The following is a 72,089-nucleotide window of genomic DNA, read 5'->3' as shown; positions in this document are numbered from 1 at the left end:
GGTGTGTACGGCAATGAGCATGGAGAAAAGAAAGAAAACCAGAGAATTGTCTGAGGTCAGACACAAGATTGTAGCCAAGCATGGACAATCTAAAGGCTACAAGTTCATCTCCAGAAACCTTGGTGTTCCTGTGTCCACCGTACACAATGTTATCAGGAAGTTTAAGGCCTATGGAGGCATTGAAGGCCTATGGAGGTTAGATTACTGTTTAGATTTTGATGAGAATTATGAACCTGCCGCGAATGTGGAAGTGAACAGATTACGGCAATGCGCGGGTTTTATAATATCCCAATAAAACCGTCTTTCAATCGTAATGTTAAATCGTTAAACGTTAATCGTGTTAATCATTTTATTAAAGTATCAATTGATGATTGGAATTGAGTGAATACAATTACAATTTTGAATTCGTAATTGTATTCACCCAACCGTTGCTGATCTGGAGAAAGCATTCGATAGGGTTCCACATGAAGTAGTGACATGGGCATTGAGGAAGTTAGGAGTGGAGGAATGGTTGATCAGAGTAGTGATGGCAATGTACAAAAGAGCGCGCACAGTTGTAAGGACGAAGGACGGGAACAGTGGTGAGTTTGAGGTGAAGGTGGGAGTGCATCAGGGGTCGGTACTAAGTCCACTACTATTTGTAGCTGTGATGGAGGTGCTGGCTCAGAACGTAAAGGAGGGTTTACCGTTGGAGTTGTTGTATGCAGATGATCTGGTGTTGATTGCAGAAAGTATGGATGGACTGAAGGAGAAGATGAACAAGTGGAAGGAATGCATGGAGACAAAGGGTCTGAGGGTGAATATCGGAAAAACGAAGGTGATTGCAAGTGGTACAGCATGTGGTGAGGTGGAAAGAACTGGGAAGTGGCCGTGTGCTGTGTGCAGGAAGGGTGTCGGAGTGAATTCCATACAATGTGCGCTGAGTGGGTTCATCAAAAATGTAGTGGTTTGAGAGGGTCATAAACCAGTGTGGCAGCTACATTCAAGGGTAGGGTGTGCACAGAGGAAGCTGCAGATGGAGGAAATGTTGAGTTGGATCTTGGAGACGGCGTGAAGCTGGAAGGTGTGAAAACATTTTGTTACCCAGGAGACATGCTGAATGGAGAAGGTGGATCGGACTCGGCAACGGTTGCTCGAGTGAGATGTGCATGGAAGAAATTTCGGGAACTGAGTGGCATGTTGATGAGGAGGGGAGTGTCGTTGAAGCTGAAGGGAAAGGTGTATGCTGCATGTGTGAGAAGTGTTACGATTTATGGGAGCGAGACATGGGTAATGAACGTAGAGCAGCAACGAAGGCTGGAAAGGGTGGAAATGCGAATGGTTCGGTGGATGTGTGGAGTATCATTGAGAGAGAGGAAGACAAATGATGAATTGCGAAAGATGATGGGAATAGAGCCTGTGATGGATGCTGTGAAAAGAAACAGTTTGAGATGGTTTGGTCATGTGTTGAGGAAGGATGAAAGTGACTGGTTGAGAAGAGTGATGGAAATGAATGTAGAAGGAAGTAGAGGACGGGGAAGACCGAGAAAGACTTGGCTAAAGATGGTCGAAGAAGAAATGCGGGCAAAGGGGTTAACAAGGGAAGATGCAGAAAATAGGGCAAAATGGAGAAGATTGTCATGGGGACCGCAAGGCTAACCCCCGCTCTAGCAGGGAAAATGGCCTTAACATGCCTGTTGTATTCAACCAACCGTATGGAACTTCACATCAGGATTTAAATATTTGTTTATGTCACGAATGTTGTTAAGTTTATTTTTATTTTTATGTTATTTAATTTGTGATTGGAGTTATGCTGTTTGGAATTGAAAAAAGAGATATCGAGTTCAAGTGAATGATGGAATTCCGTGATGGTTTCTACTTTCTAAACGTGACATTCGCAGATCGCCATTGACTGGGTATGGAACACACGTACCTGTTTGTTTGCGAACGGGTACGTTTTTCATGGAAGTCCTTCACGAAGTTGCTGTCCATGTCTGATGTGTGACTGAAGGTGCTACAGGAATGTGGAATTTATTGGTTTCATGCTTTAGCATTCGCCGTTTCTGCATTGTCTTTGCTTCTGGCCTCCCACCCGTGCATAGCACGGGTATCTCACTAGTTTGAAAAAAGTGCAAGGTGCCAATATTTTTGGCCACCACTCTATGAATGTGTAGGCCTATATATCTGTATGTATGTGTATATGTGTGTCTGTATGTGTATGTGTGTTATGTATGTATGTGTGTGTGTTCGTTCTGCACTGTGACATCACGTAGTGTGTTTTTTCTTGCCTCACCGATGCTTTTGATGCTGTAACATGAGCCTCGAATGATGTAAACATAAAATAGAAAAGGTGTATTTTTTAAAGCCCTATTTAAACAAGCACTGCAAACCCAGCGAGGAGTTTGTTTTTCTAACAAAAAGCCGCCATTGTAAGTCCACAACAGGTGAACATGACAGCAGGAAATTGTTCAAAAACATCGAATCTTTTGGTTTACTCTGCGACAGGATTTGGACGCGCCTTGTTTTGACTGAAAAGACAAAGACATGTTGACACCACGTCCAGAAGGGAAAATTTAAAGTTTGGAGTTCATCTGAACGTCCGCACTTGTGTTTTTGTGGTTTCAAAGTCTTGATCATGCATGATATGCATATGCTTTTAACATTCTTTAAAACAAACAAACCTTTCATAAGATGCTGTTATAAATCTTCGAAAGGATTCTCTTGGTGCTTTGTTTGTGCCAAAACAGAAAGAATTTCCCTGATAAGTCTCAAGCAGATGAGGAAAACCTGCACTGATCACACAGAAAGAGTTCAGATGTTTATTTATTTTCTGCAACATCCAGGTTCAGGGAAAAGCAAATTGTAACAGAAGGTATATGGACTAGAGTGGGGACAATAGTTGGCCATAGCTTGAGAGTGATGAAGACGAGGGTTGGGACGGCATTAATGGCAAGGGTCTTCCCTCAAAGGATAGTAAATACACAGAATGGTCTCCCTGGAGATGTGGTGGAAGCTGAAAACGGTGGAAGGGTTTCAATTGGACTTGGATATAGGTTCCTGGAGGAAGCATTGAGGATCGAGTGGTGCATGGATATTGGTGGAAATCATTCGGGGTAATAAAGACCATGGGTCAGGATGGAAGTGGGGTGACATATGACATGGTGATTCACCACCTGGTTGAAGCCCGGAAGAAAAGTGTGGGATTGAATAGCCTCAGGAAGACGTTTCCAAAAACTCGAGAAAGGGGAATAAAAGTGTTGAGGTGTGCAGTATGTCTGGATTTTGGAGGTTTAACAAGGTGAAGGGTCCTGAAAGAACGGGTTCATTCTGGAGTTGTTGGAAAGGAATACTGTTCAATGGATATTGAACAATGTTCCAATACAATGGAATACTGTTCCCCCCTTTTGGGCCGGTGCTCCTGCCTCACACCTAGCTCGGCTTCACGCTGTTGAAACCAAATCTTCCAGGATCATTGCAATCTCCCGTGATGAAGCTAACTCTGAGGGCCTTTCACTCACTCACCGCAGGCAAGTTGGTGGTCTTTTTGTCTTCTACCGACTCCTCTCCGGCCTTGCTCCCCCAGCTCTCTCTGTGCTCTGTCCCCCAAATAGTCCTACAGGTCACACAAGATCTGCCATCAACCCTGTTATGGTTAAACTGCCAAAATCTAGGCTCTCTGCTCACTTTCACTCTTTCATTCCCCTTTTCTCGCACCTCTGGAACAAACTCCCCCACTCCCTTCAATCCCACCCCTCCCTCCAGGTCTTTAAAACATCTGTTCACCACCATCTCTTATCTTCCCCCATCCAAAACCTTGATCTTTTCTACCCTCGCTAATTCACCCCAGATACATTTTTTCGAAATTCCAACTTCTTTCCTGGAAGTCCTTGCAGTGTTCATATGTTTTATACCTCTCCCACCTCCCCCCAAGCCCTCTCCCTCTCACAGTTCTCTCGATGTCCCTGCTCTCAAATGTTGTGTTTGTGTCCTTCCCCCCCTCTCCCCATCTTGTCTACCGCTCCCCTTATTTTGTGTTTTATGTGTCGGTTTGACTTTTTGTGTGTTAAATGTTAGCTCTTTCACGAGCCTCGATCTTGTATACAAAAAAATAAAAAATAAAATAAATAAAGGGTTGGAGGGCTGAGAGAGCAGAGGGAACGAGAGCGGCACTCGGTTGAGCGTGCATACCTCACCAGGCTGAACGGTTTACGTTTTGTATCCACCGATAGACCAGATCTGGACCCGGACCTGAACCAAAATCGAATCAGCTTGTTCTTGTCACCTAACCAACTCATCCACCAAGTTTCGTCTGAATCCGTCCACAACTTTTTGATATTGTGCTATATGTTGTTTTTTGTCCTATCTCTCAATGGTGAAAAATCACTTAAAATTCTCATATCAAAATCCGGATCTTCACCAAAATCTAATCATTTTGTCCTTGTCACATTCCCAACCTCTCCACCAAATTTCGTTCGAATCCGTCCACAACGTTTTGAGATATCCTCCTCACAGACAGACAGGGGTGAAAACATAATCTCCGCCCACCTTTAGTGGTGGAGGTAACAAGACCTGTAGAGAGTGTTACGGATTCGGCACATTATTATTATTGCTGTTATTATTATTATTGTGGGTTCTAAGTATTACGGGTAGTGTTGTTTAAGGGAAATGGTTATTGTGGTTAAAAGGTTAAAAGCGCTCATGGTAAAAATGAGACAGGAAATCGGATCTTGACCCGGAAGAGAACAGAGCGAGGAAGAAGAAGGCGTAAAAAGACATTTGAAAAACGAGGGATTCGGAAAAGCTCCGGACCTAGTGTGGTCGAGCGTACATGGCGAGGGAACTTTGAGTCCTTGAAAGGAATCTCGGGCGATCGGTGTTATCGCTGGAATTGTGGAAAAGCCTGCGAAGCCAGGTACAGGCGTGAGGTTCCGGAGAATCTTCGCCGCGAGGCCGCGGCTCGAGTGAGAGCCGTCCACTATTTCGCCCCGCGCTACCTTCATCGGAAAAGGTTTTTGTCGCGTCGGTTGGGCTTATCCTCCGGTGGTTTGCTGGGGACAGCTGTGTAATAAAGCAGCGTCTGAAGATTGCACTGCGGTTCGCTGATTGAATGGTGCAAGTGGACGTCTGGATCGACGGATATAGGTTCCTGGAGGAACTCTTTGGGAGTTCCCTTTCTACCGCAAGTTTGCTGGGTGTTGGACCACGTGACTTCTGTGTCGCTTCGGCCATCTACGCCTCGGTTGCTCTTGATCGGGCATTGTTCCAACGATTGCCGGAGCACATCAACTTCGCCTTGGAGGGTTATAGAGACATTGAGGAGGGCTCGGTTCCATTTCCTGAGAGTGCCGTGAGTTTGGGGTTACCATCTTAAGATATTGATTGTAGGGTTGATTGCCACCATTGTTGTATGGTTCTTTTTATGTGCTTTTAAAATAATATTTGTGCATTGACAACCAAGGGTGTGGTTTCCTTATTGATTTGGATTGTTTCCTTTGATGGTTTCATGGATGGTTTCATTAGTGATTGATTTCGACACGGAATAACATCTATATCTTTCTGCCAGGGTTCCTCTCGGGGTTCGGAGGTTACCGAGACCAGGAGATTGCAGAGGACCCCGTAACAAGAGTTAAAGCACCGACCTGCCAGAACACCTTGTGCTTGACTTCGGCTTCATTGAGGTAGATTCCAATAACGTTGGGGGTTTTAAACTCGGCAAAAAAAATATGGATTGAAAGGTATAGTAATGTTAACTAGTTACCACGGTACAGTGTAATAAGTAATACCAGTAAATACTGATTACTTGCAAATTATACAATGTGACCTCCTCCAAAAGTCCTGTTTTATCCACTCCATAGTTTCAAATTGTTTGCAAAACAACTTCCTTATGGAATGTGGTCATGTTTATAAATCATAGAATCATAGAACTAGCTCTTCCATGAGCCTCTACTTTGCATACAACATCAAACGTACAAACTTCGTTCATGTTCACACATAAAATGGAATTACTGAATATGTCGATGTTTGCTGAGGCTGCAGTTTTGTTTCATTCAATAAACTTGATGGAGAGATTTCAAGGAATACTTCCAAGGACTATAGATGGTATTCATAGAATACTTACCCTGCAGGCAACTTAGTGCAAGCCAACTCTTCTGTTTTTAAGAGTTTTTTTTCTTTGATCCAATATGGCTGCCAGACCACGTGACCAATGACATCATAAATTTACATTCTCCAATATAATTGCACTCAATAAATTTCAAAGCGTTGTACTTGTCGAATTATGACGTCATAATTAAGGCATCAATGCCATCATCATTAACAACACTTATTCCCCATGTGGAGTTCTTTACAATGAGCCACGTTTCAACCTTTTCCATGGAGCGGTTTTGGAGATATAGAGGTGCAACGTTTTTTGGTTTTTCCAAGATGGCGCCTGTACCACGTGACCTATGACATAATTATCATTTAAAAAAAATTATACAGGAGGAGACGCTCCTATGTTGAAAATGTCGTGTCCATCAGACGAACAGTTGCAGAATTTTTTTTCATACTGGTCGGATCAAGCGTCAAGCATCACAACCTCCGGCAGGAAGGGTCATTCCTCTTTGGGGTACATAGATTACAGTCGATCTATAGTCGGGTCTCAAGAACATTGGGTGTGTGTTCATTTACTAAGTTTCTTGCGGAGAGATCGCCAACTGGTTAAAGCATTCGAGCAAGCACTCCATTCAAAACCGTTTATGAATGGCTGGCTTGGCAAGCACTAGCGAGCTGCTTGGTAAATAAGCACAACCTGGGCTTCCTCCCTTTCAGTTTCGTGTTAAACAGCCGGAGCGAGTTTCAAAAGGCCACCACGAAAAACGCCACGTTAGCGGCAGGAAGGGTTATGTTATTAACCCAACCCTTGTGGGGTATATAGATTACAGTAGATCTTCACTCAGTTCTGTAAGTAAAACTTACCTCACGGATGTCGGGATTCCTCCAAATTTCTTTGTTTAGTGTTATAAACAGCATTAGCGACTGTTTAAAAAGCTAATCATATGTGTTTGTGGTTTATAATATTTTTACTTCTGGTAGAGGCCGTTGCTCCCACAAAAACGCCATGATAATCTATTTATAAAAGTCGACACGACGTTTGTTCAAGGAGGAAAAACACCTTAGGGAAGTGAGACATTATTAGTATTAATATTGTTTTGTAATAACATTAATATTATGTTATTATCATTCGTTTTGTTATTAGAAATGGCGTTGGAAAAATGCCACGATAAAACTAATTTAACATTGATATACACCTCAACACCCAACCCAATTGACGGCAATGGCGGGGGAAACCTGCTTGGGGGAGAAAACCCCCTTGGGGAGGGGGGGGGGGGGAGGAAATGAATGCACTACAACCTTTATGAATGCACTGGAAATGGAAATGAATGGAAATGAATGGAAAATGGAAATGAAGGAAATGAATGCACTGTTCTCCCCTATGGGCTGGTGCTCCTGCCTCACACCTGGCTCGGCTTCACGCTGTTGAATCCAAAGCTTTCAAAATCATTGGAATCTCCCGCGATGAAGCTATCTCTGAGGGCCTTTCACTCACTCACCGCAGGCAGGTAGGTGGTCTTTCTTTCTTCTACCGACTCCTCTCCGGCCTTGCTCCCCCAGCTCTCTCTGTGCTCTGTCCCCCAAATATTCCTACAGGTCGCACAAGATCTGCCAGCAACCCTCTGATGGTTAAACTGCCGAAATCTCGGCTCTCTGCTCACCTTCACTCTTTCATTCCTCTTTTCTCCCGCCTGTGGAACAAACTCCCACACTCCCTTCAATCCCTCTCCTCCCTCCAGGTCTTTAAAACAGCTGTTCACCACCATCTCTTATCTTCCCCCATCCATAACCTTGAGCTTTTCTACCCCCACTAATTCACCCCAGATCCACCTTGTTTGAAATTCCAACTTATTTCCTGGAAATCCTGGCAGTGTCCATATGTTTATACCTCTCCCACCCCCCCCCCCTTCACATGCCTCCCCCCCTTCACATGCCTCCCCCCCTTCACATGCCTCCCCCCCAAAGCCCTCTCCCTCCCACAGATCTCTTGATGTCTCCATGTCTCTCGGTCCCTGCTCTCAAATGTTGTGTTTGTGTCCTTCCCCCTCTCTCCCCATCTTGTCTACCGCTCCCGATGTTATTTGTTTTATGTGTCTGTTTGTCTTTCTGTGTGATTAATGTTCGCTCTTTCACGAGCCTCGATCTTGTATACAAACAAACAAAAAAAAAAAAAAAAAAAAAAAAAAAAAAAAAAAAAAAAAAAAAAAAAATTGTGTAACCCTTAGTCCTTCTGTCAAGTTTGGTTGAGATTGGATAAGTAACAACGGAATGTATCGCGGTCAAAAAGTCATCAGACAGACAGACAGACACCAATAGTGTATTTTAGTATGATGATAATGAAGGCACCGATGACATCATCATTAACATATCTTATTCCCTATGGGTTGTACTTGACAATGAACCATGTGTCAATATTATCCATTGCGCAGTTTTGGAGATGTGGAGGTGCAACGTTTGTCGGTTTTTCCAAGATGGCGTCCGTACCACGTGACCTATGACGTCATAATTATCAACACAACTTCTACAGGAGGAGACGACGCTCCTATGGTGCAAAATTTCGTGTCAATCGGGCCAATGCTTACTGAGAAAATGAATTTTAAAAGTGCAGACACGTACATACGCCACATGTACGCACGTAACCGATCGCTTTACTCCGTTTTTTGCTTCGCGAGCGCAGGGTAAATATTCGGACAAATATTTTGTTGTGCGTCTGTGACGTCACGGAATCGCATGCACAGGCTGGGGGACGTAATCCAGAACTGGGTGTTGTTGCAGGACCATCGGTCGTTCATATAGTGGGTGATGGGGACCGTGGGATCTTTTTCACGTGAAATGGAATCCGGTACGAGCAGACGGGACAGCCGGATTCACGTTCCGTCTAAAGGTTGGCGTACTTTGCACCTTGCGTGTGAAACACCAATCGGACGATTTATTGTTCAGTGTGGGTTCGATTCCAGAGGGGGCTGTTGCGTGAAAAGTTCCTGAAAATTTGCGTACGTATTAAATAGATATCACCGAATATTGTTTGTAATTTCTTCTTTTCGTTTCGCACCTCTGCAGGTGTTCACGACCTAATGACGGTTTCCATGATTTATAAACAGCCCTCCACGCACCCATTCACAAAATGACGTCAAGAAAAGCAAACGGTATGACCTTGGATGGAGTTTAAAAGGTGAAAGCGAGCTGTGGATTCTGCGATTTGTCTGCAGCACCCTGTTGGGTTTGTACTTAAAAGCATCCGGACTGTTATCTGAAAACCTTGGCTCAATTCCAATTCCAGCTCAAGCAGATATAGCCACTCGTCTGTGACGTCACAATCGAATTCGATGCAAACACAAAGTGACCTTCTTTAGGCGTTTGGAAGGCGGCACGGCACGGTCGTTATCGAAGGTTAACAGCCTGTCTGTGTTCATTCAGTTCGTCGTTCCATTAACTTGTGCCTCGTTTGGTAACAAAACAATCGTCACTGTGTTGGCCATCGACGCTGTGGTCCAGGGCATCGCAAATATGGAATCGCGAATGGAAATGTTCCAATTTCTGCTGCAGACGCGAACTTGCAAAACACCAAATAGTGCGAACCTGCTTAATAACTCAGGAAACGGCGATGATGTCACAGGCATTCCATCGCTGGGTCAGAGCCAGGGGCATTGACTGGGAAGGTGGCGATGGAATGAATTCCTGCCATGTCTGCGCTCTGCTTGGCCACACAAAGGCACTTGAGAGCTCATAGAAAGCCTTCACCTCCCCCCCCCCTCCCCCTGGTCCCCATCACCCCCCAGAGCTTTTTATGATGCAAAACCACGATCGACATGGTCTCCTTCCCCTCGATTTGTGCTGGACCACAATGACCCATTTATAGGATTCGCTTGTTATATATTAGTGGACCTCGTGATTTGAATCACACTGAGTTTCATTTTCTTTCCCTTTTCTTCACTGGCTGGTGCTGATGCTTTCGTTGGCAATATCGTTGTGACTGGCAATGGGAACGTCTGTAGAGCTCAGCTGGTTTGAGTTACAGACGACACACACACGTACTCACAACCTCCAATCCCCATGCATCCCCTCCCCTCCGCAAACACAAACAAACACATCCCCACCCCACACACGTGTAAACAAACACAAACACACACAACCCCTCCCCCCCCTCCCCACACAAACACACACAACCCCTCCCCCCTCCCCCTCCCCCCCCTCCCCACACAAACACACACAACCCTAACCCCCACTCTCCTGACACACACACAAACATGCACAGACACATAAACAAACACACACTCACACAGACACACAAAAAATACACACATACACAAACAAACACAGACACACACACACACAGGGACACACAAAATAACATACACAAACAAACACAAACACACACAACACACAAAAAATACACACATACACAAACAAACAAACTCACGCAGGCACACACAATAAAACACACACACACACACACACACACACACACACACACACAGACACACACACATACACAAAAAACACACACACAAAAAACACACACAACCACGCACACACACACACACACACACAACCACCCCCCCCCCCCCCCCCCACATACATACACACACACACACACACACACACACACACACGCACACATACGCACACATATCCGAGAGTCCAGGCTCTCCGTGACGATTTTGAGCAAACCTTACCATATATGGGAATATCATGGGTCCAAGGAATCATTTTGTAAATCCCACGTCACAATGCACGGAGTCACTGGGAGGGCATGGAGAGTATGCGGACCCGTGGGAATTTCACACAATGTACGAATGACGTTTAAAATGCTCTGAGTGACATGCTAACAATAGTCCAATCAATGTCAAGGTTTGAAAACATGAGAACTACAATACACTACCTTTATAATTGGTAATAAATAAATAAAATTTAAATAATTATTAATTATTTTACTCGTGCAATGTATTTATATTTTTTTAATTGTTCATGCGTTGGTGTGTGTTCTGGTTTGTTACAAGAACATTTTCAATGCCCCATGTTTCGAATATATATATATATATATATATATATATATATATATAATATATATATAATATATAATATATATAATATATATAATTATATTGTTATGTCGGTGAGGGTAGTGATATGTTGAGCCAGATAGATCTGGGTTGGTAGGTATTCATCTGTCGCGGTAAGGAATCTGACTTTAAGTTTCATGTGTAGGCGTTTTGTCGGGTATACTTGTATACTTGTGAGCATACCAGGATGTTCGTGTGATAAATAGAGTTAGGGATTAAAGAGTAGCGCCCCTGTGTGTCTCACCTGGTCAGCCAAACCTTTGTCCCTTTTGGCACCGCAACCACTTAGACACTTAGTTAGGATCTTTATTGCAACACTAAATAACGCCCTTACTTGACATGACTGTGAAAGACGAACAGGCAAGGAAACCAAGCCAAGACACCGCCGATGGGTGCCGCCGCCAGTTACACCTCAGACAGGCCGAACCACATTGAGTACCATGCGCTATGACCACGGAACAGGGGACGAGAGTTGGGGTGGCGCGGTAGGCGTCAGGCTCCAAGGCTGTCAGGAACCTCCAGCAGGCGAGTCAGTGGAGGGCACTGATTGGGTAACGTGCCAAGGCTGATGTGACGTCACGGAGAAGGTTAATTAAGAGAGGGCCGAACGCGATTGAGGGGTAGGTTGAGAGAGAGAGACGGAGGTCGAGAGAGAGAGAGAGACAGAGGTTGAAAGTGAAGTGAGTCTTGCGCCATTTTTGCGTTGGTCTCGAGAGTCTCTTGCGGGTGGTGCTCTTGTTTGCGCAGCTAGCCTGTTTTGGACATCCGGCGCTTCGTCTTGGGCTGCCGAGTTGAGTTGAGATATAGCCCGAGTGGAGTTCGCTTGCTGGCACATTTGCTTCGGGAGAGCTGACTGGGACGTGGCAGGCCGATCGTGTGGGAAGACCGACTTCGCTTGGAGCCGCTGGCCTGAGTTGGACGCATGGTGCTTGGTGCACGGACCTCGTGGTGCTCGGTGCTGTGGTGCTGGTGTGTGGGACCTCGTGGGTGCATCGGGGCCGAACGAAGCCGCGTGTGGCCCGAGCTCCGCGTTTACACTTTACACTACGAGACATTTTCTTTCGTATTCATATTCCCTCGTCTTGTTTCTGAAGTCGGTGTGTGGGATCCCAAATTAGTTACTTTTATTTCATTGCTGTCGCGTTTCATTGTTTCGGGGTCCGTGAATAAACCTATATTTTTGTACATTCTGATTTGTGTTTGTCAAGTTCATTAATCCTCTTACAGGACCGGGGCTACGTCGGTGCGCTGAAGGTAAGCTTTTGCCGCAGCCTTCCATTTTCCTTCTTCCTCCCGCGTTAGATAGCAAAATCCGTGTTTGGTTATCGCCTCCATTAAATCCGTTTCGATCCATCCGCGACTTTCTGGTGTTAACCGGGAGTCGCGCGCCAACTGTTGTCGAGGAGTGGGATAGAACCCTGGAAATAAATTTGGTGTCAAGGAGTGTGGAGAATTTGGAAACAAAATTTTTGTAGTCGGAGGCGATAAATTTGTATAGTCGTTTGGGCTACGAGATGCTGACCGCGTCATTAAATTTAATTTTATTCAGGTTGGAAAAGCCGCGTGGGAAAGCGACCTCCTTTACGGAGGAAAAGGTGAGCGATATGGAAGAAGGGATGGAAGATGTGGGAATTCTTGGGGGTGAGTCGGAATTAGAGGGGGTAGAGGGCAGTGTCGGAGCGTTCCCTGCCGTTGGGATGGCCCCGAAAACCGACCAGATGTTGGAGCAATTGCTTCGGGCAATGAATGCTCAGAGTAAAAAAATTGAAGGTTTAAAAGAGATGGGAGAAATGAACAATAAAATTGATGGGTTGGAAAATAAAATGGAAAACGAAATGGATGCTCAGTGTGAGCGGCTGGAAAAAAAATGGAGTCCCAGGGGAGTGAACTAAACGGAGAAATGAAGAGATTTGGTGCCGTCGGGGCACAGTAGAAGCCAAAGGTGGCAGAAATTCAATCTGAAAGGGGGGAAGGCAAATTGGGGATTGCGCCGGGAACGGCATGTGAAGAGGTGAAAGGGGAATGCCAACAGGTGAGCGTGGAGTGCCCACAGGTGAATGGGAAAGGAAATTCGGAATGTGGAGAATAAAATGGTAATGGACGATGTTTCACACCTGCTGGCCTGGAGGTTTATCGGTGCCGGGTGGATGCCCCAACACATCAACGGGGGGACGAATTGGAATCTTTGCAGCACCAGGGTGGTGGTTCGGAGCAAGAGGGGATAACATCATTGGGGATCCGTGCGATGGAGCCGGACCGGGTATTTACTGGTATTTACTTGGGAAAGACCTGTCGGAGCCGCAAATGATGGGGGATGATGATGAGGATGATGTGATCCAGTGGCTGGGGACCTGGGACAGTCCCATGGAGGTAGAGGTTGACCGGGCCCAAAGGAGCCTAGGTGATGAGGTGAGGTGGTTGAGGTGACCAAGGGGACCCTCACCACGAACACAAATTGGGTGCAAGAGGCTCCGAAATTGGACAACCAGTTGGGGGAGTGTGTTGGCTCCGGGCTGGATTCGGACAGAGAAGGATCGGGAGATAGCCTCCGAAGATTTGGTCCCCGTAGGGAATGTGGACCAGCTGCAGGGAGGGGCAGAACAACCTGAGGGAGTTGTTACCTGCAGCTGCGGTTTGGGATGGCAAATCAAAATTTTTAAAAGGAAATCTAAAATAAAATTTAAATGGGAGTTGGATTTGGAACAGCCTTGGTTGGAGTTGGTTCCCGGGCTGCGGGATTTGGATCAAAAGAGGTCATTGGGGATGGCCTCGGGCAAAACTTGCCCCTTTCAAAATTTGGGAATGCCAGCCAGCTGGGGGGCTGTGCTGGCGAGATTTGGACGTGGGGTTCAGCCATGGGTGGCATGGTACGACCTGGGCCCCACGGGGGGCCTGGTGGAGTGTGGTGTCCCTTGTCCATCGGGGCGCCGTCCGGGCATGTGGCTTGGGCCGGCAGGGTCACCGGACCCTGGTGGGGGTTAAGACCTCCAGGGGGTCCAAGGTGGTTTCTCAAGCCTGGGATGGCAAATATTGAGGACCACTAGGGGGAGGTGTTGTGGGTCGCGCTTTGGTGGTGGCACCGTGGACGGCCAACTTGGGCCTGATGTGGTGACCACCCGGGCATGTGGCCTGGCACCCTCTCCCTGAGACTCTGGGACAGCCAGCATGTGATGACCTGACATGCTGTGCTGGGCTATGGACGCGGGTCAAACCGAATGGACAGGGATGGATTATAACCTGCCGGACAACCATTGGGGCATCTGTGGAACGTGATGGTGTGAGAGTGACCTTCCACAGATGTTCCGTTATGATTTGTGGACTCTCGGTTTGGGAAAAGAGCCATGGGGATGAGAATGGGAATGTGTAAAGAGCCGAGCATATGGGCCATGCTCGGCTGGCATGTGTATGGCAAAGCATCTTTCTTTGGTGAAATAAGTGAATTGTGACAAATGTTTGGCATGGGTACTCTGTGGGTTAGCTGCAAATTTAAGGGTGAATTTTGTGAAGATAAATGGTGGACACTGTATATTGACACCATTATTGATCCAGGTGTGTAGACCAAAGTGTTGGAGGCTGGAATAAAAATTCATAGGTTAGCAAGACAGCCTTTAATTGGTTGCGGGGGCGACTGTGCCGATATTTGGGACGCGGAGTCATGGGGATGTAGTGGTGTAGTTTAGGGTCAACGTGGTGCTGTGCATGTCTGAGGGGTGTGGATCATGTCTTCTGGGTGAGTCTCCTGGTGGAGCATGGCTGTTGACTGGACCTTGGTGTGGTCAAGTGTGGGTGAGCACTGGGGGGCTGCGGTTCTGTGGACTGGGGGACGAAAAGGCAGCGTAGGTGACGTGAGGGGAATGCCACGCACTGCGACCGTCTCCCCCAGGGCCGAGGTTGTGTGTGCGGTAGTGTCTGTTGTGGCAGCAGGTGCTCACCACATTGGCCATCTGGGGCTGGTGCAGCTGTGTTCATCGCAGGGGGGCCGAAGGATGGATGGTGGGTCGCACCCTTGTGGACACTCATAGGCCATGTTGGCGTTTTGACTGCTCACCTTGTCCCGATGACCCTTGCACGGTAGAGGTGCAGAGCTGTCGTGGCCACAGGTAGTTGTGTAGTGATGATCACCGTTGGATGCGGATCCACATACCTGCCAGTATAGTGGGGAGAAAGGGGAAATTTGGAAAATTTGATTGGTCCAAGGATAAATTTTGGGATTTTGAAGGGTGGATGGCACTTTGGACCTGACCAACCGGAAGTTACCTGTACATCAAGGTAGAGGTAAGGCCTTGATGTTTACTGTCCCAGGCTCCAGGACTTGCTATTTAAATTTTGGGGACATGTAATTTGGAGTTGGGCGGCGGGTGAGAGTGATGACATGGCCGGTGAGGGGGATGGAATGTGTGCCACACAGAGTCTTGTGGGTGGCGTTTGTGTTAGTGTTGTGGTTATGTGTTTTCATGTGGTTGTGAGGTTGGAGGAAATGAATGAGTGATGATTATTGTGTAATGATTCAATGTGAATGGGATTTCACATGTAGCAGGCCATGGCACATCTTTTTGTAACATCTTCTACGGAATTGTGCTGGAGAATTGAATAGCAGCGGGGGAGGAAGTGTGTTTTGGGATCTTGTGGGTGGGGAAGGTGTGTGCGTCCGCAGGTACGGATCAAGCACTGAGGAGCGATGCCTATGGCCCCCTCTGCGGCAATTACCCCTGGCAGCCAGTGGTATCTGGAAATTGGAACTCGTCGGTGGAGGGTCTGGTTGGGCGCACTGGGGTAAAGGAGACCCCCGGCGACCCGTGGAGCTGCGCGGAAGCAGGAGGCAAAGGAGCCTGGTGTGTGGAGACCCTCACGGGCGAGGTAACGGCGGAAAGGGGCTGTTGGGCTATCACAGGGCCAAGAGGTAAAGGGGGGGGGGGGCAATGAACTTGTAAGTCAGTTGACTTGTTTTGGGACTGTGGGCACCACAGCCTGAAGCGCCCCCACCATCTTACTTGTGTGGTACCTCCCCACTGCCTAGTCGAGGAATGCACACATGTATATGACATCAATGCCATGGTCCTGCAGGGGGGTGTGATAAATACGTGCTTGGCAATGATTTTTTTTGTGTGTAATGAATAATGATTTATGGAATGTGAGAATGAGTGGTTAAGGGGTTTGTGTCGAATGAATGTGGGCGAAATCCACCGAGCCATGTCACTCACCTGTAACACCTGGACAGGGCCCGCGGAAATTTAGGGGTGCATTGGGGATGGCCCCGCAGGTAAGGTTGCCTCTTGTGGCATCCACTGGGGGACGCAGTCTGTAGACCGGGGTATGTACAAATATTTAGAGTTTTGGAATTTTGTAAGTTTGTTAAGGTTTGTGGTGAAGGTAGTTTTTTTTTTGGTGTGTTGTTTGTGTCCTCCCTCCGCAGGAACAACGACTATTTGAAATGTACATACTTGCATGATTGTTAAGGGAATTAGCATGTTAAGGAGAACAGGTAGGAAGTCCGACTCACTTCCCACAGCCCTCCTGATTTATTTCATAGGTTAATTAAGTGTTAGACAGTAAGTGTTAAGGCTGGAATCATAGCGCCTGCAGTGAACCTTGCAGGAGCTACGGTTCCGGGGGGGTGGGGGGGGGGGGGTTGTTATGTCGGTGAGGGTAGTGATATGCAGAGCCAGATAGATCTGTGTGGGTAGGTATTCGTCTGTTGCGGTAAGGAATCTGACTTGTAATAAGTTTCATGTGTAGGCGTTTTGTCGGGTAAGATGTATACTTGTGAGCATACCAGGATGTTCGTGTGATAGAGATAGGGATTAAAGAGTAGCGCCCCTGTGTGTCTCACCTGGTCAGCCAACCCTTTGTCCCTTTTGGCACCGCACCCACTTCGACACTTAGTTAGGATCTTTATTGCAACACTAAATAACGCCCTTCGCTGACATGACTGTGAAAGACAAACAGGCAAGGAAACCAAGCCAAGACACCGCCGATGGGCACCGCCGCCATTTACACCTCTGACAGCCCTAACCACATTGAGTACCACGTGCTATGACCATGGAACAGGGGACGAGAGTTGGCGTGGCACGTTAGGCGTGAACCTCCAGCCAGCGAGTCAGTGGAGGGCACTGATTGGGTAACGCGCCAAGGCTGATGTGACGTCACGGAGAGGAGCTGCAGGGGAGTGGCCGGTAAGCAGCGAGCAGCCAATCGGAGCTCAAGGGGAGTGGCTCACAACGGCAGCCAGAGGTGGGGCTTGGAACATTCGGGAAAGACTGGGGAGGGACGATATAAAACCCTGCCCCGAGCCCCCCGGGTCAGTCACCCAGGGAGAGCTTTTCTGAGAGCGTTGTGAGAGTGCCCCAGTCGCAGAACGTGTCAGTGTGCCCCAGTGAGTCAGAGAGTGAGAGTGCCCCAGTAGTCGACGAGTGAAGTCAGTCGGTTGCTTGTTATATCTCTCTCTCTGGGAACGAACTCTCCCTGTGCCCTGCGCTCTGCTGTGGCTGTTAATCGTGCTTGTGAGGGCGATCCATCCAGGGGCCACCTACGCTGACGACCTTCCTACCTGTGCTCCCAGCACACGTGCCGCGAACATCCGAGGGTCACACCCGGCGAGCTGTCTGGAACGAACGGCGCCAAGGCGTTTGGAGCGCGAACTTGTCCTTCCTTCTTTTCCCTGCGTGAGTGAGTGGACCCTTGTCCGGGGATTAAGTAAGATTGACTAAGTATCTGCTCTGTGACTCTTCTCTTTACCCTGATCACTGTGTAAACAATAATAAACCTGTGTTCTTCCTTCCATTTGATCGTTCCTGTCATTTCCATCCATTGGCCTAGCACTGTACGAATAATACCGCTCAATCGGGTTCAATAAGAATTAACGGCACACGTCACACAAACCACTCGGCGTATCCGATTAGCGTGGCTTGTGCGATGTCCAGTCGCCGTTCACGAGGCAGCGTGTGTATCGAAGGTACGTAGTGACTCGACCAGATACCCTTCCGCACGCTCGCTATGGGAGTGGCGACTCCGCCTCGTGGACTCGAAGCTCGAAGGGGGAGCAGGGGTTTAACCCCACCCCCCCCCCTCTGTACGTCGACGGGCTCCAGAGATCCGCAACAAATTGGTGTCCGGGAGTGGGATAATTGGACCTAGAGTGCGCTTCACGTACTCAAAAATTACGAGCGAACGAAATTTAGTTTGTAAAATCAAATATATATTCGTACAATGGCGGGCCAAGATGGTCAAATGCCGGTGGGAATAATAGACGAGGAAGAACTAATGGCCCAGGACCAGCAGGGACAGTTGGTAGTGGAGGAAGCAGAAGAGGGTGCAGCAGTTGGTAACGAAAATGGCGGCTCCTCGCACGTGGCGGCGGAAGCCGAGCCCGCGGTGCCAGTGGACTGGGGCTTATTCATGACCCAAATCAGGGCATATACGTATGATCAAGTCGGGTGAAGAAATGAATAAGATGAATGGGAAAATAGGTGCCCAGGGGGACAAATCCACCCTGGAAATGAAAGAATTGGGGGACAAATCCACCCGGGAAATGAAAGAAATGAGGGACGAAATAAAAGAATCCAGGTGTGACATGGAAAGAATGAGGGCAGCGTCAAGAAAGGACATTTTTAAAATGGGGGTGGACATTGGGCGCAAGCTGAGCTGGAAGGTCGCGGTGGTACGCGACGAGGTGACGCGGTGCGGAGAGCGCGTGGGGAGAGAGCTAGAGCAGAGGACAGCCAAGTTGACCGGGGCTATGGGAGTCACGATGTGGGGTGTAGAGGACCCGACGATCGTCGAATTGGACAAGGAAATTTTGGGGGCGCTGGCGATCGTTGAGGTAGAAGAAATAATTGGAATTAGAAAGACGGGGGTTGAAGAGACAGAGAGTAAATCACGGGAGGAGGTGATGGAATCCGCGCAAAGTTCGTGTTTGCACCGTGATGCCGTGCTTGCTGACCAAATAAAAAGTTTGCAGGTGCTGGCGGAGAAGGAGAGCCCCGAGGTGAGTAATAATGGCGCGAATGTGTTTGGCACGAACGGGTGCTCGGCGCGCTTGGGAGAGAAGCGAGACCCGGGCGTTCTCGGAAGGCCCATTGTACGGTATGAGAGGGAGTGTGTGGAGCGAGAGTGTGTTATGGAGTGTGAGTGAGAGTGCACACCGGAGTGTGTGGAGGAGTGTGCACTGGAGTGTGTAAAAGAAGAATGCACACCGGAGTGTGAAAAAGAGTGTGCACTTTTGTGTGTGAGAACTGAGTATGTGGAAGAAGAATGCACACCGGAGAGTGTGTGGGAGGAGTGTGCACCGGAGTGTACAACGGAGTGTGTGAGAGATGAGTGTGCACCGGAGTGTGCAATAGCGGAGAGTGTGAGGGGCGCGTGTGCGCCTGGGTGTGCGAGTGTGGAGTGGGTCGCGAGGTGTGAGGATGCGGCTCAAGCATCGACACCGACCGGGAGGGTAGAGCTTAGCGGGACGAGTAGCGTACGCGAGCCCCTGGTGAGTTGTGTGCTGCAGGGACCGGAGGGGATCGGTGCGGCGTCGGTCTCACAAGGACCGGCGTGCACAATTCGTCCCTCCGGCCCCCGCACTGTATGGTTGGTGCCATATGGCGGCAAGGGCGATCGGCTGGGTTCAAGGGGAGATAGGAGTTTTTGGAGCCATGCACCTTGTCGGGTGCGGTGCTCCGACCGTGGCCGGTTGGGTCATTGTGCGTGGGACCGCGAGGCCCCGTGCAGGGATGGAGCCCGGCACCTGGGCCCATCAATCCCTCCCCCTTGGATCAAAAATGCTGGACGGACACCCTATACAGGCGACCAACCACCCGCATAGATCACTCGGCCCTTCGAGGCCGAGCCGTGACAAGATACCTCCACATGGAGGGGCTCGTAGCATAGAGGACTGGAGAGTAGTGTACCCCATGTGGGGGAATGGTAGTGTCACCATTCCTCACACGGGGGTAGGGGGGCATGAGCATTAGTTTAGGGGGATGGCAGTGTTAGGCTCATGGAGGAGCCAGCAATGGTTGCCTCCATGGGGCACCGAAGCTAGCCGACGGAGGGCTAGGATAATGATAGGGATTTAGAAGACAGTAGTGACTGAGATGTAAGTAGTGACACCTGAACTGTAGAGGGGAGGTAGAGAGTTTAGGTGGTTGTTAAAAGGAAGGGTGTGCTTAGTTTAAAGGGACGACGAGGGAAGCATGAGTTTTAGGGGACATTAGGTAGATAGATGATGCTGTGTGGTTGAGGAATTGTGTTGAGACAAACGAAATTGTGTAATGGTGTGTAAAAGTAGTGGTGTGAGAATAAATGGTGTGCAAGATAGTTGGTGTAGAACGCTTGGTGTGGAAGTAAAAGTTGTGGAATGCATGGTGCGAAGGATCGAACGGGGGAGAGTGGAACCCATTCGCGAAAGCCCGGGGGGGGGGGGGGGGTAGTGTAAAGCCAGATAGAGGGCATAGGTAAATTGCATGGATATTGACACCTGTGGTGCGGGTAGTGGAAAGTAGTGTTTTGTCTGGTGCAGGAGACAGTGACATGGCTGGGTGTGTGGCTTAATTTGTAGTTATGGTTATTGACCATAGTTGTCCCAATTGGTGTCCGGAGTAACCAATTCCCTTGGGATTTCAATTGCTTGCGGTTGCGGCCCCTTGGGGGTTATGCTCTTAACGATACCAGTTGGAGGTTATGGTTATTAACCATGACATTACGTCACCAATTCCCTTGGAGTTTCAATTGCATGCAGTTCCAATTCCTTGGGGGTTGTGGTTGTTGCGTTACCAATTAGTAGTTACGGCACTCCGTCACTGGTAGCTTGTCGGCCAGGTAAGGCCGCAGGTAGGCTCTGGGAGCCAGTTAGGATAGTGTGTGAGTGGGGCCCGAGGATCCAAGGGAAGGACCCGGGTTGCCCAATGCCGAGGTGGGCATCGAGGGGGTAAGTGCCAGGGAGGGCCTTCCCCAGTTAGGGTAGTTGTTAGTGAGTGAGTGGGGCCCGAGGATCCCAGGAGAGGACCTGGGTTGCCCGATGCCGAGGTGGGCATAGAGGGGGTAAGTGCCAGGGAGAGCCTTCCCCGGTTAGGGTAGTCGCAGGAGCAGGCAAGCTCAGGAGGCGGCTTCAGTGGCGGAGGTGCGCAGGTAGGTAGACCTGCTGGTGGAGCCACACGACCCAGCCCCGAAATTGTGCGAGGGCACAGTGAGAAAATTCGTGGGGTGAGACCCAAATTTGGAGGGCACCACAGTGTGGGCAATGGGAATTCGGGTTCTAAGAACCACATAGTTTAAAGAGGCTGATTAGCAGGGTACGACCCCGGGTAGTGTAAATGAGTAATGTTAGTAGAGTAGTTAGGATGTGAGAAATCCCTTCGCACCATACACAGCCAGTCACCGAGGAGGACGAGCTCCACACCGAGGTTCTGTAAGCTGATTGAGTAGTAAGATGCATCATGACATAGGTGAGACATTGTTGTGTTCCATCCCTTCCTTCCTGGGAGAGAGTTGGGGACGAATTTGGAGTTAGAGGGGGATTTGGGAGACAAGACGTAGAGACGGATTGTAAATACAAGGGGGGCTAGGGTAGTGTAGCCAACGGTGGGGGGTACGTACTGTTAGGGACGAGCTTGCTCTGCTCGCTCTTCCGCATCCCTCGCACCACACCAGGCATGGTGGTGCCTGGTCACCTTGTTTTTTGCGTGCCACTGTGTCCTTTCCGTTTGCTTGTTGCGCTTCATCTTCCCTCCCCGCCCCAGGACCATTTTGGAGGCCGAACTGTACGGCACTTTGCTGCCGAACCCACCTTGCTGCACCCTTGCTACACCTGTGCAGCCGACCTGTGCAGCACTTTGCTGCCAAACCCACCTTGCTGCACCCTTGTCACACTTATTGACCACAAGCCTTGTGGCCTCGCACCTCTGCTGTGCCGCATCTTGCTGCAACTTATCTTGCACCTTCGGACCACTTGTTGAGTGGCACTGATTCCACGCATTTGGACCACATGAGAGTGGCCCTGCTGGCCAATGAAAAAAAGCAATTGTGTGCTCTTGTGTGCAAGGAAGGAAGATGGAAGACTTAGATGGCCCTGATGCTTCATATGGCCTGCATGCCGGTCAGGGCCAGCCGGTTTTGTTAGCCGCACACTGAAGATGCAAGCAGCAAGTGCCATATGAGTGTTGTTTCTCTCCCCCTCCAATTCTCTTTTTCAAAGTGCAGGTCCTGGGTCGGAGAATTGTAAATAAAGTTTAAGTTCCGTGCATGTAAATATAAGAATGTGCCCACCGGCTCTGTGTGTAGTTTGAAAAATTCCGGAAATACTCGGGTAGTTGTGGGTGTGAGTTTGTTAGAGTAGCTGCTCAATGCATTAGGGGGGACATATCTAGTGTTAAAAATGTCGCACACATGGGTCAGAATAAATGCTAGGGGGATTACACCTATGTGTCATACTAATGGTAAGGGTACATTTGCATGCCAGGCTCTACCGGTCGTTCCATTGTTGGGGTCGACTCGGGACGAGTCTGGTGAGGGAGGGGGGTAGTGTTGCGGTTTTCAGAATAAAGGATGACCCCCCTCGTAGGTAGTTGCACCACAACATGTAGCCTCGCTTTAGTTCAGTTATTTCTTATTAAATGTAAACGTAGTCTCCTTTCCTGTGTTAGTATGCGTTGAGCAGGCCAGTGAGTGTAGGCCTCAATTGGGCTAGAATGCCACGTGCTAGGCCTGGAACAAGTCTGGCAGGCCGAAGGGAGGGGAGCTGCAGGGGAGTGGCCGGTGAGCGGCGAGCAGCCAATCGGAGCTCAAGGGGAGTGGCTCACAACGGCAGCCAGAGGTGGGGCTTGGAACATTCGGGTAAGACTGGGGAGGGGGGATATAAAACACTGCCCTGAGCCCCCCGGGTCAGTCACCCAGGGAGAGCTTTTGTGAGAGCGTTGTGAGATTGCCCCAGTCGCAGAATGTGTCAGTGTGCCCCAGTGAGTCAGAGTGAGAGTGCCCCAGTAGTCGACGAGTGAAGTCAGTCGGTTGCTTGTTATATCTCTCTCTCTGGGAACGAACTCTCCCTGTGCCCTGCGCTCTGCTGTGGCTGTTAATCTCGCTTGTGAAGACGATCCATCCCGGGGCCACCTACGCTGACGGCCTTCCTACCTGCGCTCCCAGCACACGTGCCGCGAACATCCGTGGGCCATGCCCGGCGAGCTGTCCGGAGCGAACGGCGCCAAGGCGCGTTTGGAGCGCGAACTTGTCCTTCCTTCTTTTCCCTGCGTGAGTGAGTGGGCCCTTGTCTGGGGATTAAGTAAAATTGACCTAGTATCTGCTCTGTGTCTCTTCTCTTTACCCTGATCACGGTGTAAATAATAATAAACCTGTGTTCTTCCTTCCATTTGATCGTTCCCGTCATTTCCATCCATTGGCAAACAAATTGTTTTCAGAAAATGGCAAGACTGAGTCAATCGGACAAGTGTAGGTTCTGCAAAGTAGAAACAGAAAGCACGAGCCACCTCCTATTGGGATGTAAAAACCTCATGTCAGAGCAGCTGTACACCCAAAGGCACAACAAGGTATGTCGTGTAATCCACTGGCACATTTGCAAAAACTTCAATATCCTAGTTCCAGAAAACTCGTGCAAACATGAACCAAAAGCAATCATTGAAAACAAGGATGTAATGCTCACATACAACCTGGTGATCCCATTGAATGTGAGCATAGAAAACAAAGCACTGTGACCAGACATAGTTCTCAGATACAAAAAGGAAAATACAGCATTGGTAATTGAGGATTCAGTTCCCAGAGATTTTGGTCTAAATAATGCAGAAATCAAGAAAACGACCAAATATCAAGCCCTCAAAAATGAAGTGAATAGATCTTGAAGGCTGAAGAGCGCTGAAATTGTACCAGTGATTATAGAGCAATGGGAATGATGAAGAAGATCCTCACAAATATCGTATGAACCATCCCTGGGAACATTACCACAAACGAACTACAGTTGGAGGCTGTAGAATAGTAGAAAGAGAGAGGGGGGTCGGGGGGAGATCCTGAAAATAACCCTTGGAACAAAACTTTGAGAGCAACAAAACTTGCCCATGAATCGCAATCCTTCATCGAAGCGGGGGTGGATACTTTGAGTCCCGGGAGGACTCCGTTCCACCTTCTAAAACCCAAATTATGGAGATAACAATCAACGACACACACACACAAGACACACACACAAGACACACACACAAGACACACACACACACACATACACACACACACACACACACACACACTACAAACGAAGCCCCCCCCCCTACTTTTTCTGATACTCTATCCATCCCTGTGATTATGTCATCATTGGATTGAGAATGGATCGTTCAAGACTCGAACGCTCAGACATGTCGCGTTTCACACGCGCTCCCTCCGTTCAAAACAAAACACATGGAAGGAAATTGACATCCAAACCTCACTATTACTGCACCGGGTAGGAATGCCGGTGAATAAATAAAGGCCAAGTCTTGAACCAATGCCGTTTGTTAACTGGATGCAGAAATAACATAATTTCGATTTTAGAGGAAACAATTCGACATAGATTAATTATGTATGAAGGGCAGTAGTGAGCCGGCTGGGTTTATAATAAACCACCCATCACACTGTAACTCTCCCATGACTAGCTTAGTTTTCCAGAAGTTGGGATTCAAATCCCAAGTAATATTATGAGCTAGGTGCTATATCATTATGGAATGTGACGTCTTTATGATTTCACACATATGGCCGTTCATTAAGAGTCGTTTACGTGTTTTGGAATTTTTGTTCAGTTTGGGCTCTGAAATATCATTGGGAAGGAATTTGGATTGGCTTCAATGACGTCAGAATCAGGAGGAATGGCGTCGGAATCAATAAGATGAGGAATTACTTGAGCTACTGTCTTGTGCTAATGTCCTTTGTTTAAACAATGGGACCTTCAACAAAGGCACCTGTTGATAATATCAGGAATACCAATCCACTGTCCAGCTGTTTTGAAAGGTTTTCCACCACCATCTCAAATCTTCTCCCATTAAAAACCATGATCTTTTCTACTCCCGTCAACCACCCCAAACCCACCTTTTCCCATGTTTCCAGTTTTTCTTTCCTGAGAGTTTGCGGATGCATCCCTTTATCCTCCCCCTAATGCCCGTTCTTCCCCACATCCTTTATTTGTCCAAGTCTCCCTCTATTTTGTCCATTGGCCCTGCTGTGATGGTGCCGTCTAAACTCTGATACGATAGAAGTAATTTAAATGATTAAAATCCAATCCATGGGACTGGTGGGGTGGTCTAGAGGTATGCACAATCACATCTAAGCTGTCTGGCCTGAGCTCAAATCACAACCCACCCAAGAACTCAACCAATCATGAACGTGGGTGTTTGTTGTACACCGCTCCTTTCCCATGCCATCTCCAGGCGCTGCATAACGTCATTGCCGGGCACCGAAGGGGGCCCAGCAATGACGCACGCTGAAAGGGAGTACTCGGTTTTCACTCTGGTTGTTTGTTTGTTTGCTTTCTTGTTTGTTTTCTTGTTTGTTTGTGTGTTTGTCTGGGCAATATCTCAGCCATCATTTGAGCTAGGAAGCTGAAATTTGGGCACAATAGTGAGTAAATACTTTGTCAAAAACGGTATTTTTTGTTTTTTGATTAATCAATTAATTAATTAATTAATTAATTCTTATCGATTAATTAAGTACTTATATTTTTCCTTTCTCTTCTGGGCATTATCTCAGGCACCTTTTGAGTTAGGAAGCTGATATTTGGGACATGCCAATGACCAAGTGATTTGGCTGTAAAGGCTATTTTTGATTTATTGATTCATCAAGTAATCGATTAATTATTTGATTATTCGATTTATGAATTAATTAATTATTTTAAAGTTACAGATTTGGATGAAATGGTGGTGGTTTATGTCTTCTATTAGCCAATTGATTATTTTTTTTTTTTTTTAATGATTATTATTTATTTATTTTCATTATTAATCATTTATTTATTTTCTTTCTCATCTGGGCAATATTTCAGGCACCATTTGAGCAAGGAAGCTGATATTTGGACATGACAATGACCAAGTGATTTGGCTGTAATGAGTATTTTTGATTTATTGATTAATCAATTAATCGATTAATTATTTATTGATTAATAAATTAATTTAATTATTTTCAATTAATAGCTTATTTAATTAATTTTCAAAACGTTACAGCTTCGGATGAAGCACTGGTGGTTTAGGTTTTTTGGGGGGTTTTTTTTTGTATACAAGATCGAGGCTCATGAAAGAGCGAAGCGGTATTGTTGCAGATCCGTCACTTCTGCCTTTTTTGTTATTATATACTTGTAGGATTTTTAGTTTAAGGTGATATTGTTGTTAAGATGTTTGTGTGAAATGGAGATGACTTTAGTAAAAGGTAAAAATAAATGTTTGTGAAGGAAAAAGGAAAACACGGCAAAGAGACTGGAAGAAGAGAGATCTATATGGGCAGAAAGAGGAGGAGAGAGCTGTGAGTCACGTCGAGGCTGCGAGCGGACTTGTTTTTATATATTGGTCACGAATGAGTTGAGGTTTCCCGTGAAAGGGATTTTTTTTTTTTTTTTTTTTTTTTTTTGTATACTGAATCGAGGCTCGTGAAAGAGCTAACATTTACTTCACAAACAAATCAACCAGACAAACAAAATATATAAAAAGCGGGAGCGGAAAACAAGATGGGGAGAGAAGGCGAAGCACACAAACACAACATTTGAGAGCAGGGAGATGTGTGGAAGGGAGAGGGCTTGGGGGGAGGAGGCATGGGAAGGGGGGGGGGGGGGTGGAGGGAGAAGTATAAAACACAAGGACACCAATGACTTCCAGGACAGAAGTTGGTATTTCAAAAAAGTGGAATTGGGGTGAAATTAGCGGGGGTAGAAAAGATCAAGGTTTTGGATGGGGGAAGATAAGAGATGGTGGTGAACAGCTGTTTTAAAGACCTGGAGGGTGGAGTGGGATTGAAGAGAGTGAGGGAGTTTGTTCCAGAGGCGGGAGAAAAGAGGAATGAAGGAGTGAAGGTGAGCAGAGAGTCTTGATTTTGGCAGTTTGACCATAAGAGGGTTGCAGGCAGATCTTGTGCGACCTGTAGGAATATTTGCGGGACAGAGCCCAGAGAGAGCTGGGGGGGCAAGGCCAGAGAGGAGTCGGTAGAAGATGGAAAGACCACCAACCTGCCTGCGGTGAGTGAGTGAGAGGCCCTTGGAGTTAGCTTCATCGCGGGAGATTCCAATGATTCTGAATGCTTTGGTTTCAACAGCGTGAAGACGAGCTAGGTGTGAGGCAGGAGCACCAGCCCAGAGGGGAGAGCAGTATTCCATTGAGCTGCGGATGAAAGCCTTGTATGTGGTGAGGAGCTCAGGTGTGCCAAGGAAGGACTTCGCACGACGGCGGATGCCCAGTCGGCGACTGGCTTTGGAGGCCAGATTTGAAATGTGGTTTTCCCAGGAAAGATCATGGCAGATAGTGAGACCCAAAAGCTTGAGTGACAGAACTTCTCGGAGAGGATTATTCAGAAAGTGGATGGGAGGGTTGTCCAGTCGGTCTTTTCGGAGAGACATCGTAAGAGTGTGAGATTTGTCAGGATTGAAAGACATGTTCCACTTGTTTGCCCAGTCTGTGATTTTGTCCAGGTCTGCAGAGAGTGAGGAGGCAGCAGACTGCCGATCTGAGGGATGAAGAATGGAGCGACAGAGAGTAGAGTCATCAGCAAAGAGATACAGAGGATTTTCAAGAGAGTCAGAGAGATCATTGATGAAGACCAGAAAAAGGACAGGGCCGAGAACACTGCCTTGTGGAACTCCAGCCTGAACAGGAAGAGGAGATGAGAGAAACCCATTCAGGGCCACACGTTGACTACGACTAGAGAGGAAGTCCGCCAGCCATGCGTGGAGATTTCCATGGATACCAAAAGAGGAGAGTTTGGTGAGCAGAGCGGGGTGCCAGACTGTTGATTTGTTGATTGTTTGCGAGATCGTCATATATTGCGAGTGCAATTAAACCTGCGTCTCAGGTTTTATCACTAAGTGTGAGTCATCGTTGGAGAAATCAAGCGCCTCCATTACCGGCCTACACACCATTTTGTCCTCGAAGAAGAAGAGGCTGTCTGCTTGGTGCATCTTGTTTTGCCTTTGGGATTTCCATATCAACCTCATCGTGTTGATTGCTGCTGGTTTACCTATCGGCTCAATTCTCATATCGACCTCTCACCTCATAACTCCTCATCCACAGCCGCGCCAATACCTGCCTGTTGTTTTGCTGTTCTGCAAGACCTCGACCTTCACCCTGCATGGAGATTCGTGCAAGGACTTTGGGGAATGTTACATTCTACTCACGGTTGGCATATCGTGAGTTCATTGCTTTGAGAGCATTGGGGAATGATGGTACCATCATACGTATTGTTCATGTGATGCAAGTGACATTTTCGTTGTACTTTCTTTAATAGTGTTATTATTGTGTATGTGTGAGTTCTTAATACAATTACTTGTTTTGTTCTACAATTGCATTGCATTGGTGTGGTTTTACCATGTTTGAATAGAACATGCAAAATAACAAATCTTTCTGCCGTGTTCCCACTCCAGGCTCTGAGGTGCACCCTAACTGGGGTTAGGGGAGGTAATACGTAACAGTATGCTATTAGCCAATTGATTAAGAAAATATTTTATGATTACTATTTGTTGATTTAAATTATGCAATTAATCAATCAATTATTGTACACCTCTCCCTCCCAATACAGTCTCTATGAACTGCACGGCGGCTTCGCCTTCGGTGCCCGGCAATGCCGCGCTGGAAGATATTTATTTATTTTGCATGGGGGCGGTGTACTTTGAATGTATCTGTACTTGTTTTTATTATTAATATTATCTTCTATCTATCTATATATATATATATATATATATATATATATATATATATATATATATATAAAAGAAAGTTTTTGTTTGTTTGGTTGTTTGTTTGTCTGCACGCGCTAATCTCCTAAACGGTGAAAGATAGGAGGAAACCTCTGACGCAAAAAATGTCGGGACGGGCCCCGGGGAAGGTTTTAGGCTAGGTGGTGAGGCCGGTCGAGGCCGCATCGGCCGGGCTGGGCCCATTTCGCAATTAAAAGCTGAGCTGAATTACAGTAGTCAATCGTCTACGGCCACGAGTAAAAGCTGAATTATAGTAATAAATTCATTCAAAAAGAACCAAAAATGTCGGGACGGCCCCAGGAACGTTATAGGCTAGGTGGCGAGGCCGCCTCAGCCGGGCTGGGCCCATTTCGCAATTAAAAGCCGAGCTGAATTATAGTAGTCAATCTTCTACCGCCGCAGGTAAAAGCTGAATTATAGTAGTAAATTCATTCAAAAAGAACCCGGGCAACGCTGGGTGCTTTCGGCTAGTTATTATAATATTTTAACTGTTGTGGAGCTAAGCTCTGCTTCCAATTGATTGACGTGCAGGAACGGTGCTCCGGCGTGCTCCAGCTGGACTACACCCAGCTACAAACTGTCATTCCAGTGTTTCACAGGCATTAGTTTGGTGTGTGGACATTAAAAGACTTGGGCCAAAACTTCCGCCGCAACCCCACAATAACGTGGGAATAACCATGGCCCTAAGGAAGACGAAGAATAATTTGCCATCTTTGGATGGGTTGTTGTTAAGTGTGGGTTTGCCAGAACTTTGCAATATACTAGCATGGGGGGAGGGAGCGATTCACCTGGTCCATACCCCAGTGGGCATTAATCAGATGGGCGGGACTGGGCGCATGGGGAGAAACCAACTACAGCCAGCCAGAATTGGCAAAGTTCATCCTAAAAGCTTCTACCAGGGTATAAAAATACCATTGCTCAACAAGGTCAGAACAGAGGCATGGAGAGTGAGAGCAGCAGATTTGATGATTGTTGGAGACGCAAGAGTGATTCGCACGATGACCCGTTCCAGCGACCCGAGGTCTACCAAGGGTGACACCAGCAGTGTGGGTCGTGTGCACAGGTATGACTCCAACTCTCAAGGCTGATCACTATCCCGGGATAAACTTCGTCGAGACGGTCAATTGGACCACCAGGGTCATATGCCGAACTACCCAGCTCGCAGCAACACCACTACATTAGGTTTTGACCCCACCACCCCTGGGATGGCAGGCGAACGTTTCATCTCGGCCATTGGGATTGGCCAAACAGGTTGTGGTTTATTTTTAAAATCCCATTAACGGTTTATTTCGAAAGACGTGCTTTTATAGCACGTCGAGATAGGAAAGCAGGAATGTGATAAAAACAGCAAATGAAAACATTCTACATTAGCTACAGAGATATGAACAATAAACAAAGGGTCTTTCTACATATTCGGGACACAAGAATAGCACACTACACCTCCCCCCTTTTCCCCATACATTCTCCTCAACACCCCCCCCCCTCACTCCTTCATTCTTGTCCAAATCTCCTTTCTCTTTTCTATCTACAAACCCTCCCCCAGATCCTTCCTAACAACCCCCTATTCCTTTATTTCTTTCTCTTCTTATCCTCCTCAACTTCTCCTTCTGCCAATTTCCTTTTTCTTGAACCATCTCCACTCCAGTTATCGCAATGACATTTCTAATGGAATATATTCCATATCCAAACAAGTATATGAATTACAATTACACGTTATTTATAATTAATTAATTAATGTACCAATGTGTGTAAATTGCTGAGAGAATGACTAAACAGGTCCCAAAATAGATCCTATTTTGTTAATCGTATTTAAACGGATTAAAGTGAATTGATAACAGTTTTATAGCAAGTTGGAAAGGTAGACTAGGTAGATTCTTGCACCTCTTTATGAGGGATCTTCAAAATGTTGGTTGTGCAGTATATGAAAAATAATCCAAGAAACACAAAGTTTTTTTTATTTTCTCCCATTTGTTCATAATGTGTATATATATATATATATATATATATATATATATATATATATATATATATATATATATATATATATATATATATATATATATATTATTAATCATACAAACTGGTGTACTGAATGGTGATTAAAGGGATCGGGTTGTCTTGGACTAACGAACAATTATCCCGGTTCCTAGAACTTTCTGAACGTTCTTCGTGCTGTTCAACACCGTCACGAATGGTTGTGTGTAGTGTTTGTTGAAACTTTTGAATCTTTCTGGAGACAGACAAGCAGAGAGGGGCGGGGATGTTTGATAATGCAGGAACTGGGTGGGTGGAGGGGAGTGGGAGGGAGGGTTAAGGGATAAGGTCGGGGGGAGGAAGGAAAACAAAAGAGAAGTGAAGTGAAGAGATGGAGCGATTGTTAGTTGGACACAAAAAAGGAACAAAGGAAGGGATCATGTGGAATCACAACAACTGCCTGGCATGGATGTGGGATGGATATAGGATGGGTGTAGGATGGATATAGGATAGAAATGGAATGGATGTGGGATGGATGTGGGTTGGATGTTGGATGAATATGGGATGTACATGGGGTGAATGTAAGATGGATGTGGGATGGATGTGGGTTGGATGTTGGATGAATATGGGATGTACATGGGGTGAATATGGGATGGATGTAAGATGGATGTGGGATGAATTTGGAATGGAATGGAGGTGACATTGTCACAAACACCCACCTTTGTGTCGTTTTCCTTGTAGTCGTCACATAGATTATGGAGTGGAGTCTCTTGCCGATGGGTTTTATTAAAGTCATTTTTCCCTTCCCATCCCACACGTTACTTATCCGGCCAAGTAGAGTCACAATTCTCATCACTTTTATCCTTTCTCTTGAAGTGGGTTTCCCTTCGTGTTTACACAATATCTGCTTCTGGCTTATGTTCGTGACATGTGACCAGGGAAGGCACTTTTCCTTATGAGCCGACAATGGCTCACAAATATGGGTTGAGAATTCGGAATTTTTCACATTTCACATCTGATCTGATCTGATACCCCATTGGAGCCCAGGCATTCCTGGAGCGTCACATGGCACCGCTATATCGGTTATAGACCAGAATGCATCCTCGTAAGGAAATCATTCCCTCGACTTCTGGCATGGAATTTGCTCAGCTCGGTCATCAGCCCAAAGGGTCTTCAATCTTCATGGAGGTTCGTGTCTGTCTGCGACGATGTTTGACGATGGAAGCTGAAGTCGGTAAAATTGCAGTACATGTTAACCACCATTGGAAGGGAGGTTTGGGTGACGTTTCGAGCGTTCGCCCTTCATCAGAGCAAAGCAAAGACCTTTGTGTTCGCCCTTTAGCTCATCATGTGAACAAAGCAAAGCCCTTCAGCTTTGCCCAAACAAAGGTCTCACGCTCCAAACGTCAGGCACATCTATCTTCCCAATTCCCACGGTGGTTAACATACACTCTTATCGGCTTTCAGTTGATAAAATCGATTCTCAGGCCGACGACATAATTTAGTGAACGACAGGAGCTCACTGTGCAGAGACGAACTCCATCGTGCCGTGTCACTGTAGATTGGGAGTAAAGGTCTTTTAAAGGGGACTATCGTGGACATTTGTCAGGGAGGCATCTTCGATAGGGAACGTTTCGAACATCGAGCGTCCTTCTTCTGTGAACACCATATCTCAAAAGGTTGTGGACAGATTCGGCCGAAATTAGATGGACGGGTTGGGTGTGTGACAATGACGAAGCGATTCAATTTTGGTGAAGATCCGGTTATGGATCCGGATACTAGAATTTTAAAAGTGATTCTTGACCATTCAGAGATGGTCTGGAGTTTGCAGTACGAGCAGGTGCCCGTTCGGCGAGCTGAAAAAGTTCTCCAAGTCTTTCGTTGTGCATTCTCTCAGGTATTTTAACAAGTAGTTTCAACTTATTGTACACCGCTCCTTTCCTATGCCATCTCCAGGCATTGCAAATCGTCATTGCCGGGCACCAAAGGGGGCTCGGCAGTGACGCACGCTGAAAGAGAGTACTCAGTTTTCACTCTGGTTTCTTGCTTTCTTGCTTGTCCGGGCGATATCTCAGCCATCCTTTGAGCTAGGAAGCTGAAATTTCGGCACAATAGTGAGCAAGTGCTTTGTCGAAAACGGTATTTTTTGTTTTTAGATTAATCAATAAATTGAGGAGTTATTTAATTATTAGCGATTAATTAAGTACTTATTTAATTAATTAAATTTCATTTCTCTTCTGACCATTAACTCAGGCACCTTTTGAATTAGGAAGCTGATATTTGGACATGCCAATGACGAGGTGATTTGGCTGCAAAGGATATTTTAGATTTATTAATTAATCAATTAATCGATTAATTATTTAATTATTCGATTAATGACCAAAAAAATTTGGTTTTTTTAAAGTTACAGATTCTGATGAAATAGTGGTAGTTTATGTGTTCTCTGACCAAATTGATTAATAATTTAATTTTTTTATGATTATTATTTATTTATTTTCATTATTAATCATTTATTTATTTTCTTTTTCATTTGGCCAATATCTCAGGCACCTTTTGAGCTGGGAAGCTAATATTTGGACATGAGTGACCAAGTGATGTGGCTATCAAGGATATTATTGATTTATTGATTAATCATTTCATCTATTAATTATTTATTGATTAATCGATTAATTATTTATTGAGTAATCAATTAATTATTTAATTTTTTATAAATGACTTATTTAATTAAATTTCTAAAAGATACATCTTCGGATGAAGCACTAGTGGTTTAGTTATGCGATTAGCCAATTGATTATGAAAATATTTTGTGATAATCTTTTATTGATTTTAATTATACAATTAATCAATCAATTAGTGTACACCTCTCCCTCCCAATGCAGCCTCAATGAGCTGCATTGCGGTATTGCCGGGCGCCGGAGGCGCCCCGGCAATGCCGCGCTGCAGCATATTTAATTATTTGGCATGGGGCGGTGTACTTTGAATGTATGTGTACTTGTTTTATTTAGGTTACTTTCTGAGCCATTTAATATGACGATCCTTATATTTCATGATATACTTTTTCTCCCCGAACACGCAAGTTTCTAGTGGTTTCTGCGCATGCGCACCAAGTATTCTGGGGGCGGATTCTGTCATTTTGAAAGTAGAGTATTCGTTCACTTTGTCTGTCTGTCTGCAGACGTCAGTCTATGATCGAGGAGCTACTTAATTTCAGTAAAACTATATGTTTTGAACACTGGAGAACATGAATCAGAACATGTATCGGAACACTACGAAGCTGCAGTGCAGCATTACGTTGTTGGCTCTGGATTTGGCAAATTGTACGGGATCTCGTCCAGATCGTATCTGAGCACAGACAAGTAAGGTAATTGTTTTAGTCTGTCTTTCTGTTAGTCAAACAAAATTTAAACTCATTCCAAACAGTGAACATACAGTCGTGGCCAAAAATATTGGCACCCTTGCACTTTTTTCAAATAACTCACAATTTTCTCGAAAAATAAGTTGAAATTGACAAAAGTATTTGGATTCCACAATTCTTTACTTCACTGTTATTACAGAACCTTTGTTTTTGATTCAGAACTTAATATATCCTTTTAAACCAGAAAATAAAAAGAAATGGCATTGACAAAATTATTGACACCCTAAACTTAATATTTGGTAGCACAGCCTTTGGACAAAATAACTGCAGTCAAGTGCTTCCTATAGCCATGAATGAACTTCCTACACCTCTCTACTGGCAGTTTGGCCCGCTCTTCTTGTGCAAATGCTCGAGTTCTCCCAGATTTGAAGGGTGCCTTCTCCCAACTGCTGTTTTCAGATCTCCCCACAGGTGTTCAATGGGATTTAGATCTGGACTCATTGCTGGCCACTTCAGAACAGTCCAGCGTTTTGTCTTGAACCATTTCTAGGTGCTTTTTGAAGTGCAGTTGGGGTCATTGTTCTGCTGCAAGACCCATGACCTTCGACGAAGACCTAGCTTCGACGAAGACCTGTGCCATGCACACATTCAAAGCACCCAGAGGCAGCACAGCAACCCCAAAACATCACTGAACCTCCTCCATGTTTGACTGTAGGGACTGTGTTCTTTACTTTGAAGGTTTCATTTTGTGTTCTGTAAACATAGAGATGATGTGCTTTACCAAAAAGCTCTAATTTGGTCTCATTTGTCCACAGGACATTCTCCCAGAAGGATTTTGGCTTGTTCAGGTGTGTTTTGGAAAACTCCATTCAGGCTTTCTTATGTCTCTCTCTCAGCAGTGTTGTCCTCCTGGGTCTCCTACCATAGAACCCCCTTTCATTGAGTCGACGAAGGATGGTGTGAGTTGAAACTGTCGTACCTTGTGTCTGAAGGTTAGCTTGAATCTGTTTGGCAGGATATTTGGTGCTTTCTCCACCATTCGAACAATCCTTCGCTGCAATGTTCGATCAAGTTTTCTCTTTCTACCACGTCCTGGGAGGTTGGCCTTAAACTGCCATGAGCCTGAGCCTTAAAAAAAGGGCCTTAACGAGCCATGGGCCTTTAAAAAAGGCCTTAAAGGGCCATGGGCCTTAAAGGCCATGGGCTTTTAAACTTCCTGATAACATTGCGTACGATGGACACAGGAACATCAAGGTCTCTGGAGATGGACTTGTAGCTTTGAGATTTTCCATGCTTGGCTACAATCTTGTGGCTGACCTCCTCAGACAATTCTCTGGGTTTTTTTCCCTTTTCTCCATGCTCATTGCGGTACACACAGTGGCACAAAACAGCAGAATGACTCCTTTTGTCTATTCAAAACTGGTTGAATGAGTGATTTTTATAGTGCAGGCACTTGCAACTCACCACAGGTGAGTTCAATTCCAAAGTAAAGGAGAATCACCTGCTTGAATTCGAATTATTTGTAACAACTTCTATAATGTGCCAATAATATTGTCTGGGCCATTTTAGGATTTCTGTGTGAAATAAGCTAAGATTTAGTCTTTTTCAGCTTTTTTTGTTTTGTTTCACTGCAAACCAAATAAATACATATGTGGATACCAAAATATTTTTAATTTCAACAATTTTCTGGAAGAAATGGTGCATTATTTGAAAAAACTGCAGGGGTGCCAATATTTTTGGCCACGACTGTACTTTGCTTGAGGACGTCACAAGGGACACTAACATCAGACTCAAATAACTAATTTAGTGTATTAGATAAGGCAGTGTAAAATAAGTTGAATCAACGGCAGTAGACTGTATATATATTTTTTCTACAACCTTTAAACCCTTTATTTTATTTCATTTGAATGATATATTTGAACACTAGAACTCAAATTGTTTTGTTGGCTCTTTATAAAATCTCTAGTTTAGCAATTAATTAGGTAATATATTACGTCATTTTACACCATCTTGACCAATCAAATATGCCGCTCACTCTCTCAGCATTGGGTAATATCGAGGTACAGACAAAATTGCATCTCGTAGGAAATATAGATCGTGCTCGAAAACGCACACGAGAGTTTACAAATCTCTTCCCATGTCCTTTTTCTCAAGACTGCACGGGGTAAGGTGTTCTATGAACTCTCCATAGTTAATTACATATTTACGTCCACCACCTTATGTTTTCAACCCTGTCTGTTTATTTGTCTGTGAACAGGGTATCTCAAAAAGTCGTGGACGGATTTAGATGAAACTTGGTGGACACATTGGGTGTGTTATAAGGACAAATCTATTCGATCTTGGTGAAGATCGGAATGCGGATCCGGATGCGAGAATTATTTAATTTTTAAGTGCTTCTTCACCATTGACATATCGGGCCAAAAAGATATACAGTATATCATAATATATAAAAAAAGTTGTGGATGATTTATGACAAAACTAGATGGATGAATTGGTTTGGTTACAAGAACAAGCCAATTCGATTTTGGTTGAGGTCCGAATCCAGATCTGGCCTATCAGTGGATACCAAACGTAAACTGTTCAGCCTGGTGGAGGTATGCTCTACATCTAGTTGAAACCTCTTATAATCCCTCCCCCCCCCCTCACCCCCTCACCCCTGTTACATCAACTACTCTTCCTGCAGAAGTTCAGGGGAAACTTGAACATTGCGTGACAACTCAGAGACATCTCATGGAATCCAACTGTGTCTGCGGTTTTAAAATACATTTTACAAACTCCAGTCCAACTCTCGTCAAAGATTCCTCTTTTGATGATAAGTAACATTTTTATTCATTTTGAGCCGAACGAGCTATTGAAGGAAATGAGCTTGGCTCGAAATTAGGAGGATGATTTACGATGCATGGAATATAACTTACAGGATATTTCAAACTCTGTTTTTAACTATTGAAAACAAACACTAATCGATGTAAAGTTTCATGGATTTACTTGTTTGTGAATGGTGTGTGCTCTGTTTAATGTATGCAATTACTTTGGGGTAATTAAATTAATACTTCGGTTCAATGTTGTGTTTGTGTCGAAGCGATACATGGGATACTTGTTGTGATCGGGTACGTCTACATATTACGTACACATACATCGGTGGGATTGCGTGTGTGTGAAAGGAGATAAAAAAATTTTTTTTTGAAAGGGGAGGTAGGATGAGGATAGGGTGAAAAGGGATGTTGTGGGAGGTTGTGGGAAAAATGGAGGAGGGAAACTACAACGGGGGCAGGAAAAAATATATGTGGCACGTGGGGAGAAGTGGAGATGTAATAACTGTATTCCGAAAATATTTGCGTACATAATATGTGGATCAACCCTAATGTATGAAGATTTCGGAACGCTAAAAAAAAACTGCATGTAAATTAAAATATAAAAATATTAATCGATTATATGAAAAGAAACATTGTTCCCTTACCTCCACTCTATTTCATTGTCAGATGTCAAGGCTCATGTAAGAACCGGAGGGTGCAGTGGAGGGTTCAGAGGACGTCGAGTACACACTAATTACGATAAATAAAATATTGCATGATGAGTGATACGGTGATGAAATTTGAAGAGTTTTGCGCCCATTGGTTGATTTGGTCTGGTGGGCGTGGTAGGGGGGCGGGCTTCAGGATCCTATATATTGGGCTGTCCAGGGTGCCGAAGGCCCGAAGCCCTTACAATGGGCAGGCCGTGAGAAGGTGGGAGGTCTTCGGTTGTGCGGATAAATTGAGGGTTTGCTTGCGGCATCGAAACGAAAGGAGAAACCGAGATGTCATGCTTGCTCGGAGCTTGCACGTATCGTCACCGCATTGCCGCAGCGTGCGGGGGTAGCGAGGTTTAGGGTTCGGGGGTGGTTGCGAAGCGCCGGGTGAGGGAGAGACCGTGCTCTGCCCGGCTGGGCTATGCGGCTCACGCACGGGATGGCAGGCTCGATAGGTCCGGGGGGCGGCGGAGCTTCCGCCTTGCTCGCTCCGATTCCCGAGCAACTGACGCACGCGCTGGACGGAGGGGGCTCCGTGCTGGGACCCTCGCGCACGCTCAAGGTCGCCGTGCTCGGCTCCGACGGGGTGGGAAAGACTGGTAAGTGTACCCGAGGGGGGCGTGGAAGATATGCGCTGCTGTCTGATGATCGAGGGTCTACACGTATCACCGTTACCCAATGCCTAGTTTCTAACGGCGATTTCCATGTTTGATTAACACGACATTTTAAATTATGTCCCAATTTCACCTCCGTTGGAAATTCTAAATGGAAATTTGTGTAACAAGTCACATCCTGAATTGGAACGTTTTACCAGTAAGCTGGTACCGGGTACTCATTTTGCCGACCTCGGAAGGTTGACAGGTCGAGTCAACCCACCTGGTGTTGATTCAACGGCACAACAGGGGCTCAAACTCAGGACCCTAAGATCTCAAGCCACCTTAACCGTAAACTCCAGACTTAACTTTGCGCAATAATCCGCACATTTATGAGCAGCTTCCACATTGTGTAACAATATAATTATATAATAATAAACCTTGTCTCGTGCTTTTATGATATTGATAAAAATCCCAATTACCACATTTCAAACATCCCCCAAATGCTAATTTAAAGGCTGTTGCATGTTTGCTTTGCTAATCATGGCGTCACATTTTAAATCGTTACATCAGAGTTGATAGGTCATTCATTTCTAATTTAAGCATATTTGCTGCGTCTGGAATCATTTTGTTACCATGGAAACGTTTTGCAATAAACACAATTGTGAGATGACGTCATTCCACATAATTACAAGACCAAAATGGGATTGGATTAACACTCCATGCCTTTTAAGAGCAGACCTGCTAAAGGCAATTGTGACATTTCACGCCTGGGTGATCTAAGGTTCGCGAATCGTCGGTTAACAGGTGTTGACCCTGACTCGACTATAGCGGGGTCGTTCCTAAAATGGCAGGACATCCTGTGCCTTGGGTTAGACAATTGAGGTCTTGCTATCCATCACTGATGTCCATTTGTTGCCATCTACATTGATGCCTCGTGTTAATTTTTGTAATCAAGGTTCATGGAGGAGCTGGGAGCTGGGACACACATTGCGACACAATAGGTAGACCTTTTAGCATTCCCATCTGAACCCTGGCTCGTGATGTGGGCATCCCGCAGGTTCCAATCCCATATACCCGTATGATCTGCGATTGTCCTGTTGTTTACTAATGTCCGTGTAATTAGTGTGATGGTTCACTGATGTCTACGGTCTGTCCTCGGTGTGATTTGTGTGATGGTTCATTGATGTCTACTGTCTGTCCTCGGTGTGATTTGTGTGCGGCGGTCGGGAAAAAGGGACAAATGCAGAAACGGATTGTAAAATAGTCTTTTACACGAATTTTGATAAAATATCAACAAATAAATAAATAATTTCTGATTATCAATATTTGTCTGAAAGGTTTCTATTGTACCTTGTCTATGACTGCTTTAACGGCCCTGATTATTCCCACCTTGAGATAGTTTGTACCAGATCTATCACGAACCAGCTGATCAGGTCTGATGTTTGAAGGTGAATTTGGCAGGAATTTGTAAAAAAAATTCAACATGCCGGCGATAACTCGCTTACTCTTCGAGGAAGACTTGTAAGATCTTTAACGCTAACCAACTAATGCTGGCAGACAAGATACCCGGTTTAACCTCCATCCGGTGGATGGCACACTTTGTGACTGAGCACTCTGATTGTGAAGGACCAATTGAGCTGTTTGTCGTCGGGTCTGGAATATAACCTAGACTAGGCAGCTCAAAGTCTGACAGGATGGTGCGTTACTTCCGCACCATGCTGTCGGACTGCATTCCTGGGTGCTTTTTGAAGTGTGTTTGGGGTCATTACACTGCTGTAAGACCCATGATCTTCGACGGAGACCCAGCTTTCTGACACTGGGTTGAACATTGCTCTCCAAATGCCTTGGTAATCTCCTGCTTTCATGATACCATGCACACATTCAAGGCTACCAGTGCCAGCACAGCAACCCCGAAACATCACTGAACCTCCTCCATGTTTGAATGTAGGGAAGGTGTTCTTTTCTTTAAAGGCTTCATTTTGTTTTCTGTAAACATAGAGATGATGTGCTTAACCAAAAAACTCTAATTGGGTCTCAACTGACTACAGGACATTCTCCCAGAAGGATTTTGGCTTGTTCAGGTGTGTTTTGAAAAACTCCAGTCGGGCTTTCTTAGCAGTGGGGTCCTCCTGAGTCTCCTACCATAGAACCCCCTTTCATTGAGTTGGCGACGGATGGTGCAAGTTGAAACTGTTGTACCTTTACGTACATGGGATATCAATCTGGGGCCATTGCATTATGAAGCAAAAGCTCGGATCTTGAGGTGGCCTCCACCTCTCCACCTGCGATGAACCCAGCTGTTAGTCATGTTGAGTCATGTGATCTGGTATTCAGATACACAGTTTGGTCGGAAATGCATCAATGTTGACACCTGGATTGACTACCTTTTGAGGACAGATATTTATGGATCGTAATAGGCAAAATGTTCTGGAGCACCAAATGGAGGCATCACACCACAAGGTATACCATCCTTTTGGCGAGGCCGCTAATATGGCTGTCTCCAACCACTAGCATGCGATTATGGATGTTGAAGATCATGCAGTTCCTTCCAGAAGGGTTCACCTAGTTGTGCCGGAACCCAAGCCAGATTATAAAATTGCTGCTGGAAAGGCAATGGCAAACCTCCTGGTGGGTTAATTGTGCAAAAAATTGCTTTGGGAACTCCTAGTCCCCCAAATTGGGTAAAGGTCAATATAAGGTCAAAAAGAGCCCCGTGAATCCACAAATTTTCTGATCTGACCTGTTTTATTACTTGGTTAGAATGACTAAGAAATGATGCAACTTTTAAATGAAACCCATTGTTTTGATCATGACACTGACCCCGGGTGCCCTTTCTGTTTCAGCCTTGGTGGTTCGATTTCTAACCAAACGTTTCATCGGAGATTACGAATCGAATACAGGTGAGATGGCTTTCCGTACGGATTACCCTTTAGCCGAACGAATGATTTATGAAATTGCTGAAGCCGCAACTACCCCCAATGATGCTGCTAAGCTGTAGTTTGCTTTGTGATTGTGCAAGAGTCCATAGAGATAAACACAATGTAATCTGCACATGGATCCAAACCGACTCATAGCAAAGAAGGGCACCATCTCGCACCAATGGGATGGCAGCAAGGCGGACTGCGTGGCAGCCCGGTAATTATGTTAAACGAACAACAGGCTAGACTAAAAAAAAAAAATCTATATATATATATCTAACCGACCATTACTCCCAAGAAACGTTGACCTGACCGCATGACATGACACACGGCTTGAATGTGAGCTCGAATGGTGGTGACTCTTGGCGTCTTGCTTCCGTGCAGGTAGCCTGTATTCCCGCCACATCCTCGTCGATGGGGAACAGCTGCTTCTGCAGATGCAAGACACGCCGGGGCTGCAGGTACACAATGCTTTCTTTGTGCGCCGCCGGTGTTTGGTTCAGTGTTCCATGGTCCGTCGTATTTTTCTTTGCCAAACATGGCTCGAAATGGGCGCGCAGAATGCCCTCCGTCCCGTTAGAGTACACTGTTGCATTGTGGTTTTGCTACGGAGAGTCCGGCTGGATGGAAACGGATCTTGCAAGTTGTGGAGGAAGTGGAAATGTGAGGTGTGAGGTGGGATGTGGGGGGCAGTGGGGGGTTTTGTTTTGTGGTGTTAGGCCATGGAAAGTTTTGAATGACACTGGGTAACGTACTTTATTTGTACCTCCATATAATTAGAGGCATTGTCATATTGTAACCAAGTAATGTCTAGTTTATCTAAATTGTGTGAATTTGGCAAAAGGTATTAGGTTTACATATAGCGGAGGAGAGGGAGGACCGTCAAATAATTTAGAATTACAGCCTCGGGGAGGAATGGTGAAAGACGACTGAGCAGACCAGGAGAGGTAGGCAATATTTGCCTCCACCCTGTAGGTCGTCAATGAGTCAGCTGGGCTTTAGCTGACTAACCAGTCGTGACGTGGCACTTCTCCTGAAACTAGCTTAACTCTCTGAAAGTTGGACCCCAAATTCTTGAACGCATGACTTCCGGGGTGACGATCCGGTGTCATCACAAATTGCCATTCCATGCAAGTCCTGTGTTGGCTTACCGGTTAAGGATGCTGGCTTGAGATATTAGGGTCCAGGGTTCGAGCCCCTGTCAGCCGTTGAATTAACACTAGGTGGGTTGATTTTGGTATGTCATCCTTTCGAGGTCCGCAATATGAATACCAGCGATGGGGAGCACTGCATCGGCGGCACAACCGCACCCCCAGAAAATGATGCAGCCGCAAGCTGCATACGAACCACCATTCCGTGAAGACAACTGCCATCCCCGATACTCAGTTCGTAAGATGGACTTGAAAGTCTGGATCGGATGGAGAGACTGGGAGAAAGAACGATACAAAGTCAAACAAAGCATTTATTGCCATTTGCAGGTATAGAGAGTTTGGAATGTTTTAAAGTAGATTGATGAGAGAAAGGTAACAGGTTCTAAATACCGTACATCTCAACTTAAAAGTTTTCTTTGGTGTATTTACAGGAGTAATGCTAACACTAATCATTTCATTCATGCATGCTCCAAAAGTACCTTTTCATCCAGGTCGACAAAATAGGGTTTCATTTGAGAAATGTGGGAACGGGCCATGTTGGACTCGCTAAGAGGACTTGAATGACCCGTCGACACTTGCTGGAGCACGTCAAACATTGACATTTTGTTTAATTGCGATTTTCAAAACTTCTTCCTCGCATTTCAATGGCATCGTTGGAAATCTGACAGGTAGTCACTGTGGGATTGCAGGGCCATAGCTTTGTGCGTGTGCGTGTGCGTGTGCGTGTGTGTGTGTGTGTGTGTGTGTGTGTGTGTGTGTGTGTGTATTGTTATGGATCCGGGGGACGGCACTCCCGTTAGGGAGGGGGGGGGGGGTTAATCCCCTTGTCCTGTTAAACTGGCCGTCCGACCGGTCCTGGTACTTGTAACGCTCTTCTGCGGGGTGGGATTGATCAGGGTTATTGGTCCAGGGTTTATCCCGAATACCTTTATCAATCCCCTCCGCAGAACAGGGAGACAAGTACCGCTCGAACCACGGACAAGATGGTATTTGCCGAGCGGTTTAGCAGTCCGCGGTTCGAGCCGTTATCAGCAGACTAAACCCGATTATAAAGTGTTGGCCAAATCGTGCCACAGGTATTCTATCAGGAAAAGACTAAAGCGATCGGGGAAGGATGAAACCAAAAGTAAGAAACAACAGACATTTATTAATTATTTACAACAAACCAAAGGGACCGAAGAAGAAACGAAAGTAATTTACAGAAGAAGAAGAAGACACAGAGCAAACTTATCTACACAGGCTTAACTTATCCCCAGGACAATACAGACAGCACAAACTCATGTACACGAATGGGAATTGCAGGCAGGAATGGCTGGAAGAATGAGAGGGGCAGACGGTCCACAGAGCTGGCTAGTAGGGAGGTCCGGGGATCGCGGCATGCCGTTGGTGTCTCGCATGCATGCCCTCGCTCAGTCAGGTTCAGCGGCGAAAACCGGGTCGTCAGCGCTGGTTCTTCCTCCTCGGTCATCAGCCTCCTTACGCGTCTCTCTTCCAACTCCACCCAACTTCTCGGTTTGTGCTCCCTCACTCATCTGTGTAAGCAGTCCCTCCATCCTCCTTTTATTGCCCTCCCCGAAATCAAGCCACGGGCGACGAGGGCACGCCTACCGGGTCGCTCACCGTGGTGCTGGTTGGCTGTTAGGGCTGGCTGACTCCACCTCTGATGACGATGAGGTGCCACGCCCATGATCTGGCGGCTCCTCCCCCCTTCTCCGTTCTTGGCCTCGTGCGTAATGGAGTTTTGGCGGTGTGATGCCAACAAAACAGCTCAATGCAACGGCGGGGAACGCCGCCTTACTGGCACTTTAAAGAGACGGTTGGGGAAGTTGAAGGGGGCCTATCTTATTTGATTGATGCAACGTAGAGTCAACTATTGGAAACAGCCTTACCTGGAACACACAATAATGAAATAACTATGAAAAGGGCCTATGGTTCGCTACGTGTTGCAATGTGGACTAACTAGGGGACGACCATTGACCTTTACAATGAATGGAGGTATTTACAAAAAGAATTATTTACAAAGGGGTATATTTACAAAAATTTACAAAGTGCAGGGTTCTCAAAACCCCAAGTGTGTGTGTGTGTGTGTGTGTGTGTGTGTGTGTGTGTGTGTGTGTGTGTGTGTGTGTGTGTGTGTGTGTGTGTGTGTGTGTGTGTGTGTGTGTGTGTGTGTGTGTGTGTGTGTGTGTGTGTGTGTGTGTGTGTGTGTGTGTGTGTGTGTGTGTGTGTGTGTGTGTGTGTGTGTGTTATACATACACTACCAGTCAAAAGTTTTGGAACACTTCAATTTTTCAAGTTTGTATTGAAATTTACGCAGTTTAATGTCTCGATGTACTCTGAAATTAAGCATAGAACAAATAACAATTGGAGATAAATAAAAAAATCATAAAATCATTTTGCTTAACAAAATTTAATTTACATTTTGGACTCGGAAAAGTAGCCACCTTTTGCAGATATAACCGCCAAACACACTCGTGGCATACTTTCTACAATGGAAATCAAATATTGTTCGGGAAGTTCTTCCCAACACTGTTGCAGGAGTTTCCACAAATGTGTTGAACTTGTAGGTTGCTTTGCTTTCACCCTTCTGTCCAGTCCTTTCCAAACCAACTTGATGGGGTTTAAGTCTGGCGACTGTGCTGGCCATTCCATGATTTGAAGCCTACCGTCTTGTTCTTTTCCTCGAAGGTAGTTTTGATATAGCCTGGAGGTGTGTTGAGGGTCATTATCTTGCTGTAGGATGAACCCCTGACCAACTAGGCGTATACCAGAGGGTATTGCAGGGCGCTGCAAAATGCTGTGGCAGCCCTTTTGGTTCAGGGTGCCAGTCACTCTGTGCAAGTCGCTGACTCTGGATCCAGCAAAAGAGCCCCAGACATCACGCTTCCTCCTCCATGTTTGACAGTTGGTGTCACACACTGAGGAACCAGCCTTTCGCGTACTCGACGGCGTACAAAAACCCTGCGTGATGAACCAAAGATTTCAAATTTTGATTAATCGGTCCATAAGACCTTCCAGTCTTCAGTAGTCCACTGGCGGTGCTTCATGGCCCAGGCAAGCCTCTTTTTGTTATTTTACCATCTTAGCAATGGCTTTCTTACTGCCACTCGACCTGTCAAACCTGCAGCTCAAAGTCTTCTCTTCACAGTTGAAACAGACTTGCTTACTTCGACCAGTGTTAAGCTGTGCTTGAAGCTGTTGTCCTGTGAGCCGCCTATCACGCAAGCTGTGGACTCTCAGAAACTTGTCTTCTGATCCTGTTGTGGCTTTGGGTCTGCCAGACCTCTTCCTGTCAGAGTTTCCTCCAGTTTCCAATATACTACTTCCTGCAGTGCAATATTGTCCAAATAATGCTTTAGAGGGTGTAATAACAGTCTGTTCCAATACTGCTTTTATACAGACAGGGGGTTTGTAATCAAGTAATCAGCAGAGGTTGGGACACCTGTAGGAATTGTTTGCATCAACTTTCAAGGCTTAATTTACTTACATTGCTGCAGAACAGCTGTAAGTTGTTAACCCATTACTTGTTCCTTGAAGAAGGCCTTTTTTTTTACAATATAACTGTGCAATTTACATTATTTCCCCGTTTTTGCTAACCTAACCTTTTTTAAACCTCGAGCAGTTTACTGCTTACCTTTGTACCATTTCAGGTTATTCACTGGACATTAAACTATGTAAATTTCAATAAAAACTGGAAAAATTGAGGTGTTCTAAAACTTTTGAGTGTGTGTGTGTGTGTGTGTGTGTGTGTGTGTGTGTGTGTGTGTGTGTGTGTGTGTGTGTGTGTGTGTGTGTGTGTGTGTGTGTGTGTGTGTGTGTGTGTGTGTTTGTTTGTTTGTTTGTTTGTTTGTTTGTTTGTTTGTTTGTTTGTGTGTGTGTGTTTGTGTGTCAAAAACTAGTCTGGGGTTGCAGACGCTTGCTTCAGCAACTTTGTGCAGATCCAAGCTCGCCTGGCGGGCGAGACGTATTTTGCACATGCCTTCAGCTCGAGGGTCAGGCAGACGGCCAGCTGCTAGGAAAAGCTACACTCCTGTCTAACGTTTTCCAAAACGGCTTGCTATGGATTTTTTTTTTCTTTCTCTTCTCTCATTTGGTGATTTTGGGGGATTGAACAGTGTGTGGTTTGGCAGCAGGACATGATTTGGGCCTCTGTAGTCCTGCCAGGAAACGGGCAGTCAAAGTGATCACAGGTTTTCTACTTCGTGCCTGAGGTATGCTTTTTCTTTAATGTGTTCAGCTGCAGTTGCATATCGTGCAAACGGGGCACCGGCGGGTTCGGACGCAATGGGAGCGACGAGACCGCCATCTCTTCCCTCAAATATTCCGTGCACCTCCCGGTTGTTGTTGTTGCTTCTTCGGTAGCCGATGACATTTTGGCACCGGGGAAGGCCCCTCGAGAGGATCATGTTGCGCTAGAAAAATCGGTGGATCTGTTGGAATGCTTTGACTAGCGCCAGATTACCTGGCTTCGATATTGATATAAAATGGTGGCGCACTGTCAAAAATTAATCTGATGGGTTCCTCAAATGGGTTATTAAAATAAATTGCTTTAAATTTTCTGTATTAAAGTAACTTTAATAAAAGTAAATTCTCCCGCCTCTGGAACAAACTCCCCCACTCCCTTCAATCCCACTCCACCCTCCAGGTCTTTAAAACAGCTGTTCACCACCATCTCTTATCTTCCCCCATCAAAAACCTTGATCTTTTCTACCCCTGGTTATTTCACCCCGGATCCACTTTTTTTGAAATACAAACTTCTTTCCTGGAATTCCTTGCAGTGTCCATATGTTTTATACCTATCCCTCCTCCCCCCAAGCCCTCCCCCTCCCACATTTCTCCCGATGTCCCTGCTCTCAAATGTTGTGTTTGTGTCCTTCCCCCTCTCTCCCCATTTTGTCTACCGCTCCCCTTATTATATGTTTTATATGTCGGTTTGACTTTTTGTGTGATTAATGTTAGCTTTCACGAGCCTCGATCTTGTATACAAAAAAAACAAAAAAAAAAACTATCTCGGAGGAATGGAAGTTGAATGAATTGAATTCGAAGGGATGTGAAAATAAATTCGGTATTGATATCGCGGATCGCGGGAGTTGGGCCTGATAACCTCGCCACTGAGCAGTCTGGTCATAGGTTTGATTCTCAAATTGTTTGGGTTTACTGAACTCATAAACGGTCTGGTGTAATCGCAAGTAGGGGAGGTAGTGCACCAAGGTGTATGCTGTCCAGAGGGACTGTTGTGCGCGTCCCATCTGCTTGCACTATAGTTTGTGGACATTATGGATCCCACGTTATCCAACACCAATAGTGGGGAATCAGCCTGCTTATAAAAAGGCCAGGTTTCCTGTTAAAAGGCCAGGTTTCCCTCCCCCCTAACCATATGTAGTAGATTAAAACAAGTAGTGTACATAAAACTGCTCACCTACCACATTGATAGACTTGCGTGCAGTGATGTAAAAAAAAAAATGAAGATTTTGTCGAAGTAAAACTACAATATCAACAACAGTGTTTATGGTGCAGAAAGCAAGCCTAAAGGATGGTGAATAAATAAAGCCAGGGGTGAGAGGTAAAAGCAAAGTTTGACAGGTGGAGGTGAGCAACGTTGTGCAGATGGAGACCGGCTTTTTATGTTTGCTAAATTAAATAATGGCGCCCCAGATGATCCAAGGAAGGGGCCGCGGCGTCGTCATTCCAGTGCCAGCAGCAGGAGAGCGATGTATGGTGCTTGTTAACTTTGCAATGATGGTAAAATTGAGATTGATGCCAGGGCCCGGTTTATACGCGCCCGTTTCGGTGCAAGTGCTGAAGCAGGTACTGAGCCAATGACTGATCGAGGAGGTTGCTGATATTTGAGGTTCGGACCAAAGGTAGATGCTGCCAGCACAACCCCTGCCCCTGAGCAATTAAAGGATGGTGTGCTCTACAATGCAACCTCCCCTTCAGGAACCAGAGTGACAATGCTCGTTTGATCTGAACCTGCTGGGCATCAAACTGAGGAGGCCAATCACAAGTGAGCACACCACCATTGGGACGTCCAATTGGTAAATTGGAGGTGGGTAAGGTGTCCACCAAAGCAGGGAGTCTTGGCTCACGTCCTGCTCTATTGGCCCCATTGGCCTGTCTACGTTTTTCCGCTGCTTGTAACTTTCCAGCATTTTATGAATGGCTTCCTGGTTTTGGGCCATGAGCACAGTATTGTTCCTTGCATCCAATAACATTACTCCAATTCTCTAAGGTCATGGAAGTCGGACCATGGTTAAACTTTCAGGGATAGCAGCTTGAAATTATTTGAATGGGCTGATATAAGAACCTGTGATAATCTGATCTAGTATTGCAATTGCTGCCATTGGAGGTTTCACCATTATCACAGGGTGTTCAAAAAGTTCTCGGAAAGAGATGCACCAATCCACACGTCTGACTTTTTTTTTGGGCAAGTAAGAAAACATATCTGTTTAATTAACTACTACCTCTTTAACAGCCCCAATTATTTCCACCTTTTTGTGGAGTCTGCTGGAGAACGTTTTCGGCCCAAGTTTTTCATGAACCGGCTGGCCAGGCCTGACATTGGACTATAGGCGACTTGGGCAGGAAATTATAATTTGTTGAGGGTGCCGGAGATAATTTGCTTATTAGTCCCCTACCGGTGTACACCGGAGGGGACTATAGGTTTGCCCTCCGTCCCTCCGTCCGTCAGTCTGTCAGTCCGTCACGCAAAGAACAGTTTTCCGGACTTTTTTTCTAAACTCTTAATGCTAATGATTTCAAACTTGGCACATGGTTTCCTCATGATAAGTTACAGATCAAGTTCGAACTTCACGACGTTTCCATCATTTTTGACAAAGTTATGGCACTTTTAACTTTGGTAATTCTGATCATTCTGATGCTCCTTAACTCAGTGCCATTTTAAGTTTTAATTTCCTTTAAAAAAGATTTTCTCTGCAATAATAGGACCGATTGAGATCAAATTTTCACCGTAGGGGGGACGCGGTCTGTAGAATATTTGAATGGTAATTATGGCGTCACAGGTCACGTGGTTCGGCCGCCATATTGTTTTTCGTGAAAACCGAAAACCCCTTTTTCTCTGCAACGGCTGAACAGATCGAGGCCAAACTTTGCAGGCCGAATCGCATACCCATGACGAACAAAAAAGTCAACGAGCATGACGTCATGCATCGCATGGTTTCAGAGTTATGACGTTTTTAAGCAAGAACCTTTGAAACCGAGCTCCTCCCTCATTTTTGATCCAATCGAGGGGAAACTTCACAGATCTGTTCAGCATGTCAGTCTACTAAAATTTCCTTTTGGAATTTGCGATAGGTCACGTGGTTTGGCAGATATCGTTAATTAAACGAAAATATTTTAAAAATGGATATCTCTTGAATCGCTAGTACCTCAGACCGTGAGTTGGTAATTATATAATTCACACAGTGCAATACGTGCCGGCTGCTCCACGGAGCGACCTTGCGGGCTTCTCAACGAGGCGAGGCGTGACACACGTGTCTCAGCATACCTCAGATAAAGTTTGAAAACCAGCATCAACCGTGCATAAATTTGCATATTCGATCATTTTTGACAAAGTTATGGCACTTTGAACTTTGGTAGGGGACATGTATTGCAGCGCAATACTCAGAATGCTTGTTTTTCATGAAAGACGCCAGGGATCGTTAACGTCCGCCAACAAATGCGAGCAGACAGGCACCCGGCTTAACGTCCATCAGAGGGACGGCGCACTTTGTGATGCGCGTCCCTTCGCGTGGAGCACAGATCCGATAGTTTATAGTCCGGTTATGAATCGAACCCAGACCAAGACCGCTCGATGGTGAGTGCCCCATCCTGTCGGAACAATAAATATATACTTTTATGTTGAAAAATGTAGCAGTTTGCATTTCTGGAATTCTTGAGTCGCTTCACGAAAACATTTTAAACACCCTTCCTATGCTAAGCGTATCTGGATGCGATGCTTTACTGAAATCCAGGTATTTATTTACTAGTTCAAGCTTTGTAGTGTCAGAAGAACATGTGGTGAAGAATACTCTTGGCCTTTGGAATCATTCATTTCCTGCTGTGCATTTAGATTTGGTCATTATGATGGCTCTGGGAGTTTTTGAGAAATGAAATTGAATCCAGCCATATCCACCTTTAATCATTCCGCACTGCCACAGGAAGCTGAACAGCATTCTTGGAAACATTTAGATATTACTTACATGTACCTGAGACTTGTGAAATCGGTACAAGCAGCGAGCACGGTTTGTTTTCGTTGCTGGAAGGTCTCCCTTGAAGATCCAGTGTAATGTGCCCAATGATGACAAAAGGCAGGGCCTGCCTGGATGAACTGCTTTCTTCTGCAGAAGGCTGACACTCCCATCTACAATCTACCAGAGTGTCCCATCTACCAGCATTAGTTGGTGGATGTTAAACATCCTTGTATACAATATAGTGTCCTTCGCGAAGAGTAGGCAAGCTATCGCAGGCACCATGAACAAATTACAAATTCCTGGTCTGATCGAATTAGTTGAACTTGTTTCAACTGGGCCACATCCAGTTGGTGAGAGGCTTTGGCCAAACTTTTCCCGACATACCCCACGAGAAGGTGGGAATAATTGTGGCCATGAAAGAAGAACATCTGCATCTGCCATTCCACATCGAGATAGCACCAGCATCGTTTGTGAATGGAAATGAAACTTTTCGATAGTGACACGAAACGTTGGAATTGGGTGGAGGAGGGGGAGGAAAAAATGTAAAAACTCCCTCCACACCCTTCCACCTCTCCGCAGATATGTAAATGTTTCCACCTGCAATATTGCGTGGTTCCCAACTCAGCTATGCATGCTTCCTCCTGGGTCCAAGTTCCTTGTGTATCATTATGTTAGCTGTTTCTGAGTAGCTGTAACTGCTGATGGTGACCGCATTATCGTACAGAGGAAAAAGAAAACAAAAGTAGCAGGTGTGGTGGGTGTGTGTACTGACAGGCGGTGAGCGAGGATGGCTGTAGCCCGGATGCTGTGGCCGCTTGCCTCCAGTGGGCCGACGCCTTCGTACTCGTGTTTGCTGTGACGAGTCAAGCCAGTTTCTCTCTCGTCTCTTCACTGCTACAGCTGGTCCGTCGTGTTTTACCGACATCTTGGCCTGTTGCCATATTGGGCAACAAGACAGATCTCTTGCACTCTCGTCAGGTGGGTTGTACATGTTAACTCAGGTCCGGCATGCTGCTGATTTGGGGTTGGCTTTCAAGTTCCCTTTGTTTCTAGATTTTATCATTGGACAATGTAATCACGCTTTTCAAAATGATTTGTGACGATTGAATACTTGGTGTAACCAGACATTAAATTTTACATGCAGGTAGCCTCTGCAGATGGACATCAGCTTGCTAACGAGCATGCTTGTCTGTTCTACCGAGAGGCATCGGCGGCCGAGAGCTGTGCGAATGTGCTTGAAGCCTTTCAGGACCTTCTCCGAGAGGCCTGGCACTCCCGAGGGGGAGGAGGAGGAGGAGGAGGAGGAGGAGGAGGAGTTGGAGGAGGAGGTAGTGGGGGAGGAGCAGGAAGTAGTGGAATCGGAAGCAACGGTGGTGAGAGAAGAAAAGCCAGTTTGGTGATCCCTAGGCCCCGGTCTCCAAATATGCAAGACCTAAAAAGGAGATTCCGGCAAGCACTGACGGCCAAAGGCAAGACTGGGACATCATGAAAGATTGTAGCAATTTCTGGCCCGTCAAAGGGAGAAAGTGGACTCCATTGGATGTTGATGGTCGATTGTTGAATTGATTTGCATTGAAAGGTATTTTGGAGGTCTGGTGGTCGGGGAGAGGCGGGGCATTAAGGATGGTTGTTAATTTTAAAAATATTATTATTCAAAAGGTCAAATTGTGCCACTTAGGTCAATGACAGAAGCACAAATTCAAAGGTTGGAGTCTGGCTTGCATTTGAGGGGTTTTTTCTTGTTAAAAGGACATTGCACTTACAGAATTTAAAGGTTTTTTTATGTAAAATATTTATACATTTCCATTGTCCATTGAAAGAAAGTTTAAAATTCAATTTGATAACACCAAAGGATTTTCCACGTCATTGTAATGTGATGCCTGCTGTGTTCATCAAAACAAATTAAAAGTTCATTGAAGTACATGTTACTGCAGGAAGTCTTTCCTTTCTCGATATGGACTCGATGAGGTAGTTGAGTCAGTGTTTAGAAAAGCTGGAGCGATCATTAAGGCTCTGGCTTTACGAAATGACTTGACAAAACTTCTTTATTCCAAATTCTCTTCAAAACCATTCTGACCTCCACGAAATAATTATCATGCTCGGCCACAAACCTATTGATCAATCATCATCCCTTGCTCAAAGAAGCTGAGGCATTATTTTCTCAGGCATTCTTTTCATCGTAAAACAGTTTGGGGGGTGGTGTCGGCCTTTCAGCATCTCCCTCATCCTCTCTTGCCCCGTCGGCCTTGCTCCAGCTGTATCAGGTCCTCATAAGGTCTTCCCCACGAGACTGCAGCAGTCATCCATGTCATCCATGTCATCCTAGTCCACCTGCTCGGACCCAGCTTCCCTCGCCAGTGCCACAACCATAGCTTGCACTGTAGTGGACATAAGTGCAGCTTTTTCCATCGACTATAATTCACTGTTGTAATTAGTAGTGTAATACTGCTGCCTTGATATATATATATATATATATATAGATATAGATATATTGTGTCCACGGGGTTAAGACCCCAAGAGGACGAATGGCCAAAATGAGCTTGACTCCGAGGCGTATACCCAACTTGGTGGTATTGTAGCGGCTACCGCTGGGTTTTCACAATCACCTTGCACCTATCAAGGACGCGGAGCGATCACCATGCCAGGCTCATCCAGGACGCCCGGGCAGGCTCGCCCTCAACTTGCCAGGCCGCAGCCAGGACGCTGGGCCACGCCCCCTCTCGCCTTTCCTGGGCAAACGCTCCGGGATAATATGTATATATATTGCTGCCCGATAAACGGGCTTTTCAGAGTGCCTGAGTGTTTGGTTTGATTAAAGCAACTCGGATGAATTCCAGCTTTTTGTCGCGTCCATTCTTCCGATCGACGTGGGAGCCCCAGCTCCTTCAGTATTATCTTTTTGTGCACCACGCGGGAAGGTTTGAGGCATTATCTGATCGGACCACACGCAGGGGTTGATCCGAACCCACAAACACGAAGATGCGACAACAAAATCCCCAATACAAGGAAACTAAAATTCGACAAACAATGATTTCATGAAAATAAATGCAAATAACAATGAAAGGTGAGGTAAAAACTAAATTTCCTAAATGAGGGACCCTCAACTCAGACTCGTATACAAACAAGGAGAAAACGAAAGTAAAAATAAATTGGTGTTTATAGTGCTGGCACTTAGCGTTGTTCAAGCGAGGCCGTCAAATGCAGTCAGCAGCACAAAGGGGCCCGTAGCCGCACGTGGGAAAGATGCACACGATGGCGCGAAGCTCCTCTCGGTCTCGCCACGGACGTGAAGGGATTGCGTGTGGCCGGTCCTCTCCTGCTCTTGTCTTCCTCCTCTCTCCACCATCCAAAGCTTCAGTAACAGACACGGCCCGAGACGCAGCCATTTGCCAATGCAACCAAGGCAAAGGCAAAGAGAAAGAGCAAGCGAAGCGACCGTCCCTCACACAAAGCCAGATGGCACGACCACGTCCTTTCTCTTTCACTCTCGAATCTTCTCCGATGACGTCCACACTCTGTCAAATCACAGAGCACTACTCAATCACGAAGGCCAGGGCGTGGCCTCCCCTGATGATTTGTCAGGGGTGGAGACAAATCTCCGTTCGGGAATGTTCGGATGACGTCGTTCCCTTGCCGATCGGCAAATGTGCTGGGAGTTGGTTAGCCCTGGTGGCATTGTGAACGAATGAGTCCATTTACAGTGTGATTGTTGTCGTTATTGTGACGGCCCTTTTTGATGCAATAACAACGAAGGGAAAAATCACAGGGCATTTACACACTGGGGTTTATCCTTAAGCCCTATCTAATCAGCATAGCTCCCATTGTATCCACTCCTCATATGGAGACTCATATACGATCTTACCCGGACATTCGGCCCAACTTAATTTACATCGAGGTGGGTTCTTATTCTTCGTGACACTCGGAGCATTCTAAACATACACGTTCTGAACTTCATTAAGGTATTTCACCCATACCCCAAAAACATAACTATATATATTGTTACAGATACGACTTTGATGGTATGGTGGGCCGAGCGGGATGGCCGCCGTATCCGTACAAGTTACCCGATTGTACTCGAACGTCGACGAAGCCGCGCTATGCTGGCTCAATTGGAAAGAGAAGACACCCGGCTGGGTTATAATGACACAATACGACACCAGGGGTTCAGTTCTCAAGTATATTCGTACGGAAAAAGGTTAGATTACAGGGACAAGAGGGAAACATAGGAAGGTGGGCACTTAGACACAACCTTATATTAACCCTAGACAGACCACAGATAAACGGGACAACGCTGACTCACACGGGATTTGATGGCCAGGAAAGCGGGTAGCGATCGCTCCAGGTGCACCTGTGCTCAGGGCAGGATCACGTACGGTGGTGTCCAGAGATGCGTGAAGGTATCACAGCGCTTGTGGGTCGCGACTTTGGTGGAGATGCCGGGGAGGTCGCTCAGCGCTCGGGAGGGTGGTCGTCTTGTCCTTCCAAGCTCGGGGCGCATCTCACGTCACGTCCGGCGCGGGGCCGCGTATATCCGGCGGGGAGTGACACGCCCTCGGCTCGTTAGCGCCGCCCCAGATGGCATCGGCCCATGGCTTCTCATTGGGTGCGGGGGTTACCGGCTCCGCCCTTGACGAGGGGCCGACAGGGAGCCCCTTCGTGGTAACCCCGTGGAGCGCGTGGTCAATGGCGGCTAACCGAGCCGGAAGGAGGACGCCCACTCCCCATGCCGTCACCGCGCCGCCCCCCTCTTTTGTTGTTGTTGTTGTAGTTGGCGCTTCTTCATGGGGAAGAGATGCGGAGAGGTATGGGGAGGTCCTAAACTTCCTAACAGGTGCCATATAATCACATTCTGGTGCAACGAAGAGTCATAATTAATGGAAACAAGTCCTTAACTGACATAGATTAAGAATAACTAGGAAGATGTCCGAAAGTTGTCTACGTGTGGTGCGGGGGACCTGGGCACGACATTTAATGGGGGGATGAAGGGGAAGATCGGCTCTAATGGGTGTTGTTTACAGACAATGGGACTAGGGAATGGGGTAAGGGAGAGTTGGGGAGTATCGGAGAAAATAGGGGAATATTTACAAGCGGATATGGAGGCCAAATTCCATATTCGCAACATTGCACCCTTCTCTACCCTCGGGGCGTCCCGACCCGATAAATTTTTACCTACTTTAGTGTGGCACGCAATGTAGTTCCCTCTACTATTAACTCTACCCTGAGTGCGACAGTTTTACAGATATTCACAAATGAGTAAATATGTCCCCCTGCGACGTTGCACCCTTCTCCTCACAGAAACACACCCACAGGATAACCGAATCCGGAAAGAATTCTCAAACTAAACATACAGCCGGTAGGGAGCATTATTTACAAGACTACGCTGCTATTTACACTACGATCCAGGACCTGTTTTTGGAGGAACACATGCAGATGTTATGCATAGAGAGAGCGCGCTTGCCAACATCGATACACCAACCCACGAGGGCTCTGTGGCCGACGGCCTTTAATAACGTGCAGAGCACCCTTTCCCGAGCATCAACAGCACCACCCCACCACCAATCGGTGCAGTCACCATTGTTCATTGGAATAAAAATAACTTCAACAACCCCTAACCCTGCAGGTGTCTCTTGCTCTTCTTGTGGTGCACTTGGTGTTTAACTAAAAGTGGTTCACCTGTATGGCATAGGTGCCACGTTGACCCATAGGTCCATCCCCGGGTGGTGCTTGGCCGCAAACGAACTGCGGTCCATTGTGGGTGGCCACAAACATTGCGGTCCATATGGTGTACCGATCCAGGCAGCGAACAGCGAAAGTGCAGGCCCACAACTGCGTCGCCAGCACCTCTCTCTCCTCTCTCTCTACCCCAAAGCCAGATCCTCGGAGGTGGGAGACAAAAGAAGCAAACAAGTGAGTAAGGTGGTAAGGGCGCAAAAGTGCACGCAATGTAAGGTAATGCACACTGGGGGCACATGGGAACCAGGTGAGACAGGTACGTTCCTATCGTACGCCCCCCCCCCCCACCAGGTAACCTACATGGCCCCTCCCTTACCCCTTACTGCATCCACACAACACAACACTACTCATAAACATCTACTTTACAAATCAACAAACATCCCTACTGTCTTCCCCGTTCCTCCCATATACCAAATTCGTCTTCTCTCCCTCCTAACCAATCAAATTTGCCATTTTCAACTCTCATCAAAATTTGCCATTTTCAACTCAACATCAAAATTTGCCATTACCAATTCATCATCAGTCCCTCCTAGGGAGGGAGAGATGGAATCACCCCAATGTCTCATCCACGTCGTGATGCGTCTCACAAATCCTCACAGCAATTCTCATTTCTGCAACACAACCAAAGAAAACACAGGTGTGGAGTCATCATCATCACCACAGGTAAGTGGCTGCGTATGGTGCGACAGGTTCATCAATCCTAACTATCTCCTAAATGACTTTAACAACTTTACACTACCCGGGGTCTTCCTCCGGCCAAACCATTGGCCCTCTTACACTATGGGTTCTAAAAACCAATTCCCATTGGCCAAACTGTGGTGCTCTTCAATTTGGGGTCTCACTCCCCCGATTCATCTCCCGGTGCCCTCGTACAATTTCTGGGCTGCGACGTGTACCTCTCCCAGTGGGTCTACCCACCTGCACACCTCCACCACTGCAGTTGCCTCCGAGCTTACCTGCTCCTTACCCTAACCTAACTACCAGGGGAAGGCCCTCTGGCTCTCTCCCCACTCCGTGCCCTCTCTGGCACTGGGCTGCCCGATCCACACCCGGGATCCTCAGGCACCCACTCACAACTACCGGCTCCCAGAGCCCACCTGCGGCCTCACCTGGCCGACATCCTCACAGTGGTGGAGTGCCCAACCAACTACACACACTAACAGGCTACACGCCCAGCCATTTCCACAACACTAATGCACCCATCCACAATACCATTCTGCAACCGCACCACAAGTGCCAATATCCAACCATAATTTACCTGCACCCTCTACCTAACACTTACACTACCCGCCCCGGGTATTCGTGAAAGGGGTCCACTCTTCCCCCATCCACACCTTCGCACCATGCACACCACTCCGTACCACTTACTCCAACTCTCTCCACACACCTGTACTTGCACACCTGTGCTCTCACACCTGGTGCCACCTGCACCCTTCTCTCCCCAAGCGCATTCGCGCTGATCCACACACTCACTACTCATACACTGCTCCACACACCTGTCCAGTTGCACACCTGTGCAATCACACCTGTTCCATCCTCACACACACACGGCATCATCTCAGCTAACTACTCCCTTCTGAAACTTGCGCTTCCCAGTCGTCCCTTTAAACTATTGCGCTCCCACGTCATTATCATCCATACTAAACTACCTGCGTCCCCACTACAGGTATCAGTCACTAACTAATCTTAACGTTACCTACTGTCATCTTCGCTAGATCCCTACACACCATATCCTAACCCACCCGGGCTAGTTTTCACTGCCATACACCCCATAAGCTATTGCGCATTTGCCCCACCATGGGAAAGGTGGCAGGGATGCCACCCTCTCCCACCGGGCCTATCGCTCCTCAATCCCCCAGTCCTCTGGCACTAATAAGCCCCCCTTATTCAGAGGTACTGGGTCCCGCCTCGGCATCTAAAGCCGAGGCAATCCACGGGGGCGCCTGCTCGCCGGTGTAAGGTCTTATCCGGTCGGCGTGGACGATCCGAGGGAGGGCTCGTGGCCCCATTTTGATCTTAAAGACCACGTCACAGATTTGCGACAGGACGACTCCTGGGCCTTGCCAGGGGGAGGTGAGTTTTGGGCACCTTCCCTTCCGCCTCCGGGGATTAAAGAACCAAATCTTCGTCCCCGGAGCGTATTGACTCCCCTGGCTCCGGTCGTCGTACCTGCGCTTCATCTTTTCCCCCGCCAGATGGAGTTGGCGGCGGGCGAAGGCATGGACTAGCTCCATGCCTTCCTCTAGGTGACGTGCGTACCCCTCCCTCGGCGGGTTAACCACTGTGTCTGGCACGGGACCGCATAGCAAGTCGGCGGGAGCCCGTAACTCCCGCCCATACATAAGCAACGCTGGACTGCATGCGGTGGCCCCGTGCTGGCTGGTCCGGTAGGCCATAAGCAAATAAGGGAGATGTTCGTCCCAGTCATCCTGACGGGTGGTGGTGAACAGTGCCAGTTGTTGGATTAAAGTTCGGTTGAATCTTTCCACCATCCCGTCAGATTGAGGTCTTAAAGGCGTTGTCCTGGTTTTTCGAATTGACAGGAGACTGCACACATCTTTTAGTAATTTGCTCTCAAAATTTCGTCCCTGGTCGGTGTGCAACTCCTGTGGAATCCCATGCCGGCACACAAATCCTTCCACGAAGGCCTGCGCTACCACCCCTGCTTCTTGGTTGGGGAGGGCGTAGGCCTCCGGCCACTTGGTGAAGTAGTCCATCACAACGAGGATATACTTATTACCTTGGCGGGTGCGGGGCAGCGGTCCTAGAATATCCATAGCCACCCGCTCAAGGGGGGCCCCCACCTGATGTAATTGAAGGGGGGCCCTCATCCTCCGTGCTGGTCCCTTTTTGGCAGAACAGGCGTCGCATCTCCGACACCAGTCCTGTATGTCGCGCCCCATATTCACCCAATAGAACCTCCGGCGGACCCGAGATATTGTCTTTGTCCTGCCCAAATGGCCGCCGGAGCGGGTACCATGCACCTGTTGCAATATGACGTTCTTGAATTTGTCAGGGACTATCACCAGCCAGGAAGTTCGATCAGAGGGAACCTCCACCCACTTGCGATACAAGATGTTGCCTTTCAATTCCAGGGTCTGCCACTGAGCCCAATATGCCTTTGTCTGCGCCCCGAGGGGGGTGACCTCTTCCCCCTTTGGTCTTTGCCCCAATTTGACCCATTGGAACACCGGCCCCAGAACAGGATCCTCCTGCTGGGCCGTGCTCCAAGCCAACTCTCCAAATTCCTCGTCCGCGGTTAGTGGCAAAATTGGCCCTCTCACCCGGGTTGCCCGGACGACGAGAATCGGGGCGGAATCGCCCAATTGCTCCCTCTCCTCGTGTCTCGCACAAAATTTACAGTTTTCCCCCAGACAAGGACGCCGAGAGAGTGCGTCCGCATTACCATGGGCCTTCCCGGCCCTATGGGCCACATCAAAATCGTACTGCTGCAACTTTTCCAACCACCTTGCAATTTGGCCCTCCGGTTCCTTGAACCGAAGGAGCCATTGCAAGGAGGAATGGTCAGTTCTAACCAAAAATTTCCGCCCGTACAAGTACGGGTGGAAATGGTTCATGGCAGCCAGCATAGCCAATAACTCTTTGCGAGTGACGCAATAATTTCTCTCGGGCCTACTTAAGGCCCGACTATAATAACCAATCACTCTCTCCACGCCCTCCTGTGTCTGAGACAAAACTGCGCCCAATCCTTCCTGGCTCGCATCCGTGTCCAGGGTAAATGTCCCGTCACTAGTGGGGTAAGCTAGAAGGGGTGCGGATGTTAGACACCCCTTCAATTTTTGGAAGGCCTCGTGGCACTCCCGTGTCCAATTAAATCGCGTCCCCTTCTCCGTAAGCCGGTGGAGGGGACGGGCCAACTCCGCAAATTTCGCCACAAAGCGCCGGTAGTAGGAGCAGAGTCCCAAAAATCCCCGCACCTCTTTGATGGTACGTGGTGCGGGCCACTCCTCTACCGCTTTAATTTTGTCTGGGTCTGTTTTTACCCCCTCGCGGCCAATCACGTGACCTAGATAGGCCACCTCTCTTGCAAACAAAGTGCACTTACTCGGGTTCAGCTTCAACCCTGCCTGTCTGAGGCACCCGAACACCTGGTCCAAATTAGCTAGTGCCTGGGGGAACGTTTGGGCATGTACCAGGACGTCATCCAGGTACACCAGGCATGACTGCCATGGCATGCCGCCTAGTACATGCTCCATCAATCTCTCAAAGGTGGCGGGGGCGTTACACAAACCAAACGGCATCACAGTAAACTGATACAGTCCCTTACCTGTGGAAAATGCCGTTTTCTCCTTCCCTGCCCTATCCATCTCCACCTGCCAATACCCACTCTTGAGGTCCAAAGTTGTGAACCAATTTGAGCCCGCAACGGCATCGAGGGTGTCATCAATCCTTGGCAGGGGATATGAGTCCTTGAGTGTCACGTTGTTTAGCTGGCGATAGTCCACGCAGAACCGCGTGGTCCCATCCTTCTTTTTGACCAGCACAACAGGTGACATCCAAGGACTTCCCGAGGGCTCGATCACACCTGCGTCGAGCATTTTTGCAACCTGCTCGTCAGCTTCCGCCCTCTTGCTCCAAGGGAGCCGTCGGGCGGCCTGACGAATAGGCCGGGCCTCACCGGTGTGGATCTGATGTTTCACCAGGCCCGTACGTCCAATATCCTCGGTGGACAGGGAGAAGAGGTCCAAATGGGACCCAACCAGTTTGTGTAAGGCCTCCCTCTGGGTACCTCCCAACTCTACGCTACTACGATTTACCATCTCGCAAATGGGATCGGGCCAATTCCTACTTGTTATTGAAGGCTCCCCCCGGGGTCGGCTCGGCTGGACGTTCTCGCCCCTCACTGTCGCGACTTCCTCAACTGGGGTGCAGCCAGCTACCCTCGTGCCCCTTACTATAGTGCGTGGTTCTGTACTCACATTTACTACTCGGACGGCCACTACCGGTCCGTCCGTTTTTACAAGGGTGCGGCCCACGATTAAACCCGGTATGGACTGCGCTGCCACCGGTTCGACCAGGCCGCAGGACTCCTGCCATGTTGGGCGAGCTGCCCACCGGGCCGGCACTATCGCCTCGGCCCTGGGGGGGATGGTCACGGCCTCGGAAGCCTCCAGCTCCGCTCTCTCGGCCGTGCTCACTCCCCCTAACGGCAGCTCTTCTACTCCCACCTGCAGGATCCCCCGGCACAAGTCGATTTTACAACCGCTGGCAGTCAACAGGTCCAACCCTATTAAACATGGGTCGCACACCTCCGCCACCCAAACATCTATCTCCCTCCTTACCGACCCTAACTTGAGGGTCACAGAACCACGCCCTATGATCGGGGCCGTTACCCCGGTAGCAAGCTGCAAACTATAATTTTGCAGGCGCTGGATCTTATCCCAGCCACCTGCGCTCGAATCAAGGACCACAGGGCTGATGATCGTGGCGCTAGCTCCTGTGTCCACGACGGCGTCTACCCCCACGCCGGCAATTTTGCATCTAATTGTCAGGCTACCGGTTCCAATTTGGCCACAATAAATGACCTGTCGCGTCAATGAGGGCTCTCCTCCATCCTCTGCTGCCGAACACCGCCCTACGTGCCCGACACCTTCTAGTTTCCCGGGGTCTGGCGGGGGGGTGTCTGGGGTCGGCTAACCCGCTCCCCCCTGGGCGGAGTTGAGGACCTCAACTGCCGGGGATCATCCCGGCGCGCGTTTCGACAGTGCCGCGCCAGGTGACCCAGGCGGTTGCAGGTATAGCACCTCACCTGATAAGGTGCTTGCCTCCGGAATTCCAAATTCCCCCCCCTGTAGGTCCGAATTGGATTACCCGCTCGTGGTCCACCGCGGGCCACCTCCGGGGCCGCCTGCCATGGTCCAGGTCCTGCCAGGCGCTGGTCCACCAGCCTCCGGACCAAGCCCGCCAGGTCAGGACCCACGTCGGGGGCGGGCCCCCTAAGGGGTCCGCCCTCCATCGGGGGTCCCATCTGGCGGACCGCCATTGCGAGACGCTCGCCCCCCCGGGCCAGGGGCCTCGCTGCTTCCCAACGGGCCGCAGCGTCAGCCGCCTGGCTCAGAGTCTGCGGGCGCCACATGGCGAGCTGTTGCCGGAGCTCAATATCCGGGAGGGCCTGGATAAAATGGTCCAGCGCCAGGCTTTCCCGGGAATCCGCTGCCATGCTAGCATGTGCGATCCCCACTGCGCGGCGAATGTCGTGGGCAAGTTCCCCGATGGCTTCCTGGGGCTTGCGCTTTCGCAGCGCGAGCTGAGCTTTAACAAGCTCGCTCTGCTGTTCTATTCCAAATCGATTAATTAGGGCGTCGCGGAGGGCTGGCAGGGTGAGAGCACCCGCTGGTAATGCCGTCAGCACCTCCGCCGCCGCGCCGCGCAATGCGGCCACCAGGTGTACTCCACCTTCGTCCTCACCCCAACCGTTACCCTTACACACACAGTCGAACTGCGCCAGGTACGCGCGTAGATCACTCTTGCCGTCATACGGCGCGAGTGGGACCTTGTGGGACCACCTCGTATGCGAGTCGTTGCCCGCCGGCCGGACCCCGTGCGTCGCCCCTTGCGGGGTCAGCGCGGGGCCGAACCGGCCGGGCCCCCACAGTACACTACCCCCTAGGGGCTCTCGTGCCTCCCCGGTCCCTCCAACAACTACCCCTGTTGGTGTCGATGCATGGGTCACACCTCCGCAACCCGCTACCCATTCCATACCACCACAACCTTGCTCACCCACACCTCGCACCTCTCGTTCCATACCCTCCGGACCAGCCATACACCTCACTCTTGGCCTCTCACGAACATCCGGGTCTATCTCGACCCCCAAGCTTATTAAATCACCTGGCGCATCATACGCACGACCATATTGGTCACCACTTACACCGGGTCCTCTTTCTCTTCGCTTCTCCTCCATCACCTGCGAATCCCTCATCCGGTTAATGAGCACATCATCACGATCCGAACACAGACTTTGGACCAATTCTTTTACTTCCTCCTTTATCTCTTTCTTATCCTCTCTCCGTCGCTTCTTAATTTCGCTCACCCCTTCTTCCACTTCCTCTAATTTTTGCTTCATCTCCTTCATCTCTTCGTGCGCCCCTTTAAGTTCTTCCTCTAACTCCACTTTATTTTTTTCTATGTGCTCCCGCACCTCCCGCTCTTTAACCTCCATTACCTCTACCACCTTGTCCATTTTCCTCGTCAGGTCCTCATGTACCGTCTGGCACTCTTTTTTAATTACCCCTACGTCCTTTTTCATCTCCTTCTGTGTCGATTTTAAACCCTCTATTACCGCTGTGTTCTTCTTTACCTGGTCCCCCAGCTCCTTTTGTCCCACTGTCAGTTGTTCTACTCCCAGCGTCAACTCCTCTATACCACCTTGCAATTTTACAGTCCCCTTTCTCACCTCTTTCTCCATGCGCTCCTTACAGTGCCTCACCTCCTCGCGCACTCCTCCGACCTCCTCACTCACTCCTCTTCTGATCTCCTCCCCCATCACTTGCATCTCCTGCCCAGATGCCACCCTCATCTGCTCCATTTCCTCCCTGTGAGCATCCAGTTTGGTTTCTACCCCCATTCTGACCCCCTCTATCTGCTGCTCCATTTGTTTAACTTCCCTTTCCGCTTGGTCCCTCATGTCCCTCAATTTGCCTTCCATACTGTTTTCTAACCCCTCTAACCCTTTTTGCATCCCTTCCATTTGATTCTCTTGAGCGGCCATTCTGTTTTCTACCCCCGTTAACCCATGTTTCACCTCTTTTATCCCGTTGTCTAACCCCTCAAAATTATTGTCTAACTTCCCAATTTTCTTGTCTAACTCCTCAAAATTATTGTCTAACTTCTCACCGGTACCCCTCGCTTCGTCCCTCATTACCCCCAATTGCTCACTCCGAGCCCTCGCTTCGTCCCTCATTACCCCCATTTGGTTTTCCAATCGCTCACCCTGAGCATCCATCCGGTTTCCCAACCGCTCATTATCAGCCCTCGTTTCCTCCCTCATTTTCTCGCTATTCTGGGCCATAAGGGCCTTCATTTGTATGAAAAAAAGGCCCCAATCCATCGGGGGCGCTGCCACGGTCGCTGGCGCGGTGATCAGCGAGGCGCCATTTTGCGCGCCCGCTTCTTCGTGCGTGACGGCGCTATTTTGCGAACCTGCCGCCCTCACTGCTTCGCTCTCCTCCTGTCCCTCATTTTGGTCCTGGATCGACCCTACCTCACTCTCCCCTACCGGACCCCAGCCGTCTTGATCCGCCATAGCGCGACTTGCAAAATTCGAGTTTCGTAAAACAAAACAAATTTCGGCCGCTCCAAATTTTGACCAAATTTTTTTTTTTCCTCTATTCGTTTTTTTTTTTCTTCAAAATTTGGTCGGGCCTCGAATCTCACTCCCGACACCAATTGTTACAGATACGACTTTGATGGTATGGTGGGCCGAGCGGGATGGCCGCCGTATCCGTACAAGTTACCCGATTGTACTCGAACGTCGACGAAGCCGCGCTATGCTGGCTCAATTGGAAAGAGAAGACACCCGGCTGGGTTATAATGACACAATACGACACCAGGGGTTCAGTTCTCAAGTATATTCGTACGGAAAAAGGTTAGATTACAGGGACAAGAGGGAAACATAGGAAGGTGGGCACTTAGACACAACCTTATATTAACCCTAGACAGACCACAGATAAACGGGACAACGCTGACTCACACGGGATTTGATGGCCAGGAAAGCGGGTAGCGATCGCTCCAGGTGCACCTGTGCTCAGGGCAGGATCACGTACGGTGGTGTCCAGAGATGCGTGAAGGTATCACAGCGCTTGTGGGTCGCGACTTTGGTGGAGATGCCGGGGAGGTCGCTCAGCGCTCGGGAGGGTGGTCGTCTTGTCCTTCCAAGCTCGGGGCGCATCTCACGTCACGTCCGGCGCGGGGCCGCGTATATCCGGCGGGGAGTGACACGCCCTCGGCTCGTTAGCGCCGCCCCAGATGGCATCGGCCCATGGCTTCTCATTGGGTGCGGGGGTTACCGGCTCCGCCCTTGACGAGGGGCCGACAGGGAGCCCCTTCGTGGTAACCCCGTGGAGCGCGTGGTCAATGGCGGCTAACCGAGCCGGAAGGAGGACGCCCACTCCCCATGCCGTCACCGCGCCGCCCCCCTCTTTTGTTGTTGTTGTTGTAGTTGGCGCTTCTTCATGGGGAAGAGATGCGGAGAGGTATGGGGAGGTCCTAAACTTCCTAACAGGTGCCATATAATCACATTCTGGTGCAACGAAGAGTCATAATTAATGGAAACAAGTCCTTAACTGACATAGATTAAGAATAACTAGGAAGATGTCCGAAAGTTGTCTACGTGTGGTGCGGGGGACCTGGGCACGACATTTAATGGGGGGATGAAGGGGAAGATCGGCTCTAATGGGTGTTGTTTACAGACAATGGGACTAGGGAATGGGGTAAGGGAGAGTTGGGGAGTATCGGAGAAAATAGGGGAATATTTACAAGCGGATATGGAGGCCAAATTCCATATTCGCAACAATATATATATATATATATATATATATATATATATATATATATATATATATATACACACACCACACACCTTGGACACACGAGGTGTGTCCTTGCACCTTGGACCTTGGATTTTGCCTGTGCCTTATTCACACCACATCAATTTGATCTTTCAGTCTATCCACTATCTTTGATACCAATTAAATATTCACCATTTATCTTTGCTCCAAGAGGAGTGGGGGCTGTCACAGGAACATTGCCACATTTTATTTTCACTTTCATGTACAAACTCGGCCTGGTGTTGGCTTTGCGGTTAGGGTGCTGGCTTGAGATCTTAGGGTCCTGGGCTCAAATCCCGGTCGATTGCTGGATCAACACGGGGGGGGGGGGGGGGGGGATGACTCAGCCTGTCATCCTTCTGAGGTCGACAAATTGAGTACCAGTTTACTGGTAATTCCCTGTGTGTAGCAAGAGGAGACTAACTGGGTTGGTGGCAAGAAGGGCATCCAGCCATAAAACATTGCTTCAAAAAAGGCCAACCCCTGCTCTGTGAGGAAAAAGGGCCTCTAAAGGTAGGTCTCTTTTATGTACAAACTCTTTGCAAATGAAACCTTTAATTTCACCTTCCTCATACATGGTGATGTATTGATAAATATTATTAGTCCCTGCTGGACAAAGTCTGAAACGGGGGGCTAATGGACTGGGTCTTGTCCGTCCATCCGTTTGCAACAATATCTCAGAGATGTATTAACCGGTTTTATTCATACTTGGCAAAAAGACAAGACATGATGGTATACATATGCACATCATTTTGTTTCGCGATGCAATCCAATATGGCCGACGAGCGGCCATTTTAGTTGTAAAAAAACCCCAATCTTGAACATGTCCTCAATCATTTCTCGGACATGCATTTACTGATGTTGTTCAAACTTTGCAAACGGATAATGAATGATGGCTTAAATATGCTCTTAAGTTTATTTTCCAGATCAAATCCAATATAGCCGACTGGCGGTGCTACTTAAACGTGTCCCCAACAATTTATCGGTCATCCATGGATCAATTTTGTTCAAACTTGGCACAAAGACAATACATAAGAGTATACATATGCAGATGATTTTGTTTTGTAATCCAACCAAAGATGGCCGACTGGCGGCCTTTAACTCCGTACAGCAAAATTACTAAAACTACGTGCGATATGACATTTTATGTCTTTTTCTTGTTGTTTTCATTGTGCTATAATTTTTGTTCTTAGATCTGCAATATGACCTCACATTATTATGCTAACAACTTTAGTTTCCTCGTCCCTCAATTTTTTGTTTGCTCTGCACTCTTTATCACTCTTTTTGCGCTCAAGGTTTGTTTACATTTTACTGCTCGATAAGAGCCTTGTTAACAAAATGCAAACCTAGGCTAAAAGTGGAAGCACTACAAACACCATCATGGCTTATGTAAAATGAACAAATCTCTCTTGATAAATAAATAAATATGAATACTCTTGCAAGGAACTTCAATGCAGGAGGCTCATCACACAGCCTGCCCTGTGGTTGCCAATCTTGGGTTTTGGCCGTGCTCTATCTTTTTTTAAATGCTAAGTCCCAAGCATAGACGAAGCATGTACTTGTACCATTTTATTTGGTATGACTCAGCCGGGGTTCCAACTACTGACCTCCCAGAAAGAGTGTTAGGTTACGCCTTAATCATTACGCGACCCATGCTGGTAAGTCCTGGTTGCCCCTCCCACTTGCCCTCATATTTCCCCCACCCAGTTGCCCCACCCCTTATATCATCAAGTTTTGCTTACATTATGCATTCATAACTATTTAACAATAAAATGATTTTAGAAACTTGACCTCAAGATGACCTTTGACCTCAGAATCAATATGCTTCCTCTTTATGGCCAACTCTACCGTTTGGTGAAGTTTTGTGAAGATCGGTTTAAAATTGTGACCTGTAGACAACTGACAGACATACATACATACATACATACAGACAGACAGACAGAATAATGCACAAGACCAACGAATATACTTGAAACATCTTCGATTTTAGCAAGTAAAAATTAACACTGCCTTGCAATTGTGTTGTGCCGTGTTCCACATTATGTTGTCTCCACCACAAAACATGTATGGCACCTTTATATGTGAGGTACCTATACCAGCTGAGACACTCGTCCTATTATCTCGGATATATGAATTTAAAAAATAAATAAACAAACATATTTCCTTCATATGCTGATCAGCTTCCTCATTCTCGAATGACGCACAAACATAGGCAAGGTATCTTCCTCGAGGCAGTAAATAGTGTAATATTGGACTATTTCCCACACCAAATGCTTTCTTTGTTTATTTTGTATCACAATCACCAAATCCTAGCTTTTCATCACGTGGTACTAACAGAAAAGTACGTAGATCGTGTTATTCTAACATTGTTACAGACAATGAATGCTCTGTTCGTTTGGGAATTACCAAATAGGTCCTGGAATTGCATTTCAATTGGAGATTGAAAACTTTTGCCAATTCTTCTTTCCAAACGGTTTGGCAATTGTACAATTTTAAAAGTAGAATGGCTTGAGTGTGCCTTTGCTTTTACTTAAGGCCCCGTATAAGTGCCCGAGTTGAAAATCTAAAGGATTATTTTGCATTTCTCAACTTGGTCAGATCGACCTGTTTCTCAGCATAAAGGTGGAAAGTTTGCTCTAAACAAATGACAATATTTCCATCTTACCTACAATTTGATGGTGGACTGGGTGAAGATTTGTCGCATCGGTTTGGTTTCAATTAACAAGAATGCTCGGTGGATGTTTCCGCAACAGGTAACAGAGTGGCCACCTGTGCCAGTTTGGTTCTGGAACGTTCATGAGTCCCACTCCTCTGCCAAGTCTTTACACCTACCACCACGACCACCTTCAATTAAGCATCTTGTGTGCTCAGGTGGTGGATACAATAACTGGTAACAAAAATATGGGTTCTGTAACGAGCACTTCAATGCGGCAGGACACCATTCGACTAATGAAGCCTGCACAAGGTCGTTTACCTGTGCTCTACTCCTTTTAAATTCCAGCATCAAGGAAGGAAGCAGCACGTACACATTTTAAAGTTGAGGTATGACTCAGCTGGGGTTTGAACCGCCGACCTCGCAGACTCAAAGCGGATGCTCCAACCATTAGCTGCACCGAGTCTGGTTAAAGAAATATACAGGGGGCAACCGGATATGAACCGGAGACCCCTTGATATGCATTCAAATGCTGTAACATACCATAAATAGACATCTTCTACATTTAGTCCTTTTTTGAGGTTGTGAAAGGTGGTAATTTCCCAATATTAATAAAATTCCAGCAATGTGACAGCGAAACTGATCACATAGGTATTCAAATCTTAATGGTGCTTTCCTGCTCTGTCAAAGGCTCATACTCAGGTGACCTGTTCCTTTTCTACAGACGTGTATTTGACAATAGGCTTTCATTTCTGCAAGAATGAGGCCGAAAAAATGCACAATGCAAGAGTTTCTATGGAAGCCTCTTTGTAAGTGTGTGGACAATTGGTGGATGTGGTCTGTGTGTTGTGTGAATGTTATACCTGTCATTCTAACAATAGGAGACACTAACTTTTTCCAACAAAGCTGGAGAAACTTGGAAAATTAAGGGAATATGACGCCATATAATTTACCCTTCTGTAAATTAAATTCCTGGACAATTTGTAACACTTACCCTTCGTATTTGTATTAAATACACGAAACAATGATGTTATAGTCTGTTGTACACCGCTCCTTTCATATTTTATCTCCAAGTGCTGCGTGACGTCATCGGGCACCGAGGGGGACCCGACGATGACGTGCGCTGAAAGGGAGTACTCAAATTTTACTCCGTTTGGTTTCTTTCTTGTTTTCTTTCTCGTTTGTTTTCTTGTTTGTTTGTCCGGGCGATATCTCAGCGATCCTTTGAGCTAAGAAGCTAAAATTTCGGCAATTGGTGAACAAGTGCTTTGGCAAAAACGGTATTTTTGGTTTTTTGATGAATCAATTAATTGATTAATTACTTAATTATTATCGATTTATTAAATATTTATTTATTTCCTTTCTCCTCTGCACAATATCCCAGGCACCTTTTGAGCTAGGAAGCTGATATTTAGACATGACAATGCCCAAGTGATTTGTCTGTAAAGGGTATTTTGGATTTATTGATTAATCAATTAATTGATTGATTTATTAATTATTAATTATATTATTATTGGATTGATTGCCTAATTAATTTTCAAAAAGTTACAGATTCGGATGAAATGTTAGTGGATTAGGTATGCTATTACCCAATTGATTAAGAAATTAATTATTTTACGATCATTAATTATTTATTTTAATGATTTATTTCCTTTCTCACATGGGCAACATTTCAGTCGCCTTTTGAGCGAGGAAACTGATATTTGGATATTACAGTGACCAAGTGATTTGGCTATAAAGGGTATTTTTTTATTTACTGATTAATGAATTAATCCAATATACAGACTTGGCATTTAATATGGAATATTTTTTTGTGGGGGTGAACTTACTTTTCAAGTTGACTTGGAACCAAAAGTTCATTGGAATTATGTTGAAATTATTCTAGATTTTGTTAATGTGACCTTTAAAAGAAACAAAAACCACATTTGACATTTCGAAGCAAATAAATTGATCCTTGAAAGTGATGGAAACTGATATTGAACTCAATTCACGGACAGTACTGTGTTAAACTTCTGTACGTTTTCCAGAAGTATTTCTTTATTTTGCACATTAGCCAAAATTTTTTTAAACAAAAACAAAAGTTCAATTACAACTGGGATTACGGACAGTAAAATTACAGCTCAGCACGTCGTGTAACCCCCACGAGCATTCAGGAGAGCACGTACACGTTGAGGCATGCTGTTCACGAGATTTGCCAAGGATTGGACAGGAATCGCTTGCCAGGCAGTGACAATAGCCTGCTGCAATTCACGCACAGAGGTAGGCTGCTGGTCCAAGTTGTCGATTTGATGCGTTAATTCTGCCCACAAGTTCTCTATCGGATTCATATCCGGGGACATGGCAGGCCACTCCATATGCTCTACACCACGGTCAGCAAGAAAGTGTTGGATCATGCGAGCACGATGAGGCCATGCATTGTCATCTTGGAAGACAAAGTTTCCTCGAAAGGCTACACGAGCAAATGGAAACAATGTTTCTTCCAGAATGGCCCTGTACTTGAACTGGTTCAGGTTTCCATTCAGAACAACCAGGTCGGTTTTGCCCCCTGCATGAAAAGCAGCCCAAACGGTCACCCCACCACCTCCAGCTTGGACTCTTGGCACTATACAATCTTTGGCTTCATGCACTTGTCTGCGCACTCGGACATGGCCATCTTGATGATAGATCAGAAATCAAGACTCGTCACTGAAGATCACGTGATTCCAGTGTCCTGGCTGCCATTGACGGTGCCCTCTGGCCCACTGCAATCGGCGCTGGCGGTGTTGTCTTGTCAGGCGTGGCTTTCTCAGGGGACGCCTGGCACGATAGCTTGATTGAACCAGTCGTTGGTTGACTAGCCTTCTGGATGCAGGCACTTTTGTCAGTTGCTGCCACTCAGCCCTAAGCCGATTAGCTGACTTGGTACGGCCATTGCGGACTAACCGGTGCAGCTGGCGATCATCCCTCCTTGTGGTTCTGCGGGGACATCCTGGCCTCGATAATGGAGGAGGGACACCCCTCTGAGCATTTCGTTTCGGGATCTTTGACACCTGACCTTGAGTGATGCCATACTGACGAGCAATTGCACACTGTTTCATGCCGGAATTTCGTAAAGCCACCACTCCATGACAAACAGCATTGTCGAGTTGACGGACCATCTCCAGAGGAAGCGGCAATAACTTTTGTAGATGTGCAGCAGTTGTTTTCCACTAATACAGAACGCAACAACCCTTATATACGCACGATTGTGAAGCCAATCGTCAAATGTACCTGTCCGTACATTTTGTCACGCCACCTGTGATATAATCCTGTTATTGACTTCTTGCTGCGACAGACAATCAGTGACATGGTTCTTTTAACAAATAAATCACAGAAGCATAAAAGAAACTCAACAGATTGATATTCTGAGTTCAGAAAGGAAACCCAAGTC

General features: G+C 46.9%; 1 protein-coding gene across 1 annotated transcript; it reads left to right on the top strand.

The window, feature by feature from the left end:
• The first annotated feature begins 38,052 nt into the window (after positions 1-38,052).
• LOC137437687 (ras-like protein family member 11A) lies at positions 38,053-52,649 on the top strand. Its single transcript, XM_068132194.2, has 5 exons — positions 38,053-38,470; positions 41,311-41,367; positions 41,770-41,846; positions 51,503-51,706; positions 51,873-52,649. Exons 1-5 carry the CDS (start codon positions 38,293-38,295, stop codon positions 52,215-52,217), a joined length of 861 nt encoding a protein of 286 aa, XP_067988295.2. The 5' UTR covers positions 38,053-38,292; the 3' UTR covers positions 52,218-52,649.
• The last annotated feature ends 19,440 nt before the right edge of the window (positions 52,650-72,089 follow it).

Source organism: Myxine glutinosa, chromosome 12 (assembly GCF_964187855.1).
Source record: "Myxine glutinosa chromosome 12, kmMyxGlut1.1, whole genome shotgun sequence".
NCBI classification, from domain to species: Eukaryota; Metazoa; Chordata; class Myxini; order Myxiniformes; family Myxinidae; genus Myxine; species Myxine glutinosa.
Note: the sequence above shows the minus strand (reverse complement) of the source record. Positions and strands in the feature narration are given on the sequence as shown.

Coding starts and splice junctions, on each gene's coding strand:
- LOC137437687 (XM_068132194.2), top strand. CDS start 38,293: ATGCGGCTCACGCACGGGATGGCAGGCTCGATAGGTCCGGGGGGCGGC. Junction 41,368..41,769: donor AGATTACGAATCGAATACAG/GTGAGATGGCTT, acceptor GCTTCCGTGCAG/GTAGCCTGTATTCCCGCCAC. Junction 51,707..51,872: donor ATCTCTTGCACTCTCGTCAG/GTGGGTTGTACA, acceptor TTTTACATGCAG/GTAGCCTCTGCAGATGGACA.